Genomic DNA, 72,089 nt, shown 5'->3' on the forward strand with positions numbered 1-72,089 from the left:
GCGGTGTCCGGGAGCGGCGGTTTAGGGGTTAATACATTTATAAGAGTGGCGGCGGGGTCTAGGAGCGGCGGTTAAGGGGTTAATAACTTTATTGAGTTGCGGGGGGCGCCGGTATAGGGTCTAGAACAGTGTAGTTTAGTGTGGGTGCTTAGTGACAGGGGTATCAATAAAGCTGTCAGAAAGCCGAAGAGCAGCAAGATCGAATGAGTGATAACTCTCACAGTCCGCTGCTCATTGCCCCGTACATGGTGTGCGGCTTTTTGACAGCTTTTTTATTAGGTGAAATTTTGAAGGTCTGCGGCGGCGATGGTAGGCGAGCTTAGGCGGGCGTATTGAACCGGCGAAGGCAGGTAAAGTAGACGGCTTGATAACTACCCCCCTTTATCTGAATAATGAAAGAAAAATGTTGGGTTTCATGTCCCTTTAAAGGAATATTTTAATGCATAATAAATAAATCAAAATCATGCTCTAGTTTATGAGTGTGTATCATTTTTGCATTATTGTCTTTAGTTTACTTTGGCCTAGATGAAATGAAGCCCCTTGACATATGAGAGGAGGCAATCAACTCCAAACAACAAGAGCTTTAAACCTTCCCACCTCCCTGCACTTCTCAGTTTAATGTATAGCTGAGCAGAGAAAAAATTAAACAGAAAGACAGGAAAGGAAAAGCAGGGGATTCAGAGGGGCAAATATATGGGCCGTCAAAAAATAAATTTACAATTTAAATTGGGTGAGGTCTCGTGGACTCTCACCTCCATAAAAGAAATGTATCAAGTAAGCATAAATTATGATTTATTTCATAGGGTGGTGAGAGTCCATGAGCCTTGACATATGGAATCTAATATCCAAGCTGTAGAGTCCTCGAGAAATAAAGGGTGGGACAAAAAGTAAGAAAAAAGATAGTTCTTATTTTCCCAACACTGCAACTTAAAGGTCTTTCCTGCCAAAAAATGCCTCAGAAAAGCAATAACATCAAAATGTATGCAATGTATTGTAGTTATGCAAATCTGTTCCATTGAAGCCTCATTTTTAAATGCCTAAGAAGTAGATACTGATCTAGTGGAATGAGCTTTAATCTAATTAGGGATTAATTTCCCACCACAAAGTAAGTTTTGTGGATAACTTGTTTTAATCAAGAGGCAAAAATAACTGCAGTAGCCTTCTGTTCTTAATGAGGATCAGAAAAATGGATAAATAAACTAGAACTTTGTATGAATTCCTTAGTGACCTAGTATAATTTTAAAGCCCTAACTACATCTAAATTGTGAGGAAGTCTTTTCTTATAATTAGAAAAGTTAGGACACAAAGAAGGAACCACAATCTCTTGATTTATGTTTTCTGAAGAGACGACATTCAGTTAAAATCTGTAGTGTGTATGCAAAACTGCCTTATCTTTGTGAAAGATGAGACAGCTCTGATACTTTTCTAGCAGAAGAGATTTCTAAAATAAATAGACCATTCCAAGATAGGAGCTTAATGCCAAGATTATGTATGGGTTCAAAAGGAAGACACTGCAAAACTGAAATAATTAAATTAAGATTCCATGATGGAGAAATAAGCTTTGAATCAGGCCTAATTCGGACCAATGCTTGTACAAAGGTTTGAACATTAGGCAACTTGGTTATCTTTCTGTGAATCAAAAACAAAAGCATTGAAATCCAACCATTTAAGAAGTCTGCTTATAAACCTTGGTCTAATCCATCTTAAAGAAATGGTAGAATTTTGGGAATGCCAACTGAAACCATGGTTCTCACATCAAGCAAAATAAACTTTTCAAATTTTATGTTGTTTTTCTAGTTGCGGTTTTTCTAAACTGAAGAAGGGTATCAACTATTTCATCTGAAAAACACGTTTTTTTTTTAATTAAGTGTTTAACCTCCAACGCTGTCATATTTAGAGAATTTAAATCTTGGTAAAGAGGATCTTGATAGAATAGGTCCCTGCACAGAGGAAGAAACCAAGAAGTAGAGCTTGATATTTGAACCAGATCTACATACTGGGTCCTGCAGGGACAGGTTTGAGCAATCAGAATGACTGAGGCTTTTTCTTGTTTGATTTGAGCTAAAATTCTGGCTAGAAGAACAATTGGAGGGAATACATTGGCTAGAGAAAAAGTCCATGGTCTCACTAGAGCATCTATCAGTTCTGCTCTCGAATCCCTGGATCTGGCACAGTATCTGGAAAGTTTAAAATTGAGGTGAGAGGCCTTCAGGTCTGTTTCCGGAAGGCCCCCATCTGGAAACAACTTGATCAAAAACTCTCTCAGAGACCATTCACCTGGGTGTAAGGACAGGCGGCTGAGATAGTCCACTTCCCAATTCTTTACCCCAGGTATGTGAATCACTGACAGAGTACAACTATTCTGTTCCACCCAAGACAGAATGAGACACTTCATTTATGGCTAATTGAGTCCCTCCGTGATGATTGATCTATGCCACAGCTATGACATTGTCTAAATGGAAATTAATGTACCTTTCTTGCTTCAGAAGAGGCCACGACTGGAGAACCCAGAGAAACGCCCTAGTACCAAAACATTATAGGTGACCTCACTTCTTAAGGAGACCAAACTCCTTGGCATCTACTTATCAAGCAGTCAACTTACTTGTTTAACCCCTAAACCGCCGCTCACGGATCCCACCGCCACCTACATTATACTTATTAACCCCTAATCTTCCCTTCCCTTACACCGCAGCCACCTACATTATACTTATTAACCCCTAATCTGCCGCCCCCTACACTGCCGCCACCTACATTATACTTATTAACCCCTAATCTGCCGCCCCCTACACCGCCGCCACTTACATTATACTTATTAACCCCTAATCTGCCCCCCTACACCGCCGCCAACTACATTATACTTATTAACCCCTAATCTGCTGCCCCCTACACCAACGCAACTTACATTATACTTATTAACCCCTAATCTGCCCCCTTACACCGCCGCAACTATATTAAATTTATTAACCCCTAAACCTAAGTCTAACCCTAACACCCACTAACTTAAATATAATTTAAATAAATCTAAATAAATATTCCTAGCATTAAATAAATTATTCCTATTTAAAACTAAATACTTACCTATAAAATAAACCCTAAGCTAGCTACAATATAACTAATAGTTACATTGTAGCTATCTTAGAGGTTATTTTTATTTTGCAGGCCAGTTTGTATTTATTTTAACTAGGTAGAATAGTTACTAAATAGTTATTAACTATTTACTAACTAACTAGCTAAAATAAATACAAGTATACCTGTAAAATAAAAACTAACCTAAGTTACAATTACACCTAACACTACACTATAATTAAATAAATTCCCTAAACTAAATACAATTAGTGATGTTGCGAACTGTTCGCCGGAGAACAGTTCCCGGTGATCTTAGCTTGTTTGCGTTTGCCACGGCAAGAGAACATATGCAATGTTCGATCCGCCCCCTATTCGTCATCATTGAGGAAACTTTGACCCTGTATATCACATTCTTCAGACACATTTCAGCCAATCAGCAGCAGACACTCCCTCACAGACCCTCACAGCTCCTGGGCAGCAGCCATTTTAGATTCATTAAGATCCTGCATTCTTAGTGAGAGGAGATTTAGTGCTGCTGCTGATGATTTTATAGGGAAATAGATAGCTAGGCTAGTGTATTTAGTGTCCACTATAGTCCTGAAGGACTCATCTAATCTCTGCTGTAAGCACAGCACCCTAAAAAGCCCTTTTTAGGGCTAGAACTTCAGCCCAAAAAGCCCTTTTTAGGGCTAGAACTTCAGTTGTTTTTTTTTTAATTTTTTTTTTTTATTTGCATTTGCCTGGCTGTCAGCCTGTGTGTGAGGCTCACAGCATATACTGTGATTAGTGCCACCACTGATATCTGCTTAACATTAGTGTAAATTTTTTTAAAAAAACTTTTACATCATTTAGCTAGTGTAATATAATTTCATTTTCTATCAGGCCTGTGTGTCAGGCCCACATCATATACTGTGATTAATTCTTCTGTGCCATCACTGATATCTGGTTAACATTAGTGTAAATTTAAAAAAAAAAAAACTTTTACATAATTTTGTTAGTGTAATCTAATTTCATTTTCCATCAGGCCTGTGTGTCAGGCCCACATCATATACTGTGATTAATAGCTCAGTTTTCCACCACTTATAACTGGTGTAACATTAGTGTAATTTTTTTAAAAAAAAACTTTTACATCAGTCTTCTAGTGTTATTTAATTTTAGTTGCCAGGCCAGCAACTCCGATAGATATGTAATTTATTTAATACAATGCCGCTGTGGCAAACAGTATATAGGTGAGTCTGAAAGAACGCTGCGTGATCGTATACGTGAGCATATATGGTCAATTGAGAAGCATGACTCAGATAGAAATAAAGACCTTCCAGTGCCAAAACACTTTGCAGCTTGCAATAATGGTAACCTTGCACAATTTTCCTATATGGGAATTGAAAAAATAAAGCACAATTGGAGAGGTAGTAATATTCAGTCTGAACTTATAAAAAAAGAAACCAAATGGATTTTTTATTTAAAAACTTTAAATCCTAAAGGTTTAAATATTGATTTTGATATATTCCTTAGAGATTAATTTATGTTTCTTTCACTATTAATCTCCCTTTGTTCCTTTATCCCCTATAAGCCATCTCCACAACATTAATTGTTTAAGGCATCTTTGGATTTTTAGATTTTTTATTAGACTTTTTTTAGATTTTTTATTAAAGGTTTTTTATTAAAACTTCTGTATATTTTTCAAGTAAGCAAAGATTATTTTTAAGGCTAACTAATTTGATGTTCTTTGCTACAAGTCGCTATCTTTGCACAGAGAAGGAAAATGTTTTCATTTTTCCAATCTATTGGCCTCAGAAAGGAAAGTTTCAAATAACCATATTGATTATCCACTATATATTAAGTTTTTGTTTTTTATTTTTATAACCTTGCTTATAAGGATAATGATTACTGTAAATATGACGTAAAGTAACAAATTAACTGTTTTCTTTACTGATGTTGTTTGTAGCGAAATTGTTGCTATTATTTTACCTTGCGTCTATACTGGCACGCCTATTAGTCACTGTTAACCAATGAGTATCAGCCTATACAGGTTTAAAAGTCTCTGCCAGACACTCTTCTGGAGCTTGACAAAGGCCCTGATCGGGCTGAAACGCGTTGCTCCTCCTACCACACGTCATTTGACGCTGCACCACTTTCACAGACCGGCATCTGTGTTTGTTCCAAACTTGAGCGGGATTACAAAAGAAAAATCTTTACCGCTTTCAAGGCTCACCTGGCTCCGTTGCAGCTAACTCAAAGGATTTCATCGCCACTGCAGAAACCAAGACATGGTGTAAGTAAAAGTGAACACCTCAATTTTGGTTGTCTGCTTTTGTTTTATCTGGATCAATTTCTCGTTCCAGCTCCACTCTGCCAAACAAAACTTCAGCTGTGGATGTCGACTATCTCCGTTGTGAATTCCACCGTCTGGATTTACCACAGGGCTTAATTTGTCCTCATTCCTTGCAATTTCATTTTATTGCGTTTCATTTATTTATTTGATGCTACACCAATTTAGTGTGCTTATGGTTTATTTTAATATGTGTATTTAGTTTTCACCCATGTGTATTTAGTTTTCACTTACTTTATTTTATTTGTGTTGCAATTTCTTGTGCAAACTTATGTTGCAAATATTTGTTACATCTTTTCAATTCATTTACCCGCTGATCAGCTTTTAAACCAATTGTATTAATAAATATTTATATATTGTTATCCAACTCTGAGGCTAAGTATTTAACTCTGTGTATCTCAAATTGTAACACAGCATATCCTATTATTAGTTTTAGCCGCTATTTGCAGCGCCAAAGTATTTAAAAGCTTTTTTTCTCTCTTTTGAGGAAGAGGTTGTTTAAATTATTTTTTCTGGTAACTATTTGGAGATAAGGGTTTCTCCTTTTTTCCTTGGCATACTAATTAACTTTTCCCAGCGCAGGGTTACACTACTCCCCCTTTTTTCAGCCTGCAACTAGTGCCAGCCTGTGTGTCAGGCTGCCAGCATATACTGTGTCTACTTCCATCCTCAGTGCCACCACTCCTATCTGTTGTAACATTAGTGTAACTTTTTTTAAAAAAACGTTTAAATCAGTCTGCTAGTTTTATTTAGTTGCCTGTCTGCCAGCGTGTGTGCCAGACCCACTTTCCAACTAGTGCCATGAATCATATTTGTTATAACAGTAGTGTAAATATTTAAAATAAAAACTTTTTTGACTCGGAATCATCAGTCTGCTAGTGCAATTGAATTGCAGTTTCCTGCCTGCCAGCATGTGTGCCAGGCCCACTTGCCAACTAGTGCCAACAATCATATTTGTTATAACAGTATTGTAAATATTTAAAATAAAAACTTTTTGACTGTGAATCATCAGTTTGCTAGTGTAATCTAATTGAAGTTGCCTGCCTGCCAGCATGTGTGCCAGGCCAACTTGCCAACTAGTGCTACCAATCATATTTGTTATAACAGTATTGTAAATATTTAAAATAAAAACTTTTTTGACTGTGAACCATCAGTCTGCTAGTGCAATTGAATTGCAGTTTCCTGCCTGCCAGCGTGTGTGCCAGGCCCACTTACCAAATAGTGCCATCAAAGATATTTGTTATAACAGTATTGTAAATATTTAAAATAAAAACTTTTTTGACTGTGAATCATCAGTCTGCTAGTGTAATCTAATTGAAGTTGCCTGCCTGTCAGCCTGTGTGCCAGGCCCACTTGCCAACTAGTGCCACCAATCATATTTGTTATAACAGTAGTGTAAATATTTAAAATAAAAACTTTTTGACTGTGAATCATCAGTTTGCTAGTGTAATCTAATTGAAGTTGCCTGCCTGCCAGCATGTGTGCCAGGCCCACTTGCCAAATTGTGTGCCAGGCCCACTTGCCAACTAGGGCCACCAATCAAATTTGTTATAACAGTAGTGTAAATATTTAGAAAAAAAAAATTGACTGTGAAACATCAGTCTGCTAGTGTAATCTAATTGAAGTTGCCTGCCTGCCAGTGTGTGAGCCAGGCCCACTTGCCAACTAGTGCCAACAATCAAATTTGTTATAACAGTAGTGTAAATATTTAGAAATTTTTTTTTTTGACTGTGAAACATCAGTCTGCTAGTGCAATTGAATTGCAGTTGCCTGCCTGCCAGCGTGTGTGTCAGGCCCACTTGCAAACTAGTGCCACCAATCATATTTGTTATAACAGTAGTGTAAATATTTTTTAAAAAACTTGTTTGACTGTGAAACATCAGTCTGCTAGTGTAATCTAATTGAAGTTGCCTGCCTGCCAGCATGTGAGCCAGGCCCACTTGCCAACTAGTGCCACCAATCATATTTGTTATAACAGTATTGTAAATATTTAAAATAAAAACTTTTTTGACTGTGAATCATCAGTCTACTACTGCAATTGAATTACAGTTGCCTGCCTGCCAGCATGTGTGCCAGGCCCACTTGCCAACTAGTGCCACCAATCATATTTGCTATAACAGTATTGTAAATATTTAAAAAAAAAACTTTTTTGACTGTGAAACATCAGTCAGCTAGTGTAATCTAATTGCAGTTGCCTGCCTCCCAGCATGTGTGCCAGGCCCACTTGGCAACTAGTGCCACCAATCATATTTGTTATAACAGTAGTGTAAATATTTTAAAAAAAGTTTTTGACTTTGAAACATCAGTCAGCTAGTCTAATCTAATTGCAATTGCCTGCCTTCCAGCGTGTGTGCCAGGCCCACTTGCCAACTAATGCCACCAATCATATTTGTTATAACAGTAGTGTAAATATTTAAAAAAACTTTTTTGACTTTGAAACATCAGTCTGCTAGTGTAATCTAATTGAAGTTGCCTGCCTGCCAGCGTGTGTGCCAGGCCCACTTGCCAACTAGTGCCACCAATCATATTTGTTATAAAAGTAGTGGAAATATTAAAAAAAAAACTTTTTTGACTGTGAATCATCAGTCTGCTAGTGTAATCTAATTTAAGTTGCCTGCCTGCCAGCGTGTGTGCCAGGCCCACTTGCTAACTAGTGTCACCAATCATATTTGTTATAACAGTAGTGTAAATATTTAAAATAAAAACTTTTTTGACTGTGAATCATCAGTCTGATAGTGCAATTGAATTGCAATTGCCTGCCTGGCCCACTTGCCAACTAGTGCCACCAATCATATTTGTTATAACAGTAGTGTAAATATTTTTTAAAAAAACTTTTTTTGACTGTGAAACATCAGTCTGCTAGTGTAATCTAATTGAAGTTTCCTGCCTGCCAGCCAGCGTGTGTGCCAGGCCCACTTGCCAACTAGTGCCACCAATCATATTTATTATAACAGTATTTTAAATATTTAAAATAAAAACTTTTTTTACTGTGAATCATCAGTCTGCTAGTGCAATTGAATTGCAGTTTCCTTCCTGCCACCATGTGTGCCAGGCCCACTTGCCAACTAGTGCCACCAATCATATTTGTTATAAAAGAATTGTAAATATTTAAAATAAAAACTTTTTTTGACTATAAATCATCAGTCTGCTAGTGTAATCTAATTGAAGTTGCCTGCCTGCCAGCGAGTGTGCCAGGCCCACTTGCCAACTAGTGCTACCAATCATATTTTTAAAACAGCATTGTAAATATTTAAAATAAAAACTTTTTTGACTGTGAATCATCAGTCTGCTAGTGCAATTGAATTGCAGTTGCCTGCCTGCCTGCCAGCGTCTGTACCAGGCCCACTTGCCAACTAGTGCCACCAATCATATTTGTTATAACAGTTTTGTAAATATTAAAAAAAAAACGTTTTGACTGTGAAACATCAGTCAGCTAGTGTAATCTAATTGCAGTTGCCTGCCTCCCAGCGTGTGTGCCAGGCCCACTTGCCAACTAGTGCAACCTATCATATTTGTTATAACATTAGTGTAAATATTTAAAAAAAACTTTTTTGACTGTTTAACATCAGTCTGCTAGTCTAATCTAATTGAAGTTGACTGCCTGCCAGCGTGTGTGCCAGGCCCACTTGTCAACTAGTGCCACCAATCATATTTGTTATAACAGTAGTGTAAATATTTAAAATAAAAACTTTTTTGACTGTGAATCATCAGTCTGCAAGTGCAATTGAATTTCAGTTGCCTGCTTGCCAGTGTGTGTGCCAGGCCCACTTGCCAACTAGGGCCACCAATAAATTTGTTATAACAGTAGTGTAAATATTTAGAAAAAAAAATTTGACTGTGAAACATCAGTCTGCTAGTGTAATCTAATTGAAGTTGCCTGCCTGCCAGTGTGTGAGCCAGGCCCACTTGCCAACTAGTGCCAACAATCAAATTTGTTATAACAGTAGTGTAAATATTTAGAAATTTTTTTTTTTGACTGTGAAACATCAGTCTGCTAGTGCAATTGAATTGCAGTTGCCTGCCTGCAAGCGTGTGTGTCAGGCCCACTTGCAAACTAGTGCCACCAATCATATTTGTTATAACAGTAGTGTAAATATTTTTTAAAAAACTTTTTTGACTGTGAAACATCAGTCTGCTAGTGTAATCTAATTGAAGTTGCCTGCCTGCCAGCATGTGAGCCAGGCCCACTTGCCAACTAGTTCCACCAATCATATTTGTTATAACAGTATTGTAAATATTTAAAATAAAAACTTTTTTGACTGTGAATCATCAGTCTACTACTGCAATTGAATTACAGTTGCCTGCCTGCCAGCATGTGTGCCAGGCCCACTTGCCAACTAGTGCCACCAATCATATTTGCTATAACAGTATTGTAAATATTTAAAAAAAAAACTTTTTTGACTGTGAAACATCAGTCAGCTAGTGTAATCTAATTGCAGTTGCCTGCCTCCCAGCATGTGTGCCAGGCCCACTTGGCAACTAGTGCCACCAATCATATTTGTTATAACAGTAGTGTAAATATTTTAAAAAAAGTTTTTGACTTTGAAACATCAGTCAGCTAGTGTAATCTAATTGCAATTGCCTGCCTTCCAGCATGTGTGCCAGGCCCACTTGCCAACTAATGCCACCAATCATATTTGTTATAACAGTAGTGTAAATATTTAAAAAAACTTTTTTGACTTTGAAACATCAGTCAGCTAGTGTAATCTAATTGCAATTGCCTGCCTTCCAGCATGTGTGCCAGGCCCACTTGCCAACTAATGCCACCAATCATATTTGTTATAACAGTAGTGTAAATATTTAAAAAAACTTTTTTGACTTTGAAACATCAGTCTGCTAGTGTAATCTAATTGAAGTTGCCTGCCTGCCAGCGAGTGTGCCAGGCCCACTTGCCAACTAGTGCTACCAATCATATTCTTAAAACAGCATTGTAAATATTTAAAATAAAAACTTTTTGACTGTGAATCATCAGTCTGCTAGTGCAATTGAATTGCAGTTGCCTGCCTGCCTGCCAGCGTCTGTACCAGGCCCACTTGCCAACTAGTGCCACCAATCATATTTGTTATAACAGTTTTGTAAATATTAAAAAAAAAACGTTTTGACTGTGAAACATCAGTCAGCTAGTGTAATCTAATTGCAGTTGCCTGCCTCCCAGCATGTGTGCCAGGCCCACTTGCCAACTAGTGCAACCTATCATATTTGTTATAACATTAGTGTAAATATTTAAAAAAAACTTTTTTGACTGTTTAACATCAGTCTGCTAGTCTAATCTAATTGAAGTTGACTGCCTGCCAGCGTGTGTGCCAGGCCCACTTGTCAACTAGTGCCACCAATCATATTTGTTATAACAGTAGTGTAAATATTTAAAATAAAAACTTTTTTGACTGTGAATCATCAGTCTGCAAGTGCAATTGAATTTCAGTTGCCTGCTTGCCAGTGTGTGTGCCAGGCTCACTTGCCAACTAGGGCCACCAATCAAATTTGTTATAACAGTAGTGTAAATATTTAGAAAAAAAAATTTGACTGTGAAACATCAGTCTGCTAGTGTAATCTAATTGAAGTTGCCTGCCTGCCAGTGTGTGAGCCAGGCCCACTTGCCAACTAGTGCCAACAATCAAATTTGTTATAACAGTAGTGTAAATATTTAGAAAAAATTTTTTTTGACTGTGAAACATCAGTCTGCTAGTGCAATTGAATTGCAGTTGCCTGCCTGCCAGCGTGTGTGTCAGGCCCACTTGCAAACTAGTGCCACCAATCATATTTGTTATAACAGTAGTGTAAATATTTTTTAAAAAACTTTTTTGACTGTGAAACATCAGTCTGCTAGTGTAATTTAATTGAAGTTGCCTGCCTGCCAGCATGTGAGCCAGGCCCACTTGCCAACTAGTGCCACCAATCATATTTGTTATAACAGTATTGTAAATATTTAAAATAAAAACTTTTTTGACTGTGAATCATCAGTCTACTACTGCAATTGAATTACAGTTGCCTGCCTGCCAGCATGTGTGCCAGGCCCACTTGCCAACTAGTGCCACCAATCATATTTGCTATAACAGTATTGTAAATATTTTAAAAAAAAACTTTTTTGACTGTGAAACATCAGTCAGCTAGTGTAATCTAATTGCAGTTGCCTGCCTCCCAGCATGTGTGCCAGGCCCACTTGGCAACTAGTGCCACCAATCATATTTGTTATAACAGTAGTGTAAATATTTTAAAAAAAGTTTTTGACTTTGAAACATCAGTCAGCTAGTGTAATCTAATTGCAATTGCCTGCCTTCCAGCATGTGTGCCAGGCCCACTTGCCAACTAATGCCACCAATCATATTTGTTATAACAGTAGTGTAAATATTTAAAAAAACTTTTTTGACTTTGAAACATCAGTCTGCTAGTGTAATCTAATTGAAGTTGCCTGCCTGCCAGCGTGTGTGCCAGGCCCACTTGCCAACTAGTGCCACCAATCATATTTGTTATAAAAGTAGTGGAAATATTAAAAAAAAACTTTTTTGACTGTGAAACATCAGTCTGCTAGTGTAATCTAATTTAAGTTGCCTGCCTGCCAGCGTGTGTGCCAGGCCCACTTGCCAACTAGTGTCACCAATCATATTTGTTATAACAGTAGTGTAAATATTTAAAATAAAAACTTTTTTGACTGTGAATCATCAGTCTGATTGTGCAATTGAATTGCAGTTGCCTGCCTGGCCCACTTGCCAACTAGTGCCACCAATCATATTTGTTATAACAGTAGTGTAAATATTTTTTAAAAAAACTTTTTTTGACTGTGAAACGTCAGTCTGCTAGTGTAATCTAATTGAAGTTTCCTGCCTGCCAGCCAGCGTGTGTGCCAGGCCCACTTGCCAACTAGTGCCACCAATCATATTTATTATAACAGTATTTTAAATATTTAAAATAAAAACTTTTTTTACTGTGAATCATCAGTCTGCTAGTGCAATTGAATTGCAGTTTCCTTCCTGCCACCATGTGTGCCAGGCCCACTTGCCAACTAGTGCCACCAATCATATTTGTTATAAAAGTATTGTAAATATTTAAAATAAAAACTTTTTTTGACTATAAATCATCAGTCTGCTAGAGTAATTGAATTGCAGTTGTCTGCCTGCCAGCGTGTGTGCCAGGCCCACTTGCCAACTAGTGCCACCAATCATATTTGTTATAACAGTTTTGTAAATATTAAAAAAAAAAAAATTTTGACTGTGAAACATCAGTCAGCTAGTGTAATCTAATTGCAGTTGCCTGCCTCCCAGCGTGTGTGCCAGGCCCACTTGCCAACTAGTGCAACCTATCATATTTGTTATAACATTAGTGTAAATATTTTAAAAAAACTTTTTTGACTTTTTAACATCAGTCTGCTAGTCTAATCTAATTGAAGTTGACTGCCTGCCAGCGTGTGTGCCAGGCCTACTTGTCAACTAGTGCCACCAATCATATTTGTTATAACAGTAGTGTAAATATTTAAAATAAAAACTTTTTTGACTGTGAATCATCAGTCTGCAAGTGCAATTGAATTTCAGTTGCCTGCTTGCCAGTGTGTGTGCCAGGCCCACTTGCCAACTAGGGCCACCAATCAAATTTGTTATAACAGTAGTGTAAATATTTAGAAAAAAAAAATTTGACTGTGAAACATCAGTCTGCTAGTGTAATCTAATTGAAGTTGCCTGCCTGCCAGTGTGTGAGCCAGGCCCACTTGCCAACTAGTGCCAACAATCAAATTTGTTATAACAGTAGTGTAAATATTTAGAAAAAATTTTTTTTGACTGTGAAACATCAGTCTGCTAGTGCAATTGAATTGCAGTTGCCTGCCTGCCAGCGTGTGTGTCAGGCCCACTTGCAAACTAGTGCCACCAATCATATTTGTTATAACAGTAGTGTAAATATTTTTTTAAAAACTTTTTTGACTGTGAAACATCAGTCTACTACTGCAATTGAATTACAGTTGCCTGCCTGCCAGCATGTGAGCCAGGCCCACTTGCCAACTAGTGCCACCAATCATATTTGTTATAACAGTATTGTAAATATTTAAAATAAAAACTTTTTTGACTGTGAATCATCAGTCTACTACTGCAATTGAATTACAGTTGCCTGCCTGCCAGCATGTGTGCCAGGCCCACTTGCCAACTAGTGCCACCAATCATATTTGCTATAACAGTATTGTAAATATTTAAAAAAAAAACTTTTTTGACTGTGAAACATCAGTCAGCTAGTGTAATCTAATTGCAGTTGCCTGCCTCCCATCATGTGTGCCAGGCCCACTTGGCAACTAGTGCCACCAATCATATTTGTTATAACAGTAGTGTAAATATTTAAAAAAAAGTTTTGGACTTTGAAACATCAGTCAGCTAGTGTAATCTAATTGCAATTGCCTGCCTTCCAGCGTGTGTGCCAGGCCCACTTGCCAACTAATGCCACCAATCATATTTGTTATAACAGTAGTGTAAATATTTAAAAAAACTTTTTTGACTTTGAAACATCAGTCTGCTAGTGTAATCTAATTGAAGTTGCCTGCCTGCCAGCGTGTGTGCCAGGCCCACTTGCCAACTAGTGCTACCAATCATATTTTTAAAACAGCATTGTAAATATTTAAAATAAAAACTTTTTTGACTGTGAATCATCAGTCTGCTAGTGCAATTGAATTGCAGTTGCCTGCCTGCCTGCCAGCGTCTGTACCAGGCCCACTTGCCAACTAGTGCCACCAATCATATTTGTTATAACAGTATTGTAAATATTTAAAATAAAAACTTTTTTGAACTTGAATCATCAGTCTGCTAGTGCAATTGAATTGCAGTTGCCTGCCTGACAGCGTGTGTGCCAGGCCCACTTGCCAACTAGTGCCAACAATCATATTTGTTATAACAGTATTGTAAATATTAAAAAAAAACTTTTTTGACTGTGAAACATCAGTCAGCTACTGTAATCTAATTGCAGTTTCCTCCCTCCCAGCGTGTGTGCCAGGCCCACTTGCCAACTAGTGCCACCAATCATATTTGTTATAAGAGTAGTGTAAATATTTAAAAAAAAACTTTTTTTGAATGTGAAACATCAGTCTGCTAGTATAAACTAATTGAAGTTGCCTGCCTGCCAGCGTGTGTGCCAGGCCCACTTGCCAACTAGTGCCACCAATCATATTTGTTATAACAGTAGTGTAAATATTTAATAAAAAAACTTTTTTGACTGTGAATCTTCAGTCTGCTAGTGCAATTGAATTGCAGTTGCCTGCCTGCCAGCGTGTGTGCCAGGCCCACTTGCCAACTAGTGCCACCAATCATACTTTTTATAACAGTATTGTAAATATTTTTTTAAAAAAACTTTTTTGACTGTGAAACATCAGTCAGCTAGTGTAATCTAATTGCAGTTGCCTGCCTTCCAGCGTGTGTGCCAGGCCCATTTGCCAACTAGTGCCACTAATCATATTTGTTATAACAGTAGTGTAAATATTTTTTTTTTAAAAAAAATTTTTGACTGTGAAACATCAGTCTGCTAGTGTAATCTAATTGAAGTTGCCTGTCTGCCAGCGTGTTTGCCAGGCCCACTTGCCAACTAGTGCCACCAATCATATTTGTTATAACAGTATTGTAAATATTTAAAATAATAACTTTTTGACTGTGAATCATCAGTCTGCTAGTGTAATTTAATTGAAGTTGCCTGCCTGCCAGTGTGTGTGCCAGGCCCACTTGCCAACTAGTGCTACCAATCATATTTGTTATAACAGTATTGTAAATATTTAAAATTAAAACTTTTTTGACAGTGAATCATCAGTCTGCTAGTGCAATTGAATTGAAGTTTCCTGCCTGCAAGCGTGTGTGCCAGGCCCACTTGCCAACTAGTGCCACCAAAGATATTTGTTATAACAGTATTGTAAATATTTAAAATAAAAACTTTTTTGACTGTGAATCATCAGTCTGCTAGTGTAATCTAATTGAAGTCGTCTGCCTGCCAGCGTATGTGCCAGGTCCACTTGCCAACTAGTGCCACCAATCATATTTGTTATAACAGTATTGTAAATATTTGTAAAAAAAATGTTTTGACTGTGAATCATCAGTCTGCTAGTGCAATTGAATTGCAGTTGCCTGCCTTCCAGCGTGTGTGCCAGGCCCACTTGCCAACTAGTGCCACCAATCATATTTGCTATAACAGTATTGTAAATATTTTAAAAAAAAACTTTTTGTCTGTGAATCATCAGTCTGCTAGTGCAATTGAATTGCAGTTGCCTGCCTGCCAGCGTGTGTGCCAGGCTGACTTGCCAACTAGTGCCACCAATCATATTTGTTATAACAGTATTGTAAATATTTTAAAAAAAACTTTTTGGACTGTGAAAAATCAGTCAGCTAGTGTAATCTGATTGCAGTTGCCTGCCTCCCAGCGTGTGTGCCAGGCCCACTTGCCAACTAGTGCCACCAATCATATTTGTTATAAAAGTAGTGGAAATATTAAAAAAAAATTTTTGACTGTGAAACATCAGTCTGCTAGTGTAATCTAATTGAAGTTGCCTGCCTGTCAGAGTGTGTGTCAGGCCCACTTGCCAACTAGTGCCACCAATCAAATTTGTTATAAAAGTAGTGTAAATATAAAAAAAAAAACTTTTTTGACTGTGAAACATCAGTCTGCTAGTGTAATCTAATTTAAGTTGCCTGCCTGCCAGCGTGTGTGCCAGGCCCATTTGCCAACTAGTGTCACCAATCGTACTTGTTATAACAGTAGTGTAAATATTTAAAATAAAAACTTTTTTGACTGTAAATCATCAGTCTAATAGTGCAATTGAATTGCAGTTGCCTGCCTGGCCCACTTGCCAACTAGTGCCACCAATCATATTTGTTATAACAGTAGTGTAAATATTTTTTTAAAAAAAACATTTTTTGACTGTGAAACATCAGTCTGCTAGTGTAATCTAATTGAAGTGGCCTGCCTGCCAGCGTGTGTGCCAGGCCCACTTGCCAACTAGTGCCACAAATCATATTTGTCATAACAGTATTGTAAATATTTAATATAAAAACTTTTTTGACTGTGAATCATCAGTCTGCTACTGCAATTGAATTGCAGTTTCCTGCCTGCCAGCATGTGTGCCAGGCCCACTTGACAACTAGTGCCACCAATCATATCTGCTATAACAGTATTGTAAATATTTAAAATGAAAACTTTTTGACTGTGAATCATCAGTCTGCTAGTGTAATCTAATTGAAGTTGCCTGCCGGCCAGCGTGTGTACCAGACCCATTTGCCAACTAGTGCTACCAATCATATTTGTTATAACAGTATTGTAAATATTTAAAATTAAAACTTTTTTGACTGTGAATCATCAGTCTGCTAGTGCAATTGAATTGCAGTTTCCTGCCTGCCAGCGTGTGTGCCAGGCCCACTTGCCAACTAGTGCCACCAAAGATATTTGTTATAACAGTATTGTAAATATTTAAAAAAAAACTTTTTTGACTGTGACTCATCAGTCTGCTAGTTCAATTGAATTGCAGTTGCCTGCCTGCCAGCGTGTGTGCCAGGCCGACTTGCCAACTAGTGCCACCAATCATATTTGTTATAACAGTAGTGTAAATATTTTTAAAAAAACTTTTATGACTGTTAAACATCAGTCTGCTAGTGTAATCTAATTGAAGTTGCCTGCCTGCCAGCGTGTGTGCCAGGCCCACTTGCCAACTAGTGTCACCAATCATATTTGTTATAACAGTAGTGTAAATATGTTTAAAAAAACTTTTATGACTGTGAAACATCAGTCTGCTAGTGTAATCTAATTTAAGTTGCCTGCCTGCCAGCTTGTGTGCCAGGCCCACTTGCCAACTAGTGTCACCAATCATATTTGTTATAACAGTAGTGTAAATATTTAAAATAAAAACTTTTTTGACTGTGAATCATCAGTCTGATAGTGCAATTGAATTGCAGTTGCCTGCCAGGCCCACTTGCCAACTAGTGCCACCTATCATATTTGTTATAACAGTAGTGTAAATATTTTTAAAAAAAACGTTTTTTGACTGTGAAACATCAGTCTGCTAGTGTAATCTAATTGAAGTTTCCTGCCTGCCAGCGTGTGTGCCAGGCCCACTTGCCAACTAGTGCCACCAATCATATTTATTATAACAGTATTTTAAATATTTAAAATAAAAACTTTTTTTTACTGTGAATCATGAGTCTGCTAGTGCAATTGAATTGCAGTTTCCTTCCTGCCACCATGTGTGCCAGGCCCACTTGCCAACTAGTGCCACCAATCATATTTGTTATAAAAGTATTGTAAATATTTAAAATAAAAACTTTTTTTGACTATAAATCATTAGTCTGCTAGAGTAATTGAATTGCAGTTGTCTGCCTGCCAGCGTGTGTGCCAGGCCCACTTGCCAACTAGTGCCACCAATCATATTTGTTATAACAGTTTTGTAAATATTAAAAAAAAAACGTTTTGACTGTGAAACATCAGTCAGCTAGTGTAATCTAATTGCAGTTGCCTGCCTCCAAGCGTGTGTGCCAGGCCCACTTGCCAACTAGTGCAACCTATCATATTTGTTATAACATTAGTGTAAATATTTAAAAAAAACTTTTTTGACTGTTTAACATCAGTCTGCTAGTCTAATCTAATTGAAGTTGACTGCCTGCCAGCGTGTGTGCCAGGCCCACTTGTCAACTAGTGCCACCAATCATATTTGTTATAACAGTAGTGTAAATATTTAAAATAAAAACTTTTTTGACTGTGAATCATCAGTCTGCAAGTGCAATTAAATTTCAGTTGCCTGCTTGCCAGTGTGTGTGCCAGGCCCACTTGCCAACTAGGGCCACCAATCAAATTTGTTATAACAGTAGTGTAAATATTTAGAAAAAAAAATTTGACTGTGAAACATCAGTCTGCTAGTGTAATCTAATTGAAGTTGCCTGCCTGCCAGTGTGTGAGCCAGGCCCACTTGCCAACTAGTGCCAACAATCAAATTTGTTATAACAGTAGTGTAAATATTTAGAAAAATTTTTTTTGACTGTGAAACATCAGTCTGCTAGTGCAATTGAATTGCAGTTGCCTGCCTGCCAGCGTGTGTGTCAGGCCCACTTGCAAACTAGTGCCACCAATCATATTTGTTATAACAGTAGTGTAAATATTTTTTAAGAAACTTTTTTGACTGTGAAACATCAGTCTGCTAGTGTAATTTAAATGAAGTTGCCTGCCTGCCAGCATGTGAGCCAGGCCCACTTGCTAACTAGTGCCACCAATCATATTTGTTATAACAGTATTGTAAATATTTAAAATAAAAACTTTTTTGACTGTGAATCATCAGTCTACTACTGCAATTGAATTACAGTTGCCTGCCTGCCAGCATGTGTGCCAGGCCTACTTGCCAACTAGTGCCACCAATCATATTTGCTATAACAGTATTGTAAATATTTAAAAAAAAAAAACTTTTTTGACTGTGAAACATCAGTCAGCTAGTGTAATCTAATTGCAGTTGCCTGCCTCCCAGCATGTGTGCCAGGCCCACTTGGCAACTAGTGCCACCAATCATATTTGTTATAACAGTAGTGTAAATATTTTAAAAAAAGTTTTTGACTTTGAAACATCAGTCAGCTAGTGTAATCTAATTGCAATTGCCTGCCTTCCAGCGTGTGTGCCAGGCCCACTTGCCAACTAATGCCACCAATCATATTTGTTATAACAGTAGTGTAAATATTTAAAAAAACTTTTTTGACTTTGAAACATCAGTCTGCTAGTGTAATCTAATTGCAGTTGCCTGCCTGCCAGTGTGTGTGCCAGGCCCACTTGCCAACTAGTGCTACCAATCATATTTTTAAAACAGCATTGTAAATATTTAAAATAAAAACTTTTTTGACTGTGAATCATCAGTCTGCTAGTGCAATTGAATTGCAGTTGCCTGCCTGCCTGCCAGCGTCTGTACCAGGCCCACTTGCCAACTAGTGCCACCAATCATATTTGTTATAACAGTATTGTAAATATTTAAAATAAAAACTTTTTTGAACTTGAATCATCAGTCTGCTAGTGCAATTGAATTGCAGTTGCCTGCCTGACAGCGTGTGTGCCAGGCCCACTTGCCAACTAGTGCCAACAATCATATTTGTTATAACAGTATTGTAAATATTAAAAAAAAACTTTTTTGACTGTGAAACATCAGTCAGCTACTGTAATCTAATTGCAGTTGCCTCCCTCCCAGCGTGTGTGCCAGGCCCACTTGCCAACTAGTGCCACCAATCATATATGTTATAAGAGTAGTGTAAATATTTTAAAAAAAACTTTTTTGAATGTGAAACATCAGTCTGCTAGTGTAAACTAATTGAAGTTGCCTGCCTGCCAGCGTGTGTGCCAGGCCCACTTGCCAACTAGTGCCACCAATCATATTTGTTATAACAGTAGTGTAAATATTTAATAAAAAAACTTTTTTGACTGTGAATCTTCAGTCTGCTAGTGCAATTGAATTGCAGTTGCCTGCCTGCCAGCGTGTGTGCCAGGCCCACTTGCCAACTAGTGCCACCAATCATACTTTTTATAACAGTATTGTAAATATTTTTAAAAAAAACTTTTTTGACTGTGAAACATCAGTCAGCTAGTGTAATCTAATTGCAGTTGCCTGCCTTCCAGCGTGTGTGCCAGGCCCATTTGCCAACTAGTGCCACTAATCATATTTGTTATAACAGTAGTGTAAATATTTTTTTTAAAAAAAAAATTTTTGACTGTGAAACATCAGTCTGCTAGTGTAATCTAATTGAAGTTGCCTGTCTGCCAGCGTGTTTGCCAGGCCCACTTGCCAACTAGTGCCACCAATCATATTTGTTATAACAGTATTGTAAATATTTAAAATAATAACTTTTTGACTGTGAATCATCAGTCTGCTAGTGTAATTTAATTGAAGTTGCCTGCCTGCCAGTGTGTGTGCCAGGCCCACTTGCCACTAGTGCTACCAATCATATTTGTTATAACAGTATTGTAAATATTTAAAATTAAAACTTTTTTGACAGTGAATCATCAGTCTGCTAGTGCAATTGAATTGAAGTTTCCTGCCTGCAAGCATGTGTGCCAGGCCCACTTGCCAACTAGTGCCACCAAAGATATTTGTTATAACAGTATTGTAAATATTTAAAATAAAAACTTTTTTGACTGTGAATCATCAGTCTGCTAGTGTAATCTAATTGAAGTCGTCTGCCTGCCAGCGTGTGTGCCAGGTCCACTTGCCAACTAGTGCCACCAATCATATTTGTTATAACAGTATTGTAAATATTTAAAATAAAAACTTTTTTGACTGTGAATCATCAGTCTGCTAGTGCAATTGAATTGTAGTTTCCTGCCTGCCAGCATGTGTGCCAGGCCCACTTGCCAACTAGTGCCACCAATCATATTTGTTATAACAGTATTGTAAATATTTTTAAAAAATTTTTTTTGACTGTGAATCATCAGTCTGCTAGTGCAATTGAATTGCAGTTGCCTGCCTTCCAGCGTGTGTGCCAGGCCCACTTGCCAACTAGTGCCACCAATCATATTTGCTATAACAGTATTGTAAATATTTTTTAAAAAAAACTTTTTGTCTGTGAATCATCAGTCTGCTATTGCAATTGAATTGCAGTTGCCTGCCTGCCAGCGTGTGTGCCAGGCTGACTTGCCAACTAGTGCCACCAATCATATTTGTTATAACAGTATTGTAAATATTTTAAAAAAAACTTTTTGGACTGTGAAAAATCAGTCAGCTAGTGTAATCTGATTGCAGTTGCCTGCCTCCCAGCATGTGTGCCAGGCCCACTTGCCAACTAGTGCCACCAATCATATTTGTTATAAAAGTAGTGGAAATATTAAAAAAAAAATTTGACTGTGAAACATCAGTCTGCTAGTGTAATCTAATTGAAGTTGCCTGCCTGTCAGATTGTGTGTCAGGCCCACTTGCCAACTAGTGCCACCAATCAAATTTGTTATAATAGTAGTGTAAATATTAAAAAAAAACACTTTTTTGACTGTGAAACATCAGTCTGCTAGTGTAATCTAATTTAAGTTGCCTGCCTGCCAGCGTGTGTGCCAGGCCCATTTGCCAACTAGTGTCACCAATCGTACTTGTTATAACAGTAGTGTAAATATTTAAAATAAAAACTTTTTTGACTGTAAATCATCAGTCTAATAGTGCAATTGAATTGCAGTTGCCTGCCTGGCCCACTTGCCAACTAGTGCCACCAATCATATTTGTTATAACAGTAGTGTAAATATTTTTTTAAAAAAAACATTTTTTGACTGTGAAACATCAGTCTGCTAGTGTAATCTAATTGAAGTGGCCTGCCTGCCAGCGTGTGTGCCAGGCCCACTTGCCAACTAGTGCCACAAATCATATTTGTCATAACAGTATTGTAAATATTTAATATAAAAACTTTTTTGACTGTGAATCATCAGTCTGCTAGTGCAATTGAATTGCAGTTTCCTGCCTGCCAGCATGTGTGCCAGGCCCACTTGACAAATAGTGTATTTGTCATAACAGTATTGTAAATATTTAATATAAAAACTTTTTTGACTGTGAATCATCAGTCTGCTAGTGCAATTGAATTGCAGTTTCCTGCCTGCCAGCATGTGTGCCAGGCCCACTTGACAACTAGTGCCACCAATCATATCTGCTATAACAGTATTGTAAATATTTAAAATAAAAACTTTTTGACTGTGAAACATCAGTCAGCTAGTGTAATCTAATTGCAGTTGCCTGCCTCCCAGCATGTGTGCCAGGCCCACTTGGCAACTAGTGCCACCAATCATATTTGTTATAACAGTAGTGTAAATATTTAAAAAAAAGTTTTTGACTTTGAAACATCAGTCAGCTAGTGTAATCTAATTGCAATTGCCTGCCTTCCAGCGTGTGTGCCAGGCCCACTTGCCAACTAATGCCACCAATCATATTTGTTATAACAGTAGTGTAAATATTTAAAAAAACTTTTTTGACTTTGAAACATCAGTCTGCTAGTGTAATCTAATTGAAGTTGCCTGCCTGCCAGTGTGTGTGCCAGGCCCACTTGCCAACTAGTGCTACCAATCATATTTTTAAAACAGCATTGTAAATATTTAAAATAAAAACTTTTTTGACTGTGAATCATCAGTCTGCTAGTGCAATTGAATTGCAGTTGTCTGCCTGCCTGCCAGCGTCTGTACCAGGCCCACTTGCCAACTAGTGCCACCAATCATATTTGTTATAACAGTATTGTAAATATTTAAAATAAAAACTTTTTTGAACTTGAATCATCAGTCTGCTAGTGCAATTGAATTGCAGTTGACTGCCTGACAGCGTGTGTGCCAGGCCCACTTGCCAACTAGTGCCAACAATCATATTTGTTATAACAGTATTGTAAATATTAAAAAAAAACTTTTTTGACTGTGAAACATCAGTCAGCTACTGTAATCTAATTGCAGTTGCCTCCCTCCCAGCGTGTGTGCCAGGCCCACTTGCCAACTAGTGCCACCAATCATATTTGTTATAAGAGTAGTGTAAATATTTTAAAAAAAACTTTTTTGAATGTGAAACATCAGTCTGCTAGTGTAAACTAATTGAAGTTGCCTGCCTGCCAGCGTGTGTGCCAGGCCCACTTGCCAACTAGTTCCACCAATCATATTTGTTATAACAGTAGTGTAAATATTTAATAAAAAAACTTTTTTGACTGTGAATCTTCAGTCTGCTAGTGCAATTGAATTGCAGTTGCCTGCCTGCCAGCGTGTGTGCCAGGCCCACTTGCCAACTAGTGCCACCAATCATACTTTTTATAACAGTATTGTAAATATTTTTAAAAAAATCTTTTTTGACTGTTAAACATCAGTCAGCTAGTGTAATCTAATTGCAGTTGCCTGCCTTCCAGCGTGTGTGCCAGGCCCATTTGCCAACTAGTGCCACTAATCATATTTGTTATAACAGTAGTGTAAATATTTTTTTTTTAAAAAAAATTTTGACTGTGAAACATCAGTCTGCTAGTGTAATCTAATTGAAGTTGCCTGTCTGCCAGCGTGTTTGCCAGGCCCACTTGCCAACTAGTGCCACCAATCATATTTGTTATAACAGTATTGTAAATATTTAAAATAATAACTTTTTGACTGTGAATCATCAGTCTGCTAGTGTAATTTAATTGAAGTTGCCTGCCTGCCAGTGTGTGTGCCAGGCCCACTTGCCAACTAGTGCTACCAATCATATTTGTTATAACAGTATTGTAAATATTTAAAATTAAAACTTTTTTGACAGTGAATCATCAGTCTGCTAGTGCAATTGAATTGAAGTTTCCTGCCTGCAAGCGTGTGTGCCAGGCCCACTTGCCAACTAGTGCCACCAAAGATATTTGTTATAACAGTATTGTAAATATTTAAAATAAAAACTTTTTTGACTGTGAATCATCAGTCTGCTAGTGTAATCTAATTGAAGCCGTCTGCCTGCCAGCGTGTGTGCCAGGTCCACTTGCCAACTAGTGCCACCAATCATATTTGTTATAACAGTATTGTAAATATTTAAAATAAAAACTTTTTTGACTGTGAATCATCAGTCTGCTAGTGCAATTGAATTGTAGTTTCCTGCCTGCCAGCATGTGTGCCAGGCCCACTTGCCAACTAGTGCCACCAATCATATTTGTTATAACAGTATTGTAAATATTTTTTTAAAAATTTTTTTGACTGTGAATCATCAGTCTGCTAGTGCAATTGAATTGCAGTTGCCTGCCTTCCAGCATGTGTGCCAGGCCCACTTGCCAACTAGTGCCACCAATCATATTTGCTATAACAGTATTGTAAATATTTAAAAAAAAAAACTTTTTGACTGTGAATCATCAGTCTGCTAGTGCAATTGAATTGCAGTTGCCTGCCTGCCAGCGTGTGTGCCAGGCTGACTTGCCAACTAGTGCCACCAATCATATTTGTTATAACAGTATTGTAAATATTTAAAAAAAAACTTTTTGGACTGTGAAAAATCAGTCAGCTAGTGTAATCTGATTGCAGTTGCCTGCCTCCCAGCGTGTGTGCCAGGCCCACTTGCCAACTAGTGCCACCAATCATATTTGTTATAAAAGTAGTGGAAATATTAAAAAAAAATTTTTGACTGTGAAACATCAGTCTGCTAGTGTAATCTAATTGAAGTTGCCTGCCTGTCAGATTGTGTGTCAGGCCCACTTGCCAACTAGTGCCACCAATCAAATTTGTTATAATAGTAGTGTAAATATTTAAAAAAAAAACTTTTTTGACTGTGAAACATCAGTCTGCTAGTGTAATCTAATTTAAGTTGCCTGCCTGCCAGCGTGTGTGCCAGGCCCACTTGCCAACTAGTGTCACCAATCGTACTTGTTATAACAGTAGTGTAAATATTTAAAATAAAAACTTTTTTGACTGTAAATCATCAGTCTAATAGTGCAATTGAATTGCAGTTGCCTGCCTGGCCCACTTGCCAACTAGTGCCACCAATCATATTTGTTATAACAGTAGTGTAAATATTTTTAAAAAAAAAACATTTTTTGACTGTGAAACATCAGTCTGCTAGTGTAATCTAATTGAAGTGGCCTGCCTGCCAGCGTGTGTGCCAGGCCCACTTGCCAACTAGTGCCACAAATCATATTTGTCATAACAGTATTGTAAATATTTAATATAAAAACTTTTTTGACTGTGAATCATCAGTCTGCTAGTGCAATTGAATTGCAGTTTCCTGCCTGCCAGCATGTGTGCCAGGCCCACTTGACAACTAGTGCCACCAATCATATCTGCTATAACAGTATTGTAAATATTTAAAATAAAAACTTTTTGACTGTGAATCATCAGTCTGCTAGTGTAATCTAATTGAAGTTGCCTGCCGGCCAGCGTGTGTACCCGACCCATTTGCCAACTAGTGCTACCAATCATATTTGTTATAACAGTATTGTAAATATTTAAAATTAAAACTTTTTTGACTGTGATTCATCAGTCTGCTAGTGCAATTGAATTGCAGTTTCCTGCCTGCCAGCGTGTGTGCCAGGCCCACTTGCCAACTAGTGCCACCAAAGATATTTGTTATAACAGTATTGTAAATATTTAAAATAAAAACTTTTTTGACTGTGAATCATCAGTCTGCTAGTGTAATCTAATTGAAGTCGCCTGCCTGCCAGCGTGTGTGCCAGGTCCACTTGCCAACTAGTGCCACCAATCATATTTGTTATAACAGTATTGTAAATATTTAAAATAAAAACGTTTTTGACTGTGAATCATCAGTCTGCTAGTGCAATTGAATTGTAGTTTCCTGCCTGCCAGCATGTGTGCCAGGCCCACTTGCCAACTAGTGCCACCAATCATATTTGTTATAACAGTATTGTAAATATTTAAAAAAAAAACTTTTTTGACTGTGAATCATCAGTCTGCTAGTGCAATCGAATTGCAGTTGCCTGCCTGGCCCACTTGCCAACTAGTGCCACCAATCATATTTGTTATAACAGTAGTGTAAATATTTTTAAAAAAAAACTTTTTTTGACTGTGAAACATCAGTCTGCTAGTGTAATCTAATTGAAGTTTCCTGCCTGCCAGCCAGCGTGTGTGCCAGGCCCACTTGCCAACTAGTGCCACCAATCATATTTATTATAACAGTATTTTAAATATTTAAAATAAAAACTTTTTTTACTGTGAATCATCAGTCTGCTAGTGCAATTGAATTGCAGTTTCCTTCCTGCCACCATGTGTGCCAGGCCCACTTGCCAACTAGTGCCACCAATCATATTTGTTATAAAAGTATTGTAAATATTTAAAATAAAAACTTTTTTTGACTATAAATCATCAGTCTGCTAGAGTAATTGAATTGCAGTTGTCTGCCTGCCAGCGTGTGTGCCAGGCCCACTTGCCAACTAGTGCCACCAATCATATTTGTTATAACAGTTTTGTAAATATTAAAAAAAAAAACGTTTTGACTGTGAAACATCAGTCAGCTAGTGTAATCTAATTGCAGTTGCCTGCCTCCCAGCGTGTGTGCCAGGCCCACTTGCCAACTAGTGCAACCTATCATATTTGTTATAACATTAGTGTAAATATTTAAAAAAAACTTTTTTGACTTTTTAACATCAGTCTGCTAGTCTAATCTAATTGAAGTTGACTGCCTGCCAGCGTGTGTGCCAGGCCCACTTGTCAACTAGTGCCACAAATCATATTTGTTATAACAGTAGTGTAAATATTTAAAATAAAAACTTTTTTGACTGTGAATCATCAGTCTGCAAGTGCAATTGAATTTCAGTGACCTGCTTGCCAGTGTGTGTGCCAGGCCCACTTGCCAACTAGGGCCACCAATCAAATTTGTTATAACAGTAGTGTAAATATTTAGAAAAAAAAATTTGACTGTGAAACATCAGTCTGCTAGTGTAATCTAATCGAAGTTGCCTGCCTGCCAGTGTGTGAGCCAGGCCCACTTGCCAACTAGTGCCAACAATCAAATTTGTTATAACAGTAGTGTAAATATTTAGAAAAAAAATTTTTTGACTGTGAAACATCAGTCTGCTAGTGCAATTGAATTGCAGTTGCCTGCCTGCCAGCATGTGAGCCAGGCCCACTTGCCAACTAGTGCCACCAATCATATTTGTTATAACAGTATTGTAAATATTTAAAATAAAAACTTTTTTGACTGTGAATCATCAGTCTACTACTGCAATTGAATTACAGTTGCCTGCCTGCCAGCATGTGTGCCAGGCCCACTTGCCAACTAGTGCCACCAATCATATTTGCTATAACAGTATTGTAAATATTTTTTAAAAAAACTTTTTTGACTGTGAAACATCAGTCAGCTAGTGTAATCTAATTGCAGTTGCCTGCCTTCCAGCATGTGTGCCAGGCCCACTTGGCAACTAGTGCCACCAATCATATTTGTTATAACAGTAGTGTAAATATTTAAAAAAAAGTTTTTGACTTTGAAACATCAGTCAGCTAGTGTAATCTAATTGCAATTGCCTGCCTTCCAGCGTGTGTGCCAGGCCCACTTGCCAACTAATGCCACCAATCATATTTGTTATAACAGTAGTGTAAATATTTCAAAAAACTTTTTTGACTTTGAAACATCAGTCTGCTAGTGTAATCTAATTGAAGTTGCCTGCCTGCCAGCGAGTGTGCCAGGCCCACTTGCCAACTAGTGCTACCAATCATATTTTTAAAACAGCATTGTAAATATTTAAAATAAAAACTTTTTTGACTGTGAATCATCAGTCTGCTAGTGCAATTGAATTGCAGTTGCCTGCCTGCCTGCCAGCGTCTGTACCAGGCCCACTTGCCAACTAGTGCCACCAATCATATTTGTTATAACAGTTTTGTAAATATTAAAAAAAAAAACGTTTTGACTGTGAAACATCAGTCAGCTAGTGTAATCTAATTGCAGTTGCCTGCCTCCCAGCGTGTGAGCCAGGCCCACTTGCCAACTAGTGCCAACAATCAAATTTGTTATAACAGTAGTGTAAATATTTAGAAAAAAAATTTTTTGACTGTGAAACATCAGTCTGCTAGTGCAATTGAATTGCAGTTGCCTGCCTGCCAGCGTGTGTGTCAGGCCCACTTGCAAACTAGTGCCACCAATCATATTTGTTATAACAGTAGTGTAAATATTTTTTAAAAAACTTTTTTGACTGTGAAACATCAGTCTGCTAGTGTAATCTAATTGAAGTTGCCTGCCTGCCAGCATGTGAGCCAGGCCCACTTGCCAACTAGTGCCACCAATCATATTTGTTATAACAGTATTGTAAATATTTAAAATAAAAACTTTTTTGACTGTGAATCATCAGTCTACTACTGCAATTGAATTACAGTTGCCTGCCTGCCAGCATGTGTGCCAGGCCCACTTGCCAACTAGTGCCACCAATCATATTTGCTATAACAGTATTGTAAATATTTAAAAAAAAAACTTTTTTGACTGTGAAACATCAGTCAGCTAGTGTAATCTAATTGCAGTTGCCTGCCTCCCAGCATGTGTGCCAGGCCCACTTGGCAACTAGTGCCACCAATCATATTTGTTATAACAGTAGTGTAAATATTTTAAAAAAAGTTTTTGACTTTGAAACATCAGTCAGCTAGTGTAATCTAATTGCAATTGCCTGCCTTCCAGCATGTGTGCCAGGCCCACTTGCCAACTAATGCCACCAATCATATTTGTTATAACAGTAGTGTAAATATTTAAAAAAACTTTTTTGACTTTGAAACATCAGTCTGCTAGTGTAATCTAATTGAAGTTGCCTGCCTGCCAGCGTGTGTGCCAGGCCCACTTGCCAACTAGTGCCACCAATCATATTTGTTATAAAAGTAGTGGAAATATTAAAAAAAAAAACTTTTTTGACTGTGAAACATCAGTCTGCTAGTGTAATCTAATTTAAGTTGCCTGCCTGCCAGCGTGTGTGCCAGGCCCACTTGCCAACTAGTGTCACCAATCATATTTGTTATAACAGTAGTGTAAATATTTAAAATAAAAACTTTTTTGACTGTGAATCATCAGTCTGATAGTGCAATTGAATTGCAGTTGCCTGCCTGGCCCACTTGCCAACTAGTGCCACCAATCATATTTGTTATAACAGTAGTGTAAATATTTTTTAAAAAAACTTTTTTTGACTGTGAAACGTCAGTCTGCTAGTGTAATCTAATTGAAGTTTCCTGCCTGCCAGCCAGCGTGTGTGCCAGGCCCACTTGCCAACTAGTGCCACCAATCATATTTATTATAACAGTATTTTAAATATTTAAAATAAAAACTTTTTTTACTGTGAATCATCAGTCTGCTAGTTCAATTGAATTGCAGTTTCCTTCCTGCCACCATGTGTGCCAGGCCCACTTGCCAACTAGTGCCACCAATCATATTTGTTATAAAAGTATTGTAAATATTTAAAATAAAAACTTTTTTTGACTATAAATCATCAGTCTGCTAGAGTAATTGAATTGCAGTTGTCTGCCTGCCAGCGTGTGTGCCAGGCCCACTTGCCAACTAGTGCCACCAATCATATTTGTTATAACAGTTTTGTAAATATTAAAAAAAAAAACGTTTTGACTGTGAAACATCAGTCAGCTAGTGTAATCTAATTGCAGTTGCCTGCCTCCCAGCGTGTGTGCCAGGCCCATTTGCCAACTAGTGCAACCTATCATATTTGTTATAACATTAGTGTAAATATTTAAAAAAAACTTTTTTGACTTTTTAACATCAGTCTGCTAGTCTAATCTAATTGAAGTTGACTGCCTGCCAGCGTGTGTGCCAGGCCTACTTGTCAACTAGTGCCACCAATCATATTTGTTATAACAGTAGTGTAAATATTTAAAATAAAAACTTTTTTGACTGTGAATCATCAGTCTGCAAGTGCAATTGAATTTCAGTTGCCTGCTTGCCAGTGTGTGTGCCAGGCCCACTTGCCAACTAGGGCCACCAATCAAATTTGTTATAACAGTAGTGTAAATATTTAGAAAAAAAAATTTGACTGTGAAACATCAGTCTGCTAGTGTAATCTAATTGAAGTTGCCTGCCTGCCAGTGTGTGAGCCAGGCCCACTTGCCAACTAGTGCCAACAATCAAATTTGTTATAACAGTAGTGTAAATATTTAGAAAAAAATTTTTTTGACTGTGAAACATCAGTCTGCTAGTGCAATTGAATTGCAGTTGCCTGCCTGCCAGCGTGTGTGTCAGGCCCACTTGCAAACTAGTGCCACCAATCATATTTGTTATAACAGTAGTGTAAATATTTTTTAAAAAACTTTTTTGACTGTGAAACATCAGTCTGCTAGTGTAATCTAATTGAAGTTGCCTGCCTGCCAGCATGTGAGCCAGGCCCACTTGCCAACTAGTGCCACCAATCATATTTGTTATAACAGTATTGTAAATATTTAAAATAAAAACTTTTTTGACTGTGAATCATCAGTCTACTACTGCAATTGAATTACAGTTGCCTGCCTGCCAGCATATGTGCCAGGCCCACTTGCCAACTAGTGCCACCAATCATATTTGCTATAACAGTATTGTAAATATTTAAAAAAAACTTTTTTGACTGTGAAACATCAGTCAGCTAGTGTAATCTAATTGCAGTTGCCTGCCTCCCAGCATGTGTGCCAGGCCCACTTGGCAACTAGTGCCACCAATCATATTTGTTATAACAGTAGTGTAAATATTTTAAAAAAAGTTTTTGACTTTGAAACATCAGTCAGCTAGTGTAATCTAATTGCAATTGCCTGCCTTCCAGCATGTGTGCCAGGCCCACTTGCCAACTAATGCCACCAATCATATTTGTTATAACAGTAGTGTAAATATTTAAAAAAACTTTTTTGACTTGGAAACATCAGTCTGCTAGTGTAATCTAATTGCAGTTGCCTGCCTGCCAGCGTGTGTGCCAGGCCCACTTGCCAACTAGTGCCACCAATCATATTTGTTATAAAAGTAGTGGAAATATTAAAAAAAAAACTTTTTTGACTTTGAAACATCAGTCTGCTAGTGTAATCTAATTGAAGTTGCCTGCCTGCCAGCGAGTGTGCCAGGCCCACTTGCCAACTAGTGCTACCAATCATATTTTTAAAACAGCATTGTAAATATTTAAAATAAAAACTTTTTTGACTGTGAATCATCAGTCTGCTAGTGCAATTGAATTGCAGTTGCCTGCCTGCCTGCCAGCGTCTGTACCAGGCCCACTTGCCAACTAGTGCCACCAATCATATTTGTTATAACAGTTTTGTAAATATTAAAAAAAAAAACGTTTTGACTGTGAAACATCAGTCAGCTAGTGTAATCTAATTGCAGTTGCCTGCCTCCCAGCGTGTGTGCCAGGCCCACTTGCCAACTAGTGCAACCTATCATATTTGTTATAACATTAGTGTAAATATTTTAAAAAAAACTTTTTTGACTGTTTAACATCAGTCTGCTAGTCTAATCTAATTGAAGTTGACTGCCTACCAGCGTGTGTGCCAGGCCCACTTGTCAACTAGTGCCACCAATCATATTTGTTATAACAGTAGTGTAAATATTTAAAATAAAAACTTTTTTGACTGGGAATCATCAGTCTGCAAGTGCAATTGAATTTCAGTTGCCTGCTTGCCAGTGTGTGTGCCAGGCCCACTTGCCAACTAGGGCCACCAATCAAATTTGTTATAACAGTAGTGTAAATATTTAGAAAAAAAAATTTGACTGTGAAACATCAGTCTGCTAGTGTAATCTAATTGAAGTTGCCTGCCTGCCAGTGTGAGCCAGGCCCACTTGCCAACTAGTGCCAACAATCAAATTTGTTATAACAGTAGTGTAAATATTTAGAAAAAAAAATTTTTGACTGTGAAACATCAGTCTGCTAGTGCAATTGAATTGCAGTTGCCTGCCTGCCAGCGTGTGTGTCAGGCCCACTTGCAAACTAGTGCCACCAATCATATTTGTTATAACAGTAGTGTAAATATTTTTTAAAAAACTTTTTTGACTGTGAAACATCAGTCTGCTAGTGTAATCTAATTGAAGTTGCCTGCCTGCCAGCATGTGAGCCAGGCCCACTTGCCAACTAGTGCCACCAATCATATTTGTTATAACAGTATTGTAAATATTTAAAATAAAAACTTTTTTGACTGTGAATCATCAGTCTACTACTGCAATTGAATTACAGTTGCCTGCCTGCCAGCATGTGTGCCAGGCCCACTTGCCAACTAGTGCCACCAATCATATTTGCTATAACAGTATTGTAAATATTTAAAAAAAAAACTTTTTTGACTGTGAAACATCAGTCAGCTAGTGTAATCTAATTGCAGTTGCCTGCCTCCCAGCATGTGTGCCAGGCCCACTTGGCAACTAGTGCCACCAATCATATTTGTTATAACAGTAGTGTAAATATTTTAAAAAAAGTTTTTGACTTTGAAACATCAGTCAGCTAGTGTAATCTAATTGCAATTGCCTGCCTTCCAGCATGTGTGCCAGGCCCACTTGCCAACTAATGCCACCAATCATATTTGTTATAACAGTAGTGTAAATATTTAAAAAAACTTTTTTGACTTTGAAACATCAGTCTGCTAGTGTAATCTAATTGAAGTTGCCTGCCTGCCAGCGTGTGTGCCAGGCCCACTTGCCAACTAGTGCCACCAATCATATTTGTTATAAAAGTAGTGGAAATATTAAAAAAAAAAACTTTTTTGACTGTGAAACATCAGTCTGCTAGTGTAATCTAATTTAAGTTGCCTGCCTGCCAGCGTGTGTGCCAGGCCCACTTGCCAACTAGTGTCACCAATCATATTTGTTATAACAGTAGTGTAAATATTTAAAATAAAAACTTTTTTGACTGTGAATCATCAGTCTGATTGTGCAATTGAATTGCAGTTGCCTGCCTGGCCCACTTGCCAACTAGTGCCACCAATCATATTTGTTATAACAGTAGTGTAAATATTTTTTAAAAAAACTTTTTTTGACTGTGAAACATCAGTCTGCTAGTGTAATCTAATTGAAGTTTCCTGCCTGCCAGCGTGTGTGCCAGGCCCACTTGCCAACTAGTGCCACCAATCATATTTATTATAACAGTATTTTAAATATTTAAAATAAAAACTTTTTTTACTGTGAATCATCAGTCTGCTAGTGCAATTGAATTGCAGTTTCCTTCCTGCCACCATGTGTGCCAGGCCCACTTGCCAACTAGTGCCACCAATCATATTTGTTATAAAAGTATTGTAAATATTTAAAATAAAAACTTTTTTTGACTATAAATCATCAGTCTGCTAGAGTAATTGAATTGCAGTTGTCTGCCTGCCAGCGTGTGTGCCAGGCCCACTTGCCAACTAGTGCCACCAATCATATTTGTTATAACAGTTTTGTAAATATTAAAAAAAAAAACGTTTTGACTGTGAAACATCAGTCAGCTAGTGTAATCTAATTGCAGTTGCCTGCCTCCCAGCGTGTGTGCCAGGCCCATTTGCCAACTAGTGCAACCTATCATATTTGTTATAACATTAGTGTAAATATTTAAAAAAAACTTTTTTGACTTTTTAACATCAGTCTGCTAGTCTAATCTAATTGAAGTTGACTGCCTGCCAGCGTGTGTGCCAGGCCTACTTGTCAACTAGTGCCACCAATCATATTTGTTATAACAGTAGTGTAAATATTTAAAATAAAAACTTTTTTGACTGTGAATCATCAGTCTGCAAGTGCAATTGAATTTCAGTTGCCTGCTTGCCAGTGTGTGTGCCAGGCCCACTTGCCAACTAGGGCCACCAATCAAATTTGTTATAACAGTAGTGTAAATATTTAGAAAAAAAAATTTGACTGTGAAACATCAGTCTGCTAGTGTAATCTAATTGAAGTTGCCTGCCTGCCAGTGTGTGAGCCAGGCCCACTTGCCAACTAGTGCCAACAATCAAATTTGTTATAACAGTTGTGTAAATATTTAGAAAATTTTTTTTTTGACTGTGAAACATCAGTCTGCTAGTGCAATTGAATTGCAGTTGCCTGCCTGCCAGCGTGTGTGTCAGGCCCACTTGCAAACTAGTGCCACCAATCATATTTGTTATAACAGTAGTGTAAATATTTTTTAAAAAACTTTTTTGACTGTGAAACATCAGTCTGCTAGTGTAATCTAATTGAAGTTGCCTGCCTGCCAGCATGTGAGCCAGGCCCACTTGCCAACTAGTGCCACCAATCATATTTGTTATAACAGTATTGTAAATATTTAAAATAAAAACTTTTTTGACTGTGAATCATCAGTCTACTACTGCAATTGAATTACAGTTGCCTGCCTGCCAGCATGTGTGCCAGGCCCACTTGCCAACTAGTGCCACCAATCATATTTGCTATAACAGTATTGTAAATATTTAAAAAAAAAAACTTTTTTGACTGTGAAACATCAGTCAGCTAGTGTAATCTAATTGCAGTTGCCTGCCTCCCAGCATGTGTGCCAGGCCCACTTGGCAACTAGTGCCACCAATCATATTTGTTATAACAGTAGTGTAAATATTTAAAAAAAAGTTTTTGACTTTGAAACATCAGTCAGCTAGTGTAATCTAATTGCAATTGCCTGCCTTCCAGCGAGTGTGCCAGGCCCACTTGCCAACTAATGCCACCAATCATATTTGTTATAACAGTAGTGTAAATATTTAAAAAAACTTTTTTGACTTTGAAACATCAGTCTGCTAGTGTAATCTAATTGAAGTTGCCTGCCTGCCTGCCAGCGTGTGTGCCAGGCCCACTTGCCAACTAGTGCTACCAATCATATTTTTAAAACAGCATTGTAAATATTTAAAATAAAAACTTTTTTGACTGTGAATCATCAGTCTGCTAGTGCAATTGAATTGCAGTTGCCTGCCTGCCTGCCAGCGTCTGTACCAGGCCCACTTGCCAACTAGTGCCACCAATCATATTTGTTATAACAGTATTGTAAATATTTAAAATAAAAACTTTTTTGAACTTGAATCATCAGTCTGCTAGTGCAATTGAATTGCAGTTGCCTGCCTGACAGCGTGTGTGCCAGGCCCACTTGCCAACTAGTGCCAACAATCATATTTGTTATAACAGTATTGTAAATATTAAAAAAAAACTTTTTTGACTGTGAAACATCAGTCAGCTACTGTAATCTAATTGCAGTTGCCTCCCTCCCAGCGTGTGTGCCAGGCCCACTTGCCAACTAGTGCCACCACTCATATTTGTTATAAGAGTAGTGTAAATATTTAAAAAAAAACTTTTTTTGAATGTGAAACATCAGTCTGCTAGTGTAAACTAATTGAAGTTGCCTGCCTGCCAGCGTGTGTGCCAGGCCCACTTGCCAACTAGTGCCACGAATCATATTTGTTATAACAGTAGTGTAAATATTTAATAAAAAAACTTTTTTGACTGTGAATCTTCAGTCTGCTAGTGCAATTGAATTGCAGTTGCCTGCCTGCCAGCGTGTGTGCCAGGCCCACTTGCCAACTAGTGCCACCAATCATACTTTTTATAACAGTATTGTAAATATTTTTTTAAAAAAACTTTTTTGACTGTGAAACATCAGTCAGCTAGTGTAATCTAATTGCAGTTGCCTGCCTTCCAGCGTGTGTGCCAGGCCCATTTGCCAACTAGTGCAACCTATCATATTTGTTATAACATTAGTGTAAATATTTAAAAAAAACTTTTTTGACTGTTTAACATCAGTCTGCTAGTCTAATCTAATTGAAGTTGACTGCCTGCCAGCGTGTGTGCCAGGCCCACTTGTCATTTAGTGCCACCAATCATATTTGTTATAACAGTAGTGTAAATATTTAAAATAGAAACTTTTTTGACTGTGAATCATCAGTCTGCAAGTGCAATTAAATTTCAGTTGCCTGCTTGCCAGTGTGTGTGCCAGGCCCACTTGCCAACTAGGGCCACCAATCAAATTTGTTATAACAGTAGTGTAAATATTTAGAAAAAAAAATTTGACTGTGAAACATCAGTCTGCTAGTGTAATCTAATTGAAGTTGCCTGCCTGCCAGTGTGTGAGCCAGGCCCACTTGCCAACTAGTGCCAACAATCAAATTTGTTATAACAGTAGTGTAAATATTTAGAAAAAATTTTTTTGACTGTGAAACATCAGTCTGCTAGTGCAATTGAATTGCAGTTGCCTGCCTGCCAGCGTGTGTGTCAGGCCCACTTGCAAACTAGTGCCACCAATCATATTTGTTATAACAGTAGTGTAAATATTTTTTAAGAAACTTTTTTGACTGTGAAACATCAGTCTGCTAGTGTAATCTAAATGAAGTTGCCTGCCTGCCAGCATGTGAGCCAGGCCCACTTGCTAACTAGTGCCACCAATCATATTTGTTATAACAGTATTGTAAATATTTAAAATAAAAACTTTTTTGACTGTGAATCATCAGTCTACTAGTGCAATTGAATTACAGTTGCCTGCCTGCCAGCATGTGTGCCAGGCCCACTTGCCAACTAGTGCCACCAATCATATTTGCTATAACAGTATTGTAAATATTTAAAAAAAAAAAAACTTTTTTGACTGTGAAACATCAGTCAGCTAGTGTAATCTAATTGCAGTTGCCTGCCTCCCAGCATGTGTGCCAGGCCCACTTGGCAACTAGTGCCACCAATCATATTTGTTATAACAGTAGTGTAAATATTTAAAAAAAAGTTTTTGACTTTGAAACATCAGTCAGCTAGTGTAATCTAATTGCAATTGCCTGCCTTCCAGCGTGTGTGCCAGGCCCACTTGCCAACTAATGCCACCAATCATATTTGTTATAACAGTAGTGTAAATATTTAAAAAAACTTTTTTGACTTTGAAACATCAGTCTGCTAGTGTAATCTAATTGCAGTTGCCTGCCTGCCAGTGTGTGTGCCAGGCCCACTTGCCAACTAGTGCTACCAATCATATTTTTAAAACAGCATTGTAAATATTTAAAATAAAAACTTTTTTGACTGTGAATCATCAGTCTGCTAGTGCAATTGAATTGCAGTTGCCTGCCTGCCTGCCAGCGTCTGTACCAGGCCCACTTGCCAACTAGTGCCACCAATCATATTTGTTATAACAGTATTGTAAATATTTAAAATAAAAACTTTTTTGAACTTGAATCATCAGTCTGCTAGTGCAATTGAATTGCAGTTGCCTGCCTGACAGCGTGTGTGCCAGGCCCACTTGCCAACTAGTGCCAACAATCATATTTGTTATAACAGTATTGTAAATATTAAAAAAAACTTTTTTGACTGTGAAACATCAGTCAGCTACTGTAATCTAATTGCAGTTGCCTCCCTCCCAGCGTGTGTGCCAGGCCCACTTGCCAACTAGTGCCACCAATCATATTTGTTATAAGAGTAGTGTAAATATTTTAAAAAAAACTTTTTTGAATGTGAAACATCAGTCTGCTAGTGTAAACTAATTGAAGTTGCCTGCCTGCCAGCGTGTGTGCCAGGCCCACTTGCCAACTAGTGCCACCAATCATATTTGTTATAACAGTAGTGTAAATATTTAATAAAAAAACTTTTTTGACTGTGAATCTTCAGTCTGCTAGTGCAATTGAATTGCAGTTGCCTGCCTGCCAGCGTGTGTGCCAGGCCCACTTGCCAACTAGTGCCACCAATCATACTTTTTATAACAGTATTGTAAATATTTTTAAAAAAAACTTTTTTGACTGTGAAACATCAGTCAGCTAGTGTAATCTAATTGCAGTTGCCTGCCTTCCAGCGTGTGTGCCAGGCCCATTTGCCAACTAGTGCCACTAATCATATTTGTTATAACAGTAGTGTAAATATTTTTTAAAAAAAAAAAATTTTTGACTGTGAAACATCAGTCTGCTAGTGTAATCTAATTGAAGTTGCCTGTCTGCCAGCGTATTTGCCAGGCCCACTTGCCAACTAGTGCCACCAATCATATTTGTTATAACAGTATTGTAAATATTTAAAATAATAACTTTTTGACTGTGAATCATCAGTCTGCTAGTGTAATTTAATTGAAGTTGCCTGCCTGCCAGTGTGTGTGCCAGGCCCACTTGCCACTAGTGCTACCAATCATATTTGTTATAACAGTATTGTAAATATTTAAAATTAAAACTTTTTTGACATTGAATCATCAGTCTGCTAGTGCAATTGAATTGAAGTTTCCTGCCTGCAAGCGTGTGTGCCAGGCCCACTTGCCAACTAGTGCCACCAAAGATATTTGTTATAACAGTATTGTAAATATTTAAAATAAAAACTTTTTTGACTGTGAATCATCAGTCTGCTAGTGTAATCTAATTGAAGTCGTCTGCCTGCCAGCGTGTGTGCCAGGTCCACTTGCCAACTAGTGCCACCAATCATATTTGTTATAACAGTATTGTAAATATTTAAAATAAAAACTTTTTTGAAAGTGAATCATCAGTCTGCTAGTGCAATTGAATTGTAGTTTCCTGCCTGCCAGCATGTGTGCCAGGCCCACTTGCCAACTAGTGCCACCAATCATATTTGTTATAACAGTATTGTAAATATTTTTTTTTAAAAATTTTTTGACTGTGAATCATCAGTCTGCTAGTGCAATTGAATTGCAGTTGCCTGCCTTCCAGCGTGTGTGCCAGGCCCACTTGCCAACTAGTGCCACCAATCATATTTGCTATAACAGTATTGTAAATATTTTAAAAAAAAAACTTTTTGTCTGTGAATCATCAGTCTGCTATTGCAATTGAATTGCAGTTGCCTGCCTGCCAGCGTGTGTGCCAGGCTGACTTGCCAACTAGTGCCACCAATCATATTTGTTATAACAGTATTGTAAATATTTTAAAAAAAACTTTTTGGACTGTGAAAAATCAGTCAGCTAGTGTAATCTGATTGCAGTTGCCTGCCTCCCAGCATGTGTGCCAGGCCCACTTGCCAACTAGTGCCACCAATCATATTTGTTATAAAAGTAGTGGAAATATTAAAAAAAAAATTTTGACTGTGAAACATCAGTCTGCTAGTGTAATCTAATTGAAGTTGCCTGCCTGTCAGATTGTGTGTCAGGCCCACTTGCCAACTAGTGCCACCAATCAAATTTGTTATAATAGTAGTGTAAATATTAAAAAAAAACACTTTTTTGACTGTGAAACATCAGTCTGCTAGTGTAATCTAATTTAAGTTGCCTGCCTGCCAGCGTGTGTGCCAGGCCCATTTGCCAACTAGTGTCACCAATCGTACTTGTTATAACAGTAGTGTAAATATTTAAAATAAAAACTTTTTTGACTGTAAATCATCAGTCTAATAGTGCAATTGAATTGCAGTTGCCTGCCTGGCCCACTTGCCAACTAGTGCCACCAATAATATTTGTTATAACAGTAGTGTAAATATTTAAAAAAAAAAAACATTTTTTGACTGTGAAACATCAGTCTGCTAGTGTAATCTAATTGAAGTGGCCTGCCTGCCAGCGTGTGTGCCAGGCCCACTTGCCAACTAGTGCCACAAATCATATTTGTCATAACAGTATTGTAAATATTTAATATAAAAACTTTTTTGACTGTGAATCATCAGTCTGCTAGTGCAATTGAATTGCAGTTTCCTGCCTGCCAGCATGTGTGCCAGGCCCACTTGACAAATAGTGTATTTGTCATAACAGTATTGTAAATATTTAATATAAAAACTTTTTTGACTGTGAATCATCAGTCTGCTAGTGCAATTGAATTGCAGTTTCCTGCCTGCCAGCATGTGTGCCAGGCCCACTTGACAACTAGTGCCACCAATCATATCTGCTATAACAGTATTGTAAATATTTAAAATAAAAACTTTTTGACTGTGAAACATCAGTCAGCTAGTGTAATCTAATTGCAGTTGCCTGCCTCCCAGCATGTGTGCCAGGCCCACTTGGCAACTAGTGCCACCAATCATATTTGTTATAACAGTAGTGTAAATATTTAAAAAAAAGTTTTTGACTTTGAAACATCAGTCAGCTAGTGTAATCTAATTGCAATTGCCTGCCTTCCAGTGTGTGTGCCAGGCCCACTTGCCAACTAATGCCACCAATCATATTTGTTATAACAGTAGTGTAAATATTTAAAAAAACTTTTTTGACTTTGAAACATCAGTCTGCTAGTGTAATCTAATTGAAGTTGCCTGCCTGCCAGTGTGTGTGCCAGGCCCACTTGCCAACTAGTGCTACCAATCATATTTTTAAAACAGCATTGTAAATATTTAAAATAAAAACTTTTTTGACTGTGAATCATCAGTCTGCTAGTGCAATTGAATTGCAGTTGCCTGCCTGCCTGCCAGCGTCTGTACCAGGCCCACTTGCCAACTAGTGCCACCAATCATATTTGTTATAACAGTATTGTAAATATTTAAAATAAAAACTTTTTTGAACTTGAATCATCAGTCTGCTAGTGCAATTGAATTGCAGTTGCCTGCCTGACAGCGTGTGTGCCAGGCCCACTTGCCAACTAGTGCCAACAATCATATTTGTTATAACAGTATTGTAAATATTAAAAAAAAACTTTTTTGACTGTGAAACATCAGTCAGCTACTGTAATCTAATTGCAGTTGCCTCCCTCCCAGCGTGTGTGCCAGGCCCACTTGCCAACTAGTGCCACCAATCATATTTGTTATAAGAGTAGTGTAAATATTTAAAAAAAAACTTTTTTGAATGTGAAACATCAGTCTGCTAGTGTAAACTAATTGAAGTTGCCTGCCTGCCAGCGTGTGTGCCAGGCCCACTTGCCAACTAGTGCCACCAATCATATTTGTTATAACAGTAGTGTAAATATTTAATAAAAAAACTTTTTTGACTGTGAATCTTCAGTCTGCTAGTGCAATTGAATTGCAGTTGCCTGCCTGCCAGCGTGTGTGCCAGGCCCACTTGCCAACTAGTGCCACCAATCATACTTTTTATAACAGTATTGTAAATATTTTTAAAAAAAACTTTTTTGACTGTTAAACATCAGTCAGCTAGTGTAATCTAATTGCAGTTGCCTGCCTTCCAGCGTGTGTGCCAGGCCCATTTGCCAACTAGTGCCACTAATCATATTTGTTATAACAGTAGTGTAAATATTTTTTTTTAAAAAAATTTTTTGACTGTGAAACATCAGTCTGCTAGTGTAATCTAATTGAAGTTGCCTGTCTGCCAGCGTGTTTGCCAGGCCCACTTGCCAACTAGTGCCACCAATCATATTTGTTATAACAGTATTGTAAATATTTAAAATAATAACTTTTTGACTGTGAATCATCAGTCTGCTAGTGTAATTTAATTGAAGTTGCCTGCCTGCCAGTGTGTGTGCCAGGCCCACTTGCCAACTAGTGCTACCAATCATATTTGTTATAACAGTATTGTAAATATTTAAAATTAAAACTTTTTTGACAGTGAATCATCAGTCTGCTAGTGCAATTGAATTGAAGTTTCCTGCCTGCAAGCGTGTGTGCCAGGCCCACTTGCCAACTAGTGCCACCAAAGATATTTGTTATAACAGTATTGTAAATATTTAAAATAAAAACTTTTTTGACTGTGAATCATCAGTCTGCTAGTGTAATCTAATTGAAGTCGTCTGCCTGCCAGCGTGTGTGCCAGGTCCACTTGCCAACTAGTGCCACCAATCATATTTGTTATAACAGTATTGTAAATATTTAAAATAAAAACTTTTTTGACTGTGAATCATCAGTCTGCTAGTGCAATTGAATTGTAGTTTCCTGCCTGCCAGCATGTGTGCCAGGCCCACTTGCCAACTAGTGCCACCAATCATATTTGTTATAACAGTATTGTAAATATTTTTTTAAAAAAATTTTTGACTGTGAATCATCAGTCTGCTAGTGCAATTGAATTGCAGTTGCCTGCCTTCCAGCATGTGTGCCAGGCCCACTTGCCAACTAGTGCCACCAATCATATTTGCTATAACAGTATTGTAAATATTTAAAAAAAAAAAACTTTTTGACTGTGAATCATCAGTCTGCTAGTGCAATTGAATTGCAGTTGCCTGCCTGCCAGCGTGTGTGCCAGGCTGACTTGCCAACTAGTGCCACCAATCATATTTGTTATAACAGTATTGTAAATATTTTAAAAAAACTTTTTGGACTGTGAAAAATCAGTCAGCTAGTGTAATCTGATTGCAGTTGCCTGCCTCCCAGCGTGTGTGCCAGGCCCTCTTGCCAACTAGTGCCACCAATCATATTTGTTATAAAAGTAGTGGAAATATTAAAAAAAAATTTTTGACTGTGAAACATCAGTCTGCTAGTGTAATCTAATTGAAGTTGCCTGCCTGTCAGATTGTGTGTCAGGCCCACTTGCCAACTAGTGCCACCAATCAAATTTGTTATAATAGTAGTGTAAATATTTAAAAAAAAAACTTTTTTGACTGTGAAACATCAGTCTGCTAGTGTAATCTAATTTAAGTTGCCTGCCTGCCAGCGTGTGTGCCAGGCCCACTTGCCAACTAGTGTCACCAATCGTACTTGTTATAACAGTAGTGTAAATATTTAAAATAAAAACTTTTTTGACTGTAAATCATCAGTCTAATAGTGCAATTGAATTGCAGTTGCCTGCCTGGCCCACTTGCCAACTAGTGCCACAAATCATATTTGTCATAACAGTATTGTAAATATTTAATATAAAAACTTTTTTGACTGTGAATCATCAGTCTGCTAGTGCAATTGAATTGCAGTTTCCTGCCTGCCAGCATGTGTGCCAGGCCCACTTGACAACTAGTGCCACCAATCATATCTGCTATAACAGTATTGTAAATATTTAAAATAAAAACTTTTTGACTGTGAATCATCAGTCTGCTAGTGTAATCTAATTGAAGTTGCCTGCCGGCCAGCGTGTATACCAGACCCATTTGCCAACTAGTGCTACCAATCATATTTGTTATAACAGTATTGTAAATATTTAAAATTAAAACTTTTTTGACTGTGATTCATCAGTCTGCTAGTGCAATTGAATTGCAGTTTCCTGCCTGCCAGCGTGTGTGCCAGGCCCACTTGCCAACTAGTGCCACCAAAGATATTTGTTATAACAGTATTGTAAATATTTAAAATAAAAACTTTTTTGACTGTGAATTATCAGTCTGCTAGTGTAATCTAATTGAAGTCGCCTGCCTGCCAGCGTGTGTGCCAGGTCCACTTGCCAACTAGTGCCACCAATCATATTTGTTATAACAGTATTGTAAATATTTAAAATAAAAACGTTTTTGACTGTGAATCATCAGTCTGCTAGTGCAATTGAATTGTAGTTTCCTGCCTGCCAGCATGTGTGCCAGGCCCACTTGCCAACTAGTGCCACCAATCATATTTGTTATAACAGTATTGTAAATATTTAAAAAAAAAAAACTTTTTTGACTGTGAATCATCAGTCTGCTAGTGCAATCGAATTGCAGTTGCCTGCCTTCCAGCGTGTGTTCCAGGCCCACTTGCCAACTAGTGCCACCAATCATATTTGCTATAACAGTATTGTAAATATTTAAAAAAAAAACTTTTTTGACTGTGACTCATCAGTCTGCTAGTTCAATTGAATTGCAGTTGCCTGCCTGCCAGCGTGTGTGCCAGGCCGACTTGCCAACTAGTGCCACCAATCATATTTGTTATAACAGTAGTGTAAATATTTTTAAAAAAACTTTTATGACTGTTAAACATCAGTCTGCTAGTGTAATCTAATTGAAGTTGCCTGCCTGCCAGCGTGTGTGCCAGGCCCACTTGCCAACTAGTGTCACCAATCATATTTGTTATAACAGTAGTGTAAATATGTTTAAAAAAACTTTTATGACTGTGAAACATCAGTCTGCTAGTGTAATCTGATTGCAGTTGCCTGCCTCCCAGCGTGTGTGCCAGGCCCACTTGCCAACTAGTGCCACCAATCATATTTGTTATAAAAGTAGTGGAAATATTAAAAAAAAAACTTTTTTGACTGTGAAACATCAGTCTGCTAGTGTAATCTAATTTAAGTTGCCTGCCTGCCAGCGTGTGTGCCAGGCCCACTTGCCAACTAGTGTCACCAATCATATTTGTTATAACAGTAGTGTAAATATTTAAAATAAAAACTTTTTTGACTGTGAATCATCAGTCTGATAGTGCAATTGAATTGCAGTTGCCTGCCTGGCCCACTTGCCAACTAGTGCCACCAATCATATTTGTTATAACAGTAGTGTAAATATTTTAAAAAAAACTTTTTTTGACTGTGAAACATCAGTCTGCTAGTGTAATCTAATTGAAGTTTCCTGCCTGCCATCGTGTGTGCCAGGCCCACTTGCCAACTAGTGCCACCAATCATATTTATTATAACACTATTTTAAATATTTAAAATAAAAACTTTTTTACTGTGAATCATCAGTCTGCTAGTGCAATTGAATTGCAGTTTCCTTCCTGCCACCATGTGTGCCAGGCCCTCTTGCCAACTAGTGCCACCAATCATATTTGTTATAAAAGTATTGTAAATATTTAAAATAAAAACTTTTTTGACTATAAATCATCAGTCTGCTAGAGTAATTGAATTGCAGTTGCCTGCCTGCCAGCGTGTGTGCCAGGCCCACTTGCCAACTTGTGCCACCAATCATATTTGTTATAACAGTTTTGTAAATATTAAAAAAAAAACGCTTTGACCGTGAAACATCAGTCAGCTAGTGTAATCTAATTGCAGTTGCCTGCCTCCCAGCGTGTGTGCCAGGCCCACTTGCCAACTAGTGCAACCTATCATATTTGTTATAACATTAGTGTAAATATTTAAAAAAAAACTTTTTTGACTGTTTAACATCAGTCTGCTAGTCTAATCTAATTGAAGTTGACTGCCTGCCAGCGTGTGTGCCAGGCCCACTTGCCAACTAGTGTTACCAATCATATTTGTTATAAAAGTAGTGTAAATATTTAAAATAAAAACTTTTTTGACTGTGAATCATCAATCTGCAAGTGCAATTGAATTTCAGTTGCCTGCTTGCCAGTGTGTGTGCCAGGCCCACTTGCCAACTAGGGCCACCAATCAAATTTGTTATAACAGTAGTGTAAATATTTAGAAAAAATTTTTTGACTGTGAAACATCAGTCTGCTAGTGTAATCTAATTGAAGTTGCCTGCCTGCCAGTGTGTGAGCCAGGCCCACTTGCCAACTAGTGCCAACAATCAAATTTGTAAAAACAGTAGTGTAAATATTTAGAAATTTTTTTTTTTGACTGTGAAACATCAGTCTGCTAGTGCAATTGAATTGCAGTTGCCTGCCTGCCAGCGTGTGTGTCAGGCCCACTTGCAAACTAGTGCCACCAATCATATTTGTTATAACAGTAGTGTAAATATTTTTTAAAAAACTTTTTTGACTGTGAAACATCAGTCTGCTAGTGAAATCTAATTGAAGTTGCCTGCCTGCCAGCATGTGAGCCAGGCCCACTTGCCAACTAGTGCCACCAATCATATTTGTTATAACAGTATTGTAAATATTTAAAATAAAAACTTTTTGACTGTGAATCATCAGTCTACTAGTGCAATTGAATTCCAGTTGCCTGCCTGCCAGCATGTGTGCCAGGCCCACTTGCCAACTAGTGCCACCAATCATATTTGCTATAACAGTATTGTAAATATTTTTAAAAAAACTTTTTTGACTGTGAAACATCAGTCAGCTAGTGTAATCTAATTGCAGTTGCCTGCCTCCCAGCATGTGTGCCAGGCCCACTTGGCAACTAGTGCCACCAATCATATTTGTTATAACAGTAGTGTAAATATTTAAAAAAAAGTTTTTGACTTTGAAACATCAGTCAGCTAGTGTAATCTAATTGCAATTGCCTGCCTCCCAGCGTGTGTGCCAGGCCCACTTGCCAACTAATGCCACCAATCATATTTGTTATACCAGTAGTGTAAATATTTAAAAAAACTTTTTTGACTTTGAAACATCAGTCTGCTAGTGTAATCTAATTGAAGTTGCCTGCCTGCCAGCGTGTGTGCCAGGCCCACTTGCCAACTAGTGCTACCAATCATATTTTTAAAACAGCATTGTAAATATTTAAAATAAAAACTTTTTTGACTGTGAATCATCAGTCTGCTAGTGCAATTGAATTGCAGTTGCCTGCCTGCCTGCCAGCGTCTGTACCAGGCCCACTTGCCAACTAGTGCCACCAATCATATTTGTTATAACAGTATTGTAAATATTTAAAATAAAAACATTTTTGAACTTGAATCATCAGTCTGCTAGTGCAATTGAATTGCAGTTGCCTGCCTGACAGCGTGTGTGCCAGGCCCACTTGCCAACTAGTGCCAACAATCATATTTGTTATAACAGTATTGTAAATATTAAAAAAAAACTTTTTTGACTGTGAAACATCAGTCAGCTACTGTAATCTAATTGCAGTTGCCTCCCTCTCAGCGTGTGTGCCAGGCCCACTTGCCAACTAGTGCCACCAATCATATTTGTTATAAGAGTAGTGTAAATATTTAAAAAAAAACTTTTTGACTGTGAAACATCAGTCTGCTAGTGTAAACTAATTGAAGTTGCCTGCCTGCCAGCGTGTGTGCCAGGCCCACTTGCCAACTAGTGCCACCAATCATATTTGTTATAACAGTAGTGTAAATATTTAATAAAAAAACTTTTTTGACTGTGAATCTTCAGTCTGCTAGTGCAATTGAATTGCAGTTGCCTGCCTGCCAGCGTGTGTGCCAGGCCCACTTGCCAACTAGTGCCACCAATCATACTTTTTATAACAGTATTGTAAATATTTTTTAAAAAAACTTTTTTGACTGTGAAACATCAGTCAGCTAGTGTAATCTAATTGCAGTTGCCTGCCTTCCAGCGTGTGTGCCAGGCCCATTTGCCAACTAGTGCCACTAATTATATTTGTTATAACAGTAGTGTAAATATTTTTTTTTAAAAAACTTTTTTTGACTGTGAAACATCAGTCTGCTAGTGTAATCTAATTGAAGTTGCCTGTCTGCCAGCGTGTTTGCCAGGCCCACTTGCCAACCAGTGCCACCAATCATATTTGTTATAACAGTAGTGTAAATATTTAATAAAAAACGGTTTTGACTGTGAAACAACAGTCTGCTATTGTAATCTAATTGAAGTTGCCTGCCGGCCAGCGTGTGTGCCAAGCTCCATGTGCCAAGTTAGTGGCACCACTCATATTTGTTGTAACAGTAGTGTAAATATTTCAAACAAAAACTTTTTTGACTGTGAAACATCAGTCAGCTAGTGTAATCTAATTGAAGTTGCCTGCCTGCCAGCGTGTGTGCCAGGCCCACTTGCCAACCAGTGCCACCAATCATATTTGTTATAACAGTAGTGTAAATATTTAATAAAAAAACTTTTTTGACTGTGAATCATCAGTCTGCTAGTGCAATTGAATTGCAGTTGCCTGCCTGCCAGCGTGTGTGCCAGGCCCACTTGCCAACTAGTGCCACAAATCATACTTTTTATAACAGTATTGTACATATTTTTTTAAAAAACTTTTTTGACTATGAAACATCACTCAGCTAGTGTAATCTAATTGCAGTTGCCTGCCTCCCAGCGTGTGTGCCAGGCCCACTTGCCAACTAGTGCCACCAATCATATTTGTTATAACAGTAGTGTAAATATTTTTTTACAAAAACTTTTTTGACTGTGAAACATCAGTCAGCTAGTGCATTCTAATTGCAGCTGCCTGCCTGCCAGCGTGTGTGCCAGTCCCACTTGCCAACTAGTGCCACCACTCATATTTGTTATAACAGTAGTGTCAATATTTAATAAAAAAACTTTTTTCACTGTGAAACATCAGTCTACTATTGTAATCTAATTCAAGTTGCCTGCCTGCCAGCGTGTGTGCCAGGCCCACTTGCCAAGTTAGTGGCACCACTCATATTTGTTGTAACAGTACTTTTATTATTTAAAAAATAAAAAAAATTTACTTTGAAACATCAGTCTGCTTTTTTGTGTCAGGCTCACAGCGTATACTGTGCCCACTTGCCCAGTGCCACCACTCATATCTTGTTTAATATTAGTGTAAGTGTACATTTAAAAAAAATAAACTTTTTGGATTGTGAAACATCAGTCTGCTTTTTTGTGTCCAGCTCACAGCGTATACTGTGCCCACTTACCCAGTTACACCACTTATATCTTGTTTAATATTAGTTTAAGTGTACATTTAAAAAAAAAATCTTTTTGGATTGTGAAACATCAGTCTGCTTTTTTCTGTCAGGCTCACAGCGTATACTGTGCCCACTTGCCCAGTGCCACCACTCTAAGGCCTAGATTTAGAGTTCGGCGGTAGCCGTCAAAACCAGCGTTAGAGGCTCCTAACGCTGGTTTTGGCCGCCCGCTGGTATTTGGAGTCAGTGATTAAAGAGTCTAACGCTCACTTTACAGCCGCGACTTTTCCATACCGCAGATCCCCCTACGCCATTTGCGTAGCCTATCTTTTCAATGGGATCTTTCTAACGCTGGTATTTAGAGTCGTTTCTGCAGTGAGCGTTAGAGCTCTAACGACAAGATTCCAGCCGCCTGAAAAAAGCAGGAGTTAAGAGCTTTCTGGCTAACGCCGGTTTATAAAGCTCTTAACTACTGTACCCTAAAGTACACTAACACCCATAAACTACCTATGTACCCCTAAACCGAGGTCCCCCCACATCGCCGCCACTCGATTAAAATTTTTAACCCCTAATCTGCCGACCGCCACCTACGTTATACTTATGTACCCCTAATCTGCTGCCCCTAACCCCGCCGACCCCTATATTATATTTATTAACCCCTAACTTGCCCCCCACAACGTCGCCGCAAGCTACTTAAAATAATTAACCCCTAATCTTCCGACCGCAAAGCGCCGCCACCTACGTTATCCCTATGTACCCCTAATCTTCTGCCCCTAACATCGCCGACCCCTATGTTATATTTATTAACCCCTAATCTGCCCCCCACAACGTCGCCGACACCTACCTTCAATTATTAACCCCTAATCTGACGACCGGAGCTCACCGCTATTCTAATAAATGTATTAACCCCTAAAGCTAAGTCTAACCCTAACACTAACACCCCCCTAAGTTAAATATAATTTTTATCTAACGAAATAAATTAACTCTTATTAAATAAATGATTCCTATTTAAAGCTAAATACTTACCTGTAAAATAAATCCTAATATAGCTACAATATAAATTACATTTATATTATAGCTATTTTAGGATTAATATTTATTTTACAGGTAACTTTGTATTTATTTTAACCAGGTACAATAGCTATTAAATAGTTAAGAACTATTTAATAGTTACCTAGTTAAAATAATTACAAATTTACCTGTAAAATAAATCCTAACCTAAGATATAATTAAACCTAACACTACCCTATCAATAAAATAATTAAATAAACTACCTACAATTACCTACAATTAACCTAACACTACACTATCAATAAATTAATTAAACACAATTGCTACAAATAAATACAATTAAATAAACTATCTAAAGTACAAAAAATAAAAAAGAACTAAGTTACAGAAAATAAAAAAATATTTACAAACATAAGAAAAATCTTACAACAATTTTAAACTAATTACACCTACTCTAAGCCCCCTAATAAAATAACAAAGACCCCCAAAATAAAAAATTCCCTACCCTATTCTAAAATACAAAAATTACAAGCTCTTTTACCTTACCAGCCCTGAACAGGGCCCTTTGCGGGGCATGCCCCAAGAATTTCAGCTCTTTTGCCTGTAAAAAAAAACATACAATACCCCCCCCCCAACATTACAACCCACCACCCACATACCCCTAATCTAACCCAAACCCCCTTAAATAAACCTAACACTAATCCCCTGAAGATCTTCCTACCTTGTCTTCACCATCCAGGTATCACCGATCCGTCCTGGCTCCAAGATCTTCATCCAACCCAAGCGGGGGTTGGCGATCCATAATCCGGTGCTCCAAAGTCTTCCTCCTATCCGGCAAGAAGAGGACATCCGGACCGGCAAACATCTTCTCCAAGCGGCATCTTCTATGTTCTTCCATCCGATGACGACCGGCTCCATCTTGAAGACCTCCAGCGCGGATCCATCCTCTTCTTCCGACGACTAGACGATGAATGACGGTTCCTTTAAGGGACGTCATCCAAGATGGCGTCCCTCGAATTCCGATTGGCTGATAGGATTCTATCAGCCAATCGGAATTAAGGTAGGAATTTTCTGATTGGCTGATGGAATCAGCCAATCAGAATCAAGTTCAATCCGATTGGCTGATCCAATCAGCCAATCAGATTGAGCTCGCATTCTATTGGCTGTTCCGATCAGCCAATAGAATGCGAGCTCAATCTGATTGGCTGATTGGATCAGCCAATCGGATTGAACTTGATTCTGATTGGCTGATTCCATCAGCCAATCAGAAAATTCCTACCTTAATTCCGATTGGCTGATAGAATCCTATCAGCCAATCGGAATTCGAGGGACGCCATCTTGGATGACGTCCCTTAAAGGAACCGTCATTCGTCGTCTAGTCGTCGGAAGAAGAGGATGGATCCGCGCTGGAGGTCTTCAAGATGGAGCCGGTCGTCATCGGATGGAAGAACATAGAAGATGCCGCTTGGAGAAGATGTTTGCCGGTCCGGATGTCCTCTTCTTGCCGGATAGGAGGAAGACTTTGGAGCACCGGATTATGGATCGCCAACCCCCGCTTGGGTTGGATGAAGATCTTGGAGCCAGGACGGATCGGTGATACCTGGATGGTGAAGACAAGGTAGGAAGATCTTCAGGGGATTAGTGTTAGGTTTATTTAAGGGGGTTTGGGTTAGATTAGGGGTATGTGGGTGGTGGGTTGTAATGTTGGGGGGGGGGTATTGTATGTTTTTTTTTACAGGCAAAAGAGCTGAAATTCTTGGGGCATGCCCCGCAAAGGGCTGGTAAGGTAAAAGAGCTTGTAATTTTTGTATTTTAGAATAGGGTAGGGAATTTTTTATTTTGGGGGTCTTTGTTATTTTATTAGGGGGCTTAGAGTAGGTGTAATTAGTTTAAAATTGTTGTAAGATTTTTCTTATGTTTGTAAATATTTTTTTATTTTCTGTAACTTAGTTCTTTTTTATTTTTTGTACTTTAGATAGTTTATTTAATTGTATTTATTTGTAGCAATTGTGTTTAATTAATTTATTGATAGTGTAGTGTTAGGTTAATTGTAGGTAATTGTAGGTAGTTTATTTAATTATTTTATTGATAGGGTAGTGTTAGGTTTAATTATATCTTAGGTTAGGATTTATTTTACAGGTAAATTTGTAATTATTTTAACTAGGTAACTATTAAATAGTTCTTAACTATTTAATAGCTATTGTACCTGGTTAAAATAAATACAAAGTTACCTGTAAAATAAATATTAATCCTAAAATAGCTATAATATAAATGTAATTTATATTGTAGCTATATTAGGATTTATTTTACAGGTAAGTATTTAGCTTTAAATAGGAATCATTTATTTAATAAGAGTTAATTTATTTCGTTAGATAAAAATTATATTTAACTTAGGGGGGTGTTAGTGTTAGGGTTAGACTTAGCTTTAGGGGTTAATACATTTATTAGAATAGCGGTGAGCTCCGGTCGGCAGATTAGGGGTTAATAATTGAAGGTAGGTGTCGGCGATGTTAGGGAGGGCAGATTAGGGGTTAATACTATTTATGATAGGGTTAGTGAGGCGGATTAGGGGTTAATAACTTTATTATAGTAGCGCTCAGGTCCGCTCGGCAGATTAGGGGTTAATAAGTGTAGGTAGGTGTCGGCGACGTTGTGGGGGGCAGATTAGGGGTTAATAAATATAACATAGGGGTCGGCGATGTTAGGGCAGCAGATTAGGGGTACATAGGGATAACGTAGGTGGCGGCGGTTTACGGAGCGGCAGATTAGGGGTTAAAAGTGTAATGCAGGGGTCAGCGATAGCGGGGGCGGCAGATTAGGGGTTAATAAGTGTAAGGCTAGGGGTGTTTAGACTCGGGGTACATGTTAGAGTGTTAGGTGCAGACGTAGGAAGTGTTTCCCCATAGGAAACAATGGGGCTGCGTTAGGAGCTGAACGCTGCTTTTTTGCAGGTGTTAGGTTTTTTTTCAGCTCAAACAGCCCCATTGTTTCCTATGGGAGAATCGTGCACAAGCACGTTTTTGAGGCCGGCCGCGTCCGTAAGCAACTCTGGTATCGAGAGTTGCATTTGCGCTAAATATGCTCTACGCTCCTTTTTTGGAGCCTAACGCAGCATTTGTTTGAACTCTCGATACCAGAGTTAAATTTATGGTGCGGCCAGAAAAAAACCTGCGGAGCGTTAACAGCCCTTTTACCGCCAAACTCCAAATCTAGCCGATAATTTGTTCAATAGTAGTGTAAGTGTACATTTAAAAAAAAATGGCAGGCAGAGGCAGGCCACCCCGCAGGTGCCGTCGTGGTCGTGGTGCTGTGATTCCCTTAGACCCTACAACTATGCACAGTGTTCAGAGGCCATGTGCCATGGACGCAAAAAGTTCTGAGGAGGACCTAGTTGAATGGCTAACACAGGACACCTAATCTTCTACAGCTTCCGCTCCTAGTCCTAACCTTGACGCACCATCCACCTCCAGCTTAGATTCGGACACCTCTCAAGTGACCAGTGCCACTCACCCGCCTGCCGCCACCACCAACACTAGCACCACAGCCGCTTCACTTGATCTGTCAGAGAAGCTATTGACACATCAGTTGGAAGAAATGAGTAATGCGCAACCATCATTGACAGAGGATATAGATAACAGTGATATGTCTCAGTCAGGTAGCATTACAGACATGGACGTACGGTGTGATGCTGATGATGATGTTGTACCCACTGCTGCTTCCTTTGTTGATTTGTCAGATACAAGTGAAGCGGTTGATGATGATGTGTCCGTGGATGTCACGTGGGTGCCCGCTAGAAGAGAAGAAGAAGAGGGGGAAAGTTCAGATGGGGAGACAGAGAGGAGGAGGAGACGAGTTGGAAGCCCGGGGAGCAAGGAGCTAGTGGAGCTAGTGGCACAGTCAAACAGCATGCATCGGCAACCGGGGTCAGCCAGACAGCACGCCAATCAACGCATGCTGTTGCCACCACCAGAATACCGTCATCGCAGAGCTCAGCAGTGTGGCATTTTTGTGTGTGTTTGCCTCTGACAACAGCGATGCCATTTGCAACCTGTGCCAAAAGAAACTGAGTCGTGGGAAGTCCAACACCCACCTAGGTACAACTGCTTTACGAAGGCACATGGTCTCACATCACTAACACCGATGGGAAGAACACATGAGTAGAAGCAGCACACAAACTGAAAGCCACCCTCCTCCTCCTCCTGCTCCAGCATCTTCAGCCACATCAACCACTGCTGTCCTCCTTGCTCCCTCTCAACCATCCTCCACTGAGTCTCTCTTACGTAGCAGTTCCTGGTCATCTGTCCACAGTCAGGTGTCTGTCAAGGACATGTTTGAGTGTAAGAAGCCAATTTCCCAAAGTCACCACCTTGCCCGGCATCTGACAGCTGGCTTGTCTGAACTCTTAGCCCACCAGCTTTTACCATACAAGCTGGTGGAGTCTGAGGCATTATAAAATTTGTTGCTATTGGGACACCGCAGTGGAAGGTACCCAGACGAAATTTATTTTCACAAAAGGCAATCCCCAACCTGTACTCGATTGTGAGAAAGGAAGTAATAGCATGTCTGGCACACAGCGTTAGGGCAAGGGTCCATCTGACCACTAATAGCCGGTCTGCAAAGCATGGTCAGGGTAGGTATATCACCTACACTGTGCATTGGGTAAACCTGCTGATGGCTGACAAGCATGGAATGCGTGGCTCTGCAGAAGAGTTGTTGACACCACCACGACTTGCAGGCAGGCCTGTTGCTACCTCCTCTACTCCACCAACTCCATCCACTTCCATAACCTCTTCCTCGGCTGAGTCCTCTTCTGCTGCTGCATCTTGCTCCACATCAATGGCACCCCACAGCTCCCCAGGTACTATTCAACATCCCGGATACGGCAGTGTCACGCCGTCTTGGGGTTGACTTGCCTGAAATCCGAGAGTCACACCGCATCAGCACTCCTGTCTACCCTGAATGCACAGGTGGATCAGTGGCTGACTCCGCACCAACTAGAGATTGGCAAAGTTGTTTCTGACAACAGAAGTAATTTGGTGGCGGCATTGAAATTGGGCAAGTTAACACATGTGCCGTGCATGGCACATGTGTGTAATTTGATTGTACAACGATTTGTGCATAAGTACCCAGGCTTACAGGACATCCTGAAGCAGGCCAGGAAGGTGTGTGGCCATTTCAGGCGTTCCTACACAGCCATGGCGCACTTGTCAGATATCCAGCGGCGAAACAACCTGCCAGTGAGGCGCTTGATTTGCGACAGCCCGAAACGGTGAAATTCAACACTCCTAACGTTCGACCGCCTGCTCCAACAAGAATAAGCAGTTAACAAGTATTTGTATGACCGGGGTGCTAGGGCAGCCTCTGGGGAGCTGGGGATTTTTTTGCCACGTTACTGGACGCTCATGCGCAATGCCTGTAGGCTCATGCGTCCTTTTGAGGAGGTGACAAACCTAGTCAGTCTCACTGAAGGCACCATCAGCGACATCATACCATTTGTTTTATTCCTGGAGCGTGCCCTGCGAAGAGTGCTGTATCAGGCCATAGATGAGCTTGAAGAGGAAGAGTTGTGGTGTCCATCACCACCAGAAACAGCCTTATCAGCATCGCTTGCTGGACCAGCGACAACGCAGGAAGAGGATTGTGAGGAAGAGGAGTCAGAGGAGGAATGTGGCTTTGAGGAGGAGGAGGAAGACCAAGCACAACAGGCATCCAAGGGTGCTCTTTGGTGTCACCTATCTGGTATAAGGGTGATGTCACAGCACAACGGGAATCTAACAGGGGAAGAGATGAAAGTAATCCTCCTCCCACGACCACGCCGGCAAGGACAGGATGCTTTCCAGACGTGTTGTTGATGGAGGACATGTGGACCTTTTTAACTCCTATGCATCGCCACAGCCCTTCGGGATCCAGCTTTAGAGAAAGACTCAACTGACAAGTAGCAGACTACCTTGCATTAACAGCGGATCTTGACACTCTGAGGAGTGATGGACCCCTTGACTACTGGGTGTGCAGGCTTGACCTGTGGTCTGAGCTATCCCAATTTGCAATCGAACGTCTGGCCTGCCCCGCTTCAAGTGTCCTGTCAGAAAGGACCTTCAGTGCAGCAGGAGGTATTATCACTGAGAAGAGCAGTCGCCTAGGTCGAAAAAGTCTTGATTATCTCACCTTTATTAAAATGAATGAGGGATGGATACCAAAGGGACTGACATTGTGCAATACATTAGAGTAAAAAAGGCATGATGAGATGACGAGCTGCCTTGGGCTACAAATGGTACACACGCTGCTGTATTTTATCTTCGAATGCCGGATGACTTGCGTGACTTATCCACCAACAACTAGGGTTCAAGCCGCAATGTTTTAGGGCACTTTCTAACTGTCAAACAAACGTAACCTAATTTTTCAGGCATTTGTACATGCCTAATTTTTCTGGCCTCTGGTGCTGCAATGTGGCTACAAAACCCATACCAAAAAAAAGGCACATAACAGTGATTAAACTGTTAAGAATAGTACTACTTAACACACCACTCATATCTGGTGGCACAGTAGATTGCATGCGCAGTGCCCCAAATTTGAAGTAGAAGGACCGACCAAGCATCTTTTTCCATCTCCCGGTTCCTAAAAATTATCTCCGGGTTCCTAAAATCGATGCCATACCTGTACTCGATTGGGCAAAAAGATGGCATATGTGTTATTTCATGCTGTTGTGCCTGTTGAGGGTCGTGGACCATCATATAAAAAGGCTGATGGAGAACGACCTGTACTGGGTGTCAACACATCTTTTTCCATCTCCCGGTTCCTTCCTAAAAATTGTCTCTGGGTTCCTAAAATCGATGCCATACCTGTACTCGATTATGCAAAAGGATGGCATATGTGGTGGTATTTCATGCTGTTGAGCCTTTTGAGGGTCGGGGACCCTCGTATAAAAAGGCTGAAGGAGAACAACCTGTACTGGGTGTCCAAGCATGTTTTTTCAATTTCCCGGTTCCTAAAAATTATCTCCGGGTTCCTAAAATCGATGCCATACCTGTACTCTATTGTGCAAAAGGATGGCATATGTGGTGTTTCATGCTGTTGTGCCTGTTGAGGGTCTGGGACCCTCGTATAAAAAGGCTGAAGGAGAACAACCTATACTGGGTGTCCAAGCATGTTTTTTCAATTTCCCGGTTCCTAAAAATTATCTCCGGGTTCCTAAAATCGATGCCATACCTGTACTCTATTGTGCAAAAGGATGGCATATGTGGTGTTTCATACTGTTGTGCCTGTTAAGGGTCGTGGACCATCATATAAAAAGGCTGAAGGAGAACGACCTGTACTGGGTGTCCAAGCATGTTGTTTGTTCAATTTCCCGGTTCCTAAAAATTATCTCTGGGTTCCTAAAATAGATGCCATACCTGTACTCTATTGTGCAAAAAGATGGCATATATGGTGTTTCATGCTGTTGTGCCTGTTGAGGGTCGGGGAACATTGTATAAAAAGGCTGAAGGAGAACGACCTGTTCTGGGTGTCCAAGCATGTTTTTTGTTCAATTTCCCGGTTCCTAAAAATTATCTCTGGGTTTCTAAAATCGATGCCATACCTGTACTCTATTGTGCAAAAGGATGGCAAATGTTGTATTTCATGCTGTTGTGCCTGTTGAGGGTCGGGGACCCAAGTATATAAAGGCTGAAGGAGAACGACCTGTACTGGATGTCCAAGCATCTTTTTCCTTCTCCCGGTTCCTAAAAATTGTCTCCGGGTTCCCAAAATCGATGCCATACCTGTACTCTATTGTGCAAAAGGATGGCATATGTGGTGGTATTTCATGCTGTTGTGCCTTTTAAGGGTCGTGGACCATCATATAAAAAGGCTGAAGGAGAACGACCTGTACTGGGTGTCCAAGCATGTTGTTTGTTCAATTTCCCTGTTCCTAAAAATTATCTCTGGGTTCCTAAAATCGATGCCATACCAGTATTCTATTGTGCAAAAAGATGGCATATATGGTATTTCATGCTGTTGTGCCTGTTGAGGGTCGTGGACCATCTTATAAAAAGGCTGAAGGAGAACGACCTGTACTGGGTGTCCAAGCATGTTTTTTGTTCAATTTTCCGGTTCCTAAAAATTTTCACCCGGTTCCTGAAATCGATGCCATACCTGTACTCGATTGGGCAAAAGCATGGCATATGTGTTATTTCATGCTGTTGTGCCTGTTGAGGGTCGTAGACCATCGTATAAAAAGGCTGATGGAGAACGACCTGTACTGGGTGTCAAAGCATCTTTTCCATCTCCCGGTTCCTTCCTAAAAATTGTCTCTAGGTTCCTAAAATTGATGCCATACCTGTACTTGATTATGCAAAAGGATGGCATATGTGGTGGTATTTCATGATGTTGTGCCTGTTGAGGGTCGGGGACCCTCGTATAAAAAAGGCTGAAGGAGAACAACCTGTACTGGGTGTCCAAGCATGTTTTTTTCAATTTCCCAGTTCCTAAAAATTATCTCTGGGTTCCTAAAATCGATGCCATACCTGTATTCTTTTGTGCAATAAGATGGCATATGTGGTGTTTCATGCTGTTGTGCCTGTTGAGGGTTGGGGACACCCGTATAAAAAGGCTGAAGGAGAACGACCTGTACTGGGTGTCCAAGCATCTTTTTCCATCTCCCGGTTCCTAAAAATTATCTTCGGGTTCCTAAAATTGATGCCATAAATATACTCTATTGTGCAAAAGGATTGCATATTTGGTATTTCATGCTGTTGTGCCTATTGAGGGTCGGGGACACCTGTATATCGAGGCTGAAGGAGAACGACCAGTAGTGGGTGTCCAAGCATCTTTTTCCATCTCCCGGTTCCTAAAAATTATCTCTGGGTTCCTAAAATTGATGCCATACCTGTACTCTATTGTGCAAAAGGATGGCATATGTGGTGTTTCATGCTGTTGTGTCTGTTGAGGGTCGTGGACCATCGTATAAAAAGGCTGAAGGAGAACGACCTGTACTGGGTGTCCAAGCATCTTTTTCCTTCTCCCGGTTCCTAAAAAATATCTCCGGGTTCCTACAATTGATGCCATACCTGTACTCTATTGTGCAAAAGGATGGCATAGGTGGTGTTTCATGCTGTTGTGTCTGTTGAGGGTCGTGGACCATCGTATAAAAAGGCTGAAGGAGAACAACCTGTACTGGGTGTCAAAGCATCTTTTTCCATCTCCCGGTTCCTTCCTAAAAATTGTCTCTGGGTTCCTAAAATCGATGCCATACCTGTACTCTATTGTGCAAAAAGATGGCATATGTGGTTTTTCATGCTGTTGTGCCTGTTGAGGGTCATGGACCATCGTATAAAAAGGCTGAAGGAGAACGACCTGTACTGGGTGTCCAAGCATCTTTTTCCATCTCCCGGTTCCTTCCTAAAAATTGTCTCTGGGTTCCTAAAATCGATGCCATACCTGTACTCTATTGTGCAAAAGGATGACATATGTGGTGTTTCATGCTGTTGTGCCTGTTAAGGGTCGTGGACCATCATATAAAAAGGCTGAAGAAGAACGACCTGTACTGGGTGTCCAAGCATCTTTTTCCATCTCCCGGTTCCTAAAAATTATCTCCGGGTTTCTAAAATTGATGCCATACCTGTACTCTATTGTGCAAAAGGATGGCAAATGTGGTATTTCATGCTGTTGTGCCTGTTGAGGGTCGGGGACCCAAGTATATAAAGGCTGAAGGAGAACGACCTGTACTGGATGTCCAAGCATCTTATTCCTTCTCCCGGTTCCTAAAAATTGTCTCCGGGTTCCTAAAATCGATGCCATACCTGTACTCTATTGAGCAAAAGGATGGCATATGTGGTGGTATTTCATGCTGTTGTGCCTTTTAAGGGTCGTGGACCATCATATAAAAAGGCTGAAGGAGAACGACCTGTACTGGGTGTCCAAGCATGTTGTTTGTTCAATTTCCCTGTTCCTAAAAATTATCTCTGGGTTCCTAAAATCGATGCCATACCTGTACTCTGTTGTGCAAAAAGATGGCATATGTGGTATTTCATGCTGTTGTGCCTGTTGAGGGTCGGGGACCCAAGTATATAAAGGCTGAAGGAGAACGACCTGTACTGGATGTCCAAGCATCTTTTTCCATCTCCCGGTACCTAAAAATTATCTCCGGGTTCCTAAAATCGATGCCATACCTATACTCTATTGTGCAAAAGGATGGCATATGTGGTATTTCATGCTGTTGTGCCTGTTGAGGGTCGGGGACCATCATATAAAAAGGCTGAAGGAGAACGACCTGTACTGGATGTCCAAGCATCTTTTTCCATCTCCCGGTTCCTAAAAATTGTCTCCGGGTTCCTAAAATCGATGCCATACCTGTACTCTATTGTGCAAAAAGAATGGCATATGTGGTGTTTCATGCTGTTGAGCCTTTTAAGGGTCGTGGACCATCATATAAAAAGGCTGAAGGAGAACGACCTGTACTGGGTGTCCAAGCATGTTGTTTGTTCAATTTCCCGGTTCCTAAAAATTATCTCTGGGTTCCTAAAATCGATGCCATACCTGTAATCTATTGTGCAAATGGATGGCATATGTGGTGTTTCATGCTGTTGTGCCTGTTGAGGGTCGTGGACCATCGTATAAAAAGGCTGAAGGAGAACGACCTGTACTGGGTGTCAAAGCATCTTTTTCCTTCTCCCGGTTCCTAAAAAATATCTTCGGGTTCCTAAAATCAATGCCAAACCTCTACTCTATTTTGCAAAAGGATGGCATATGTGGTGTTTCATGCTGTTGTGCCTGTTGAGGGTCGTGGACCATCCTATAAAAAGGCTGAAGTAGAACGACCTGTACTGGGTGTCAAAGCATCTTTTTCCATCTCCCGGTTCCTTCCTAAAAATTGTCTCCGGGTTCCTAAAATCGATGCTATACCTGTACTCTATTGTGCAAAAAGATGGCATATGTGGTGCTTCATGCTGTTGTGCCTGTTGAGTGTCGTGGACCATCGTATATAAAGGCTGAAGGAGAACGACCTGTACTGGGTGTCCAAGCATCTTTTTCCATCTCCCAGTTCCTTCCTAAAAATTGTCTCTGGATTCATAAAATCGATGCCATACCTGTACTCTATTGTGCAAAAAGATGGCATATGTGGTGTTTCATGCTGTTGTGCCTGTTGAGGGTCGTGGATCATCGTATAAAAAGGCTGAAGGAGAACAACTTGTACTGGGTGTCCAAGCATCTTTTTCCATCTTCCGGTTCCTTCCTAAAAATTGTCTCCGGGTTCCTAAAATCGATGCCATACCTGTACTATATTGTGCAAAAGGATGGCATATGTGGTGTTTCATGCTGTTGTGCCTGTTAAGGGTCATGGACCATCATATAAAAAGGCTGAAGGAGAACAACCTGTACTGGGTGTCCAAGCATGTTGTTTGTTCAATTTCCCGGTTCCTAAAAATTATCTCTGGGTTCCTAAAATCGATGCCATACCTGTACTCTATTGTGCAAAAAGATGGCATATGTGGTGTTTCATGCTGTTGTGCCTGTTGAGGGTCGGGGACCATTGTATAAAAAGGCTGAAGGAGAACGACCTGTACTGGGTGTCCAAGCATCTTTTTCCATCTCCCGGTTCCTAAAAATTATCTCCGGGTTTCTAAAATTTATGCCATACCTGTACTCTATTGTGCAAAAGGATGGCATATGTGGTATTTCATGCTGTTGTGCCTGTTGAGGGTCGGGGACCCAAGTATATAAAGGCTGAAGGAGAACGACCTGTACTGGATGTCCAAGCAACTTTTTCCATCTCCCAGTTCCTAAAAATTTTCTCTCGGTTCCTAAAATCGATGCCATACCTGTACTCTATTGTGCAAAAGGATGGCATATGTGGTGTTTCATGCTGTTGCGCCTGTTAAGGGTCGTGGACCATCATATAAAAAGGCTGAAGGAGAACGACCTGTACTGGGTGTCCAAGCATGTTGTTTGTTCAATTTCCCGGTTCCTAAAAATTATCTCTGGGTTCCTAAAATCGATGCCATACCTGTACTATATTGTGGAAAAGGATGGCATATGTGGTGTTTCATGCTGTTGTTCCTGTTGATGGTCGTGGACCATCGTATAAAAAGGCTGAAGGAGAACGACCTGTACTGGGTGTCAAAGCATCTTTTTCCATCTCCCGGTTCCTTCCTAAAAATTATCTCTGGGTTCCTAAAATCGATGCCATACCTGTAATCTATTGTGCAAATGGATGGCATATGTGGTGTTTCATGCTGTTGTGCCTTTTGAGGGTCGTGGACCATCGTATAAAAAGGCTGAAGGAGAACGACCTGTACTGGGTGTCAAAGCATCTTTTTCCTTCTCCCGGTTCCTAAAAAATATCTTCGGGTTCCTAAAATCAATGCCAAACCTCTACTCTATTTTGCAAAAGGATGGCATATGTGGTGTTTCATGCTGTTGTGCCTGTTGAGGGTCGTGGACCATCCTATAAAAAGGCTGAAGTAGAACGACCTGTACTGGGTGTCAAAGCATCTTTTTCCATCTCCCGGTTCCTTCCTAAAAATTGTCTCCGGGTTCCTAAAATCGATGCTATACCTGTAATCTATTGTGCAAAAAGATGGCATATGTGGTGCTTCATGCTGTTGTGCCTGTTGAGTGTCGTGGACCATCGTATATAAAGGCTGAAGGAGAATGACCTGTACTGGGTGTCCAAGCATCTTTTTCCATCTCCCAGTTCCTTCCTAAAAATTGTCTCTGGATTCATAAAATCGATGCCATACCTGTACTCTATTGTGCAAAAAGATGGCATATGTGGTGTTTCATGCTGTTGTGCCTGTTGAGGGTCGTGGATCATCGTATAAAAAGGCTGAAGGAGAACAACTTGTACTGGGTGTCCAAGCATCTTTTTCCATCTTCCGGTTCCTTCCTAAAAATTGTCTCCGTGTTCCTAAAATCGATGCCATACCTGTACTATATTGTGCAAAAGGATGGCATATGTGGTGTTTCATGCTGTTGTGCCTGTTAAGGGTCGTGGACCATCATATAAAAAGGCTGAAGGAGAACAACCTGTACTGGGTGTCCAAGCATGTTGTTTGTTCAATTTCCCGGTTCCTAAAAATTATCTCTGGGTTCCTAAAATCGATGCCATACCTGTACTCTATTGTGCAAAAAGATGGCATATGTGGTGTTTCATGCTGTTGTGCCTGTTGAGGGTCGGGGACCATTGTATAAAAAGGCTGAAGGAGAACGACCTGTACTGGGTGTCCAAGCATCTTTTTCCATCTCCCGGTTCCTAAAAATTATCTCCGGGTTTCTAAAATTTATGCCATACCTGTACTCTATTGTGCAAAAGGATGGCATATGTGGTATTTCATGCTGTTGTGCCTGTTGAGGGTCGGGGACCCAAGTATATAAAGGCTGAAGGAGAACGACCTGTACTGGATGTCCAAGCAACTTTTTCCATCTCCCAGTTCCTAAAAATTTTCTCTCGGTTCCTAAAATCGATGCCATACCTGTACTCTATTGTGCAAAAGGATGGCATATGTGGTGTTTCATGCTGTTGCGCCTGTTAAGGGTCGTGGACCATCATATAAAAAGGCTGAAGGAGAACGACCTGTACTGGGTGTCCAAGCATGTTGTTTGTTCAATTTCCCGGTTCCTAAAAATTATCTCTGGGTTCCTAAAATCGATGCCATACCTGTACTATATTGTGCAAAAGGATGGCATATGTGGTGTTTCATGCTGTTGTTCCTGTTGATGGTCGTGGACCATCGTATAAAAAGGCTGAAGGAGAACGACCTGTACTGGGTGTCAAAGCATCTTTTTCCATCTCCCGGTTCCTTCCTAAAAATTGTCTCTGGGTTCCTAAAATCGATGCCATACCTGTACTCTATTGTGCAAAAGGATGGCATATGTGGTGTTTCATGCTGTTGCGCCTTTTAAGGGTCGTGGACCATCATATAAAAAGGCTGAAGGAGAACGACCTGTACTGGGTGTCCAAGCATGTTGTTTGTTCAATTTCCCGGTTCCTAAAAATTATCTCTGGGTTCCTAAAATCGATGCCATACCTGTACTCTATTATGCAAAAAGATGGCATATGTGGTATTTCATGCTGTTGTGCCTGTTGAGGGTCGGGGACCCAAGTATATAAAGGCTGAAGGAGAACGACCTGTACTGGATGTCCAAGCATCTTTTTCCATCTCCCGGTTCCTAAAAATGATCTCCGGGTTCCTAAAATCGATGCCATACCTGTACTCTATTGTGCAAAAGGATGGCATATGTGGTATTTCATGCTGTTGTGCCTGCTGATGGTCGGGGACCCAAGTATAAAAAGACTGAAGGAGAACAACCTTTACTGGGTGTACAAACATCTTTTTCCATCTCCCGGATGTAGCGGTACTCCACTAGGGGGTCTCCCTTCCTCTGTCCAAACCCAGGGGTGGCAACCGGATAGTGGGACCAGAGATATAGTTGCTGAGACTGGGGTCTGGGCTGGTCTCAGTTGTCTCCCAGTCAGGTAGCGTTCTCTCTGTCCTGCAGCTCTTTCTTGGCAGGTATCGTCCCCTCTGCCTGTCTGCTTCTAGGCAGGAATAAATCCCCCTGCCAGGCTGCTTCATGGCAAGAATAGTTCCCTATGCCTCCAAATATTGGGATCAGTGGGCTCCCAGGCAGGTAGCGTCCCCTCTAACTGTCTGCTTCTAGGCAGGAATAGATCCCTCTGCCTCACTGCACACTTCCAGCAGATAGCGTGCCCTCTGGTTTCTTATAGGCAGGAATCTATCCCTCTGCCTTGCTGCTCCTTTAAGGCAGGCCAGCACTTTGCATACAGGCCCACAGACTCTGATTCTTTCAGGTATACCAGTTTTGAGGTTCTGACCCTGCATTCTGTTACAGACAGCACAAAAAGGCAATCCTGGACCCCAACCTGTACTCGATTGTGCAAAAGGAAGTAACCTTACCATAGGTCCCAGACGGCATGTTTTATTGTTATACTCTGTCAGGGAAATTATATAACTATCAATCGTTTCAATCAAATATATATTGCATCTATTGATCTCTGTACTTCGTATCGATCAAATGTATATTGCATCTTTTGATCTATGTTATTCGTACCTATCAAATGTATATTGCATCTTTTGATCTGCCTTGCTGCTCCTTTAGGCAGGTCCGCTCTTTGCATAGAGGCCCACAGAATCTGTAACAGATCTCTCTTGCAGGGAGAGGTGTAGCCAGAATGCAGGGTCAGAACCTCTGCAACTGGTATACTCGATTGTGCAAAAGGAAGTAACCTTACCATGGGTCCCAGGACGCACGTCTTTGTAATTCTCTGTCTGGGAAATTATATATCTTTCAAATTAGCTATTTATCTATCAAATCTATCTAACTATCAATCGTATCTATCAAATGTATATTGCATATATTGATCTATGCAATTCGTATCTATCAAATGTATATTGCATCTATTGATCTATGCAATTCATATCTATCAAATGTATATTGCATCTATTGATCTATGGAATTCGTATATATCAAATGTATATTGCATCTATTGATCTATGCAATTTGTATCTATCAAATGTATATTGCATGTATTGATCTATGGAATTCATATCTATCAAATGTAAATTGCATCTATTGATCTATGTAATTCATATCTATCAAATGTATATTGCATCTTTTGATCTATGTAATTCGTATCTATCAAATGTATATTGCATCTATTGATGTAATTCATATCTATCAAATGTATATTGCATCTTTCGATCCATGTAATTCGTATCTATCAAATGTATATTGCATCTTTTGATCTATGTAATCTATGTATCTATCTATCTATCTATCTATCTATCTATCTATCTATCTATCTATCTATCTATCATCTATCTATCTATCTATCTATCTATCTATCTATCTATCTATCAAATCTATCGATCTCGTGGTTGTGCAAATGGACTGTTTGCGGTTGTTTGTGGTGCATTAAACAGGGAGTTTGGTCTGTCACTGTGAAGTGGGCATAACCCTTACACTACCTGATCGATACAACATCATACCTGATGTTTTAAATCACGTTGTTCCAAACAATTTAGGAATGTTATGTGATTTATTCCCTTTATGGATTAAAACCAGACTCTGCATCAACTATGTAATTTTCCGTGGAAGTTTTTCCATGGATCCCCCTCCGGCATGCCACAGTCCAGGTGTTAGTCCCCTTGAAACAACTTTTCCATCACTATTGTGGCCAGAAAGAGTCCCTGTGGGTTTTAAAATTCGCCTGCCTATTGAAGTCAATGGCGGTTCGCCCGGAAGTTTGCGACATCACTAGTGGTGGGCAGATGCAGAGCAGCCCGTAGAGAATAACAGACTTACACCCACATGTTAATATTAATGCCATTTAACACAAATGCAATACATGTTATTAAGGTTTACTTTCTCATCTATCGCTGCTTTAATGACCCCCACTAGGGGAATGCCAATGAAGGTTTTTTTCTAGATAATCCCCTGTCGGGGGACAGTAATTTACTGTTCATTTTTCTTTAATTATTTTTAAGTATCAATAAGTGCTTTATATGTTTTGTTCTCAATGACACTCTTTTTAAGACATATTTTGTAGTCTCTAGGTCCGCAGATGCTTATCTCTGTAGCTTAAAGCCCAACCTCCCCAGAAGTATTTGCCCTTTCACTGAGCAGGGTATCCCAACACTAAGACAAAATAAGTTATATGGGTGGGATGATGCCTAACATTACTATTCTCTCACACAACGTGAGAGGGCAAAATTCGGATAGTAAATGGCACACAGCCATATCCCAATACTTGATCCTAAAAGCTAATATCATTTTCCTCCAGGAGACCAATTTCATTAAGGCCCAGATCCCTAGATATTGGGTTAAAAAGTATACTAGTCACTTTTACTCCACATCAGACACAACGAAAAGAGGGGTGTCCATACTGATCCATCACTCTATAGGCTTTAAACACCAACCAACAATATTTGACCCTGAAGGTAGATTCTTGATAGTGAGAGGCCAGATCCAAGATACAGGTGTTACTTTATGCAACATTTATGCCCCCAACGAGAACCAACATACGTTTTTTGAGCACATCTCTCACCTTCTCACCCAATGGTCCCATTTCAAAATAATACTAGCAGGAGACTTTAATATCACAATGTCTCATACAGTCCCAAAGCAAAATAGCACCTTGACCCACAAGAACCTCCGTCACAATCGTGTGGTGAGGGAGATTGTTGATTCCCTCAACCCTCACTCTCTGATAGACTCCTGGATGACTTTAAATGGTACCACTAGTGATACCACTTACTATTGACCCGCTCATAAGTCATACATCAGATTAGACTACATCTACACTAGCCAGGTTCTATATCCAATGCTGCTTTCTTGCTATATTCATACCTGCATATGGTCGGAGCATTCGATAGTTAGTTTACAGATACAGGGGGTACATGACACTGATCTTGGACTTTTAACCCACACTACCTGAAGGACCCGCTCAAACATAAAGAGACCTTCTGACATTTAGCAGAATACTGGGACCTTAATTGTGGCTTGCATTCCAACCCGATCCACACTTGGGCAGTCCATAAAGCATTTGTTAGAGGCATTTTAATTAAACACAAATCACACCATATCCAACAAAGAAAGGCTCTCCTGACCAAATTATACAGAGAAATTGAATTGTTTGAAAAACAACACAAATTACACAAACAAGATTCAATTTTAAAAACTCTCCATACGAAGAGAGACAATTTGGCCACACTGTTAAAGAAACAGGCTGAAGGCGCCATTCATGCATTAAAAGTTAACTACTATATCTACGCCAATAAGCCAGGTAGATACATGGCACATAGAATTAGGGAACGGGTAAGGGCTTCTTTAATATCCAGCATACAGAAATCTGATGGTACAATGACCTCCCATCCACAGCACATAGTTGATGCCTTTGCAGAATATTATGGAAACTTATCTGACGGTAGGACAACTATCCAAGACCCACAAACCACTGCAGCCACAGAAAAGATTTTAGTAGAGGCCCAACTGAGAAGTATTTCTGAGGAATATCTGGCTCTCCTAAATGCTCCAATAACACAAATTGAAGTACTTGCAGCTATAAAAGAATTAAAACCAGGTAAAGCCCCGGGACCTGACGGTTTCTCAGGAGAATATTATAAGTTATTCAAGTTATCCCTGATACCACATTTAACTTAATTTTGCAACCATATTTTGGGGAGATATGAAATCCCTACAGAATTGTTGCATGCTAAGATAACTGTTATCCTGAAACCCGGCAAAAATCCCAAACTTTGCTCAAGTTACCGCTCAATCTCTCTTATAAATCAGGACCTAAAAATCTTTACAAAAATACTCGCAAACAGCTTGAAACATATTCTCATATTACTGATACACCCAGATCAAGTGGGGATCATAAAAGGCAGAGAGGCACCTGATAATGTAAGATGAATGATTAATATTATCCACTATCTTGGTGTGACTCGAACACCTTCTCTGCTCCTCTCCTTGGATGCGGAGAAGGCGTTCAGTAGGGTAGACTGGAATTTCATGCATGTGGTCCTTTGTAGCATGGGGTTTAAGGGATAATTTGTTAGGGCTTTTAAGGCTATTTATTCTACACCATGCGCCCAGGTTTCATCCGCCTGATATAAATCCGTTTCATTCCCGATTTTAAACGGAACCATACAGGGGTGCCATTTGTAGTAAGAAGTGAATACAGCGCCAACAAGAGGCCAAGGGATAAATATACTCACAGAGAGATAAAAGAAGATTATTTAATGAACCATGTTAAAAAGCATCAGTAATAAAAGACTATATATAAAAAATGTAAAAAGCACATATAAATAAAATTACAAATACAGGAATATCTTACAGAAGCGGCTCAAAGGGCCAAAGCTGATAATTACAATAAAAACAGAGGTAATAACAGGTGATCAGTGTGAGTGGTACACCAGAATAAGAGTGTATACTAATAAAACAGAATTAGCCTAAGTACAACTGTAGCAAGTGCATCAAGCAAAAAACTAATAAACAATAATACAAACAATAGTGTTCAAAATTAGTGTTACAAAAATAGTGTTCCAAAAAATAGAAAAATGCACTGCAGTGCAAAAAAAGGGGGGTAGCAAAATAATTGTATAGATACAATCAAATAGTGAGTGAGTGCAAATGGATATAAAAATGCTAGCTCCTTAATCCAGTGAGGTTAAGATATAATTAAATAAAATACACAATATGCAATAACATAAAAAATAAAATACACAATATGCAATAACATAAAAAATAAAATATAAAATATAATCCAAAAAAGTATTCAAAAAGTTGATCAACAAATGTTAGTGAAGTACAAAAATAAGTCAATCAAAACAAAAAAATGGAAAAAATGGGTGATGAAAAGCAAGGTGAAAGTGAGGAAATTGATTCCTTAAAATGTTAGTTACTTTAACAGATCCAAATTCCTGAGTGTGGTTGCTGAAGTAGCTGATTGGATCCTAGCACCTGTCAGCTGCTCCTATGGTATCCTAAAAAGTGTCCCTGTAAAAAAAGAAATTCACAACATAGTGTATCCAATATGAGAATGAAGTAAAGATTAAAGTAATGCTTACCAATATGTCAACACGTTTCTGCCCTCAAAAAAGGGCCTTTCTCACCCTTTTCACTAGGGGTGCCATTTGTCCCCATTATTATTTGCCCTATGCATAGAGCCCTTAGCAGCCAAAATTAGACTTTCCCCAGATGTTACGGGAGTAAGAATTCAAGAAGTGGATTATAAATTATCCCTTTTTTTGGAGCGGTTCTCCAGGATCTCTGACTATAAAATAAATCACGACAAGTGCGAAGCTCTGCCAATAGCGTTACCTAAACACACACAGAAACTTTTAGAAACTCAGTAATGACTAGATATATAGTGATTGGAGGGTTGGGGATCCCAGACCTTTGGGACTATTATAGAGCCTCTAGACTAGCGCAAGCTACTCTGTTACATCCAACCTCTGGAGATGTTCTTTGTATGTCTTTGGAGGCAGAAATGGGGGATTGGAACTTTCCGGATGCTATATTATGGGAAACACAACTTCCAAACACTAACAGCAACCATATTACACACCCATGACTGAATCCACCAAACACTTTCCCACTAATACCTTAATAAGACCAATCAGATACTTGTTTTCTGGGGAATTCCACCATCTTATAACTAAATGGGCAAAGAAAGGCCTAGCAGATCTAGTTGAGAATAGGAGAAGCTTACAACACACCCAGATACAACATATATTAGCCCCGTTACAAGTCCACTGGTACTTATACCTGCAAGTCTCATCATCCCTTCACAAATATTTGAATCCATCACCAACATCCCCAAACACTACCTTAAAATCTATATGCAGCTCCACCAGTAGACCTAAACAGTCCATATCCAAGTTATACATCACCATCCAGAATATAACCAACAGCACTAAATCTTCGGCCATGTTAAATTGGGAAAAAGATTTAAATATCACTTTGGTAACGCAAAAGTGGGAAAAACTGATTAGCTCAGCTACAAAGGGCCTGCTAAGTTTGGATCTATAGGAAAACACGCTGAAAACTATCCACAGATGGTACCTTACCTGAATTAGAACCTCATACATGTCTTCTCACAGCTCCAGACTCTGCTACAGAGGTTGCAAACAGGCGGGTACCTATCTTCATATGTGGTGGGACTGTGAGATTATTCAACCTACGTGGAGGGCTTTATCGACCCTGTTGACTAATATCCTAGAGGAAAATTTCTACCTTTCTAGGCCGCAAGCATTACTTCATGAACCATCCATGAAATATAACAAACACATTCATATTTTTATTAAAATCCTTTGCACAGTGACCAGGATTTGTGTTGCTCGATATTGGAAGATGGGAGCTCCCCCTTGACCAGAAGTATACAACAAAATATCACACAGCTATTCCATGTATAACTCCGTTGCTAGGGTCCTGGGCACTAGTGAGAATAATGATAGGATTTTACTGGAGTTTGAATAGCCCCACAACAGATAGAGGAGAAATTCCTGAGGGAAGTGGGAACATGTAGGCTTGATCAGGGGTTGGTGCTTGAAGGTTTTTTTTTCCTTTTTTTTAGATATGGACTGAGAGGTACTCAGTGTATTCTAAGTAAGGTTTATCAAGTTAAGAGTCTTGTCAACAGTGTCATTACAAAGTTGTTTATTGTTTACTTTTTTGTCCTCTATAGGAGTTTTTATATTAGACAGTTGGAATAGGCTTAGTAAGAGTATGAAAATTGGAGGGATAGGGTTTATCCCATAACACCTTAAGCCTTCTTCCATCAAAAAACCCACAGAGAAATGTTGTTATGTTATTCTGCAATTTATGCTTGTGTTCATACATTTGTAATATCATTCTCAATAAAAAAAGATTCAACATAAAGAATATATTGTAGCCGGCCTTGAGTCCTCTTTTTCTGTTTGTTCTTAAAGAGGAATTATTTCAAGCAGCTAAAAAAAAACTGATAAGTAAATGCTCAGCAATCCAACTAAACACAAACATGGTTACCAGTAATCCTTTACCCACACTCGCAAGGCATCTCCAGGAGAACTCCCAAGGAACCATCTGTTGCCTGGGCCTCAAAGTACAGTATGTCACTGTCAAAATACCAATGTCACTTTCTTCACCTAGTCTAACTCATCCTACTTTACACCTAGAAACTCTTTAACAGGATGAATGCATGACCCCCCCCACACACACACACACACACACACACCCTGTACCATACCATTTTGTTGTTTTTTCACTTCCAGTTTAACACCATAATCGTTTTAACAAAAATGTTTGTTTAATATTTATAGCACATGCACTGCCAAGCTAATCAGTCAATCCAGCAATCCACAAAGCTGTTATCACCTGTAGGAATACGTGCCATCAATGGTCAACCTGATCTAAACCTGATTTAGAAGGTTGCCTCACTCCCTGCTACCCCTGCAACTACTATTATAAATGAGAAGAGATCACTTGCATTGATATCTTTGCAAGCTGTGCAGAATATAAAGTGATTATGCCTTACTAGATACTAATGCACCACAATAGCTTTTCATTGGCAGACTCCTATTATTCCTTATTCAATACCTATTGACCCTATGGCTACTTATTCTTTCCCTAATTCCATCTCTTAATAAAAAAAACAACACTTTAAAATATATGCTAAGGATGAAGAATTATGTTCCTGAACAGATCCAAAAGGTCCAGCATATGTACCTTCTTCCAATTCTTACTCAGCACAGCTACACCATATATCAGTCACTTTCATGAAATCTGTATCCACTGGTCTGGCAGCAATTTCTTCTCACAAACTCGGAGGCCAATGAAAAACTGTATCAAGAGAATGGGCCAAATACCACACTATTTCATGGCTAGCAGCCCATACCCTTGCCTTATACAGCTATGTATTATGAAACATATCCCAGCCTGCAATTCACTCCCCTACTTATTTCAACTTAATACCTGTATACTGCTAGAATTCTTTCGACTTTTTAGCATACATAGCAGTTTATACATTTTCAGAAATTCTATAAAATCATCATGGTTGACATATTAACCTTTTAGTTGAAAAAAGAAACATTAGCAATTCACCTATAGTTCAAAAAGCCTATTATTACGTGACAGGGTACAGAAATATTATGCACATTGTAAATTTAAAGTTTATTGTGTGAGGAACATAATTGTTTTTTTAGAGTATCTTTTTTTGTACTGAAATAATTATTAAAGTTATTTAAAAAGCAAAATAACTAGCTTTACCTTGCACAACATATTTTAATTATAGGGAAAAGGAACAACTGATTAAAAAAGCTCTATTTAATTTGTCCTTAGGATCTACTATAAAAAAAAAAGGCTTCTGGGCTCAGCACACATTCTAAGGCAAGCAGCATGGTGTTTATACTCTGTGGAGAATTTCAAGCTCTGAAGTACATAATATATGATATGATGACATACAATGTACTCAATTTATTTGGAAACATAATCACAAAAAAAAAGAATAAACTTAAATTGTAATTTTTCAGGAATGTTGAAAATGAGATTCCCTGTATATATAGTAGTTTTGCTTTTATTTGAAAACAGAGCCATAGGTTATGCTAAGAAAAGCCAAGCATGTGTGCTTAATAGTGATCAGCAGCCTAAATCCTATTCAAGAAATGGTGACATCATCATAGGAGGAATCTTACAAATTCATTTAGTGGCATCTGGAGACAACTTAGAGCTTAATTTCATGGAGCCTCCCTTTCCGACAGTTTGTGTTGGGTGAGTTAAACACCATTTCATTTGCACATTCATTTAATCAACATTTAATAGATATACTATAATAGGGTTATATAAAATTAACATTACATTTTATTTTGTTAATTTTGTTTTGAACTCAGAACATAGGTTTGTT

Source organism: Bombina bombina, chromosome 1 (genome assembly GCF_027579735.1).
Source record: "Bombina bombina isolate aBomBom1 chromosome 1, aBomBom1.pri, whole genome shotgun sequence".
In the NCBI taxonomy this organism is placed as follows: domain Eukaryota; kingdom Metazoa; phylum Chordata; class Amphibia; order Anura; family Bombinatoridae; genus Bombina; species Bombina bombina.